Raw genomic sequence first — 72,089 nt, forward strand, 5'->3', positions numbered from 1 at the left:
ATTGGTGCGACCACTCAGGCATGAAATGATTGACGGTTTTTTTTTGCTGCTAACTGTTGATTTATGCTTAGCTTTGTGCAGTATACTGCAGGCGGCAAGTAGCTTCTAAAACGACCCAATAGGTTGACGAGTTCGCCATTTCTATTGGTCGAGAAGTTTTTTATCTTTTCCGACCTTCAGTAGGCGCACATTGTGTATATCTTCTTTATCTTGATGGTTGGGCTTATAATTTGGCATCGCAGAACACGAGGGCAAGATGCCGACTCCGCTTCACCGTAGATGTATTTAGATAGGTAGTTTTGTAGACACCACCATTGCGTGCCTTGACTGTCGTTCATAACAACTAATTAAATAACCTTCTCTGTCCTTCAAAGTACCCTGTTTTTTTTTTAAGTCACGAAGATTTCACAAGCATGTGTCGATTGACGAATTCTAGCGTCCGTTTCAATATGTTTCGCAGAGCATGGCCCAGTTCTTCTCTCGGGCTGGTTACGGCCTAACGCTCGGCCACCGACGCAATATCCTGGCTTCCCTACATCAGCAGCACACCAGGAGTTCAGCCCCGATCGACAGAGGTGGTCTAGACTCCTCTTTCCGGAGCCGTCCACGCAGCCTGGTGCTATGGTCGACTGGACCCAACAGCGACGACACAGGACCGAACGTGCGGACAGCAGTTGGCGACTCGGGCGTTTGCGCCGCCTTCCCGATGCATGATGCACCTGTGGTACAACGCCTGGAGGCACCAACGCTCAACTACACTAGGAAAACGGCGCTGGTGGGTGCATTTTTATACACATATATGCTGCTTCGTAGCACCGGACGAGCTACTAGACGTGGTCGAATAGGCTGTTGGCTTATACAGTAAAAAAAAAGTGGCTGATCCCTCTTTTTAAGAATTGTTATAACAAGAAAGTGAAGCGTGTCTTCCCAAAGGCAGTTGAGCGTTTATTGTGCATCGTTTTGCCACATAGGCGAAGGAATGATTGCTACACCTAAAATTCACGCGAAGAACGACAACCACCTCAAAACTTTGTGTGCACCTCAGGTTGAAAGCTCGCACGAAATGAGGATGCACATAGACGAGTGCGGGCTAATGGCTTTTACACATCTAAACTAGAAGCGCGCTGTTCAACCGGAAAAAAAAGATGCACGAAACGAACGCACAAGTATAGACTGGACAAGCGCAGACTGTCACAGTCCTAACTTCTTCGTATGTGAGAAGCGTGCTTTTTTCTTCAACGTGGCCCCTGAAGCGAGCGAAGCGAACTTTTTGCTCTTCCGAACCACGAGTCCGATAATTAAGCGCGCGCGCAGGACAGACTACGCTGTGTGGAGGCAGCATCTGATGAAACACTACAGGCGACGACCTTGAGAGCACGCCCAACGCGAAGCGATCACACCAACTCGCTACTGACGAGAATAGCGCGATGAAGTCCGAGCTCCGAGGACCGAATAACGGTACATGTTGTGTACAAATGGCTTGCCCTTGGCATCTTCGACAACGTACGTGTCTTGTTCTAGTGAATAGCGCCGCGCGTTCCAAATTGAGAGGTCGCTGGATCGATGCATCACGACGGAAACATTCAATCTCGTTTCTTTTCTATGGAATCCATTAGATTATAATTGGCAACATTTTTTCCCCTGGCGCAAATACGCCAGTGGGGCCTAAATGGACCCCGGCATAAAATACCTCTGTGTTAAAAAAAAAACCGTCGTTGTGTCCTAGCGTTAAATTTAGCATCTACCTTGCTTGTGTTGCCTTACCAGCGCGTGACTCAAATTTGCTTGTAACGAATGGCATGCGCATTATCTGGATTTGAGACATTAAACCCACAATATTATCGTACGCATTATCGAGCGCACAATAGTATTTGTGATAGCAAAGTTACGCCTAGTTTTCAAAATGCAAGCAAGCCAGGTGACGATTGATAATGTAGTGATGTAATAATGTCTGGGGCTTTGGATACTTTCTGAAACCGTGATATGATTATTAGAAACGCAGTAGTGAAGGGCTCCAGAAATTTCGAACATCTGTTTTTTTTTTTCGTTTTGGCATCGTACAGTCCACAGGCCTCCTGCAGCCCTCTTCCGCCAAAATACGGCTGCAGCGGCCGATATCGAATCCATGACTTGCGATTCAGCAGCGATATCATGAATGATGTGGTTTGAAGAAGGCCTTTTGGTCCAACCGCTTTTTAGAGTTTATTGCGCTATATGCGTAACTTCATAAATTAAACATAGCGCGAAACAATTGTGTCCACTAGGAACTGTGTTGGAGGAACTGCAAATCCACACTGTTTATTTATGCGTGGAAACACCCTTCGCGCTCCATTTCGTCAATTTATTCAGGATTAAATACCAAGTTTGCGCTTGTTTCCAAACTTTTCCTTCTGAACGTCTTTTCTTTTTGCGAACCTTTTAGCTTCCGCACTTGACTTTTTGGCAATATACAAAGTGTGCTACTGGAAGTCTTTTGCATTTTAAGAAATTGCTTCTTATTTTGACGTAAATTATAAACTCTCGAGTGTTCTATATAAAAAGCGAAACAGGCGTTTCATAGAATACAGGATCTGCCTTCATGTCAAAAGTTGGTTGAAAAATGAAACGTTTTTAGTAGGGTCAGATGCATATGGAACCCGGCAGCACTCTCCTAGAACATTATATTTCCTCTCACTCATATAATTCCTTATTTTGTGTGTGTCTCTTTGTTTCAATTTCACGTATAGCATGCCGCTATAATTATGAATACAGTGTCAGTGTCCTTCAGTGACCAAATGTTGGCGCGAGTTGGTTTAGAGAGCATTACGTAAGATGAAAAACTAAAGATGAACAATGACAGCTTTTCAGTGACTGCTTGCTTTTAAACTAGGAAAATCCGTAATTACCTTATAAGTTTTCGTGCAAGTGTTCGTGGTCAATAACCTTCCACGCAATTTCATAGCTTTGCCTGAGTATTTAACGCGATAGCATTAAAGTGCTCGCTTCGCAGATATATTGGCATTGCAGTCGTTGGTTGTGATCGAAAAGTCATTTTATGCGTGACCGAGAAATAAAAAAACGATGCAAATAAATCAAGTAATAAATAATACTGGTTCGGAGTGGGGATCGTACGCAGGTCGTTTGCGTGGGTTGCAGATGTTTTACCACACCGCCATGTGTGTACTTGGGAATATAGCGAAGTTGACTTCCTCTGCTTGGAAATGCATTGAAAGTAACTTCCATGCTTTAAGAACCCACGCGTCCTTTATACCTGCTTCAAAATTCAACATTAAATATTGCAGCGATGATGCGTGGTACAAGCGCCCATTGACAGCGGGCGTCAAAACCTGCGATTATCATAATGACTTCGTAATTTAAAGCTGGTCGCCCTTGTACAAAAGCCGCACACGCAATTGCGCCTTTTCCCTAAAGGCCACGTAGTGCATAGCAAAATCAAAAAGGTTTCTTGCGCTAAGAATTTCAAGCAGACACTATAGGAATTATCGCGCTAAACTACAAAAAGCGAACGCTTGGGGTGAGTGAGTGAGCAAACTATTTAACCAGCGGATTGAGGCGTGGGCCTAAGCCGCACCTGGGGCGGTGGAGAGACCCTGTCTCTCAGCCGCCTCCCGTGCCCGCTGGATGGCCCATATTTGATCTGTGCGATCTGAGCTGATCAGCGCGGCTCTCCACCGCGCCCCAAGCTGTTTTGGGGAGACTGCATTGGCGTCCTTTATCTGTGTGCATTCCCATAACATATGCTCTAGGGAGGCGCGTCTCATGCTACATAGTTTACACGAGTCATCTGGGTATAGTTCGGGGTAGATGTGATTTAGGAGCTTCGGATTGGGAAATGTTCTAGTTTGAAGTCGCCTCCAGTCAACCTCCTGAGATCTGTCTAATGTGGTGCTAGGCGGTGGAAATCTGCGCCTCGACTTTTGGTAGAATTGGATAATGTCGCAGAACCTAAACATTCTGTCCCTCTCCCACCACTCATCTCCTCCCAGTACCTCATGTGAAGCTCCATTGCGAGTGCGGTAAGTGAGACCTCGCGCTACGCGGTGAGCCTCCTCGTTGAGGTTGGGAATGGGGGACGCACACGGGGTGTGGGCTGGGAACCATATAATATACCTTTCTTCGAATTCCTCGGATGATATGAGATTTGCCTTGCGGAGGAGTATGTTGGCTGCCTCGGGAGATATTCTTCCTCGTGCATAGTTACGGATTGCTGACTGCGAGTCGCTGATGACATACCTACACTTTGGGGAAATTATGGCCTGTGCAATAGCCACCTCTTCTGCGATTTCTGAATTATCCGAGCGTATGGAGCACGCGTTTACGCATTTGCGGTCGGTGTTTATTACTACCGCAACGTAGGATTTGTGACTAGGGTACTCCGCTGCGTCTACGAACAACGCTTCCTTGTCTCTGCCGTAGGCCTTAAGCAGAGTTCTAGCGCGGCTTTCTCTTCTGCCCTGATTAAATTCGGGGTGCATATTTTTGGGCAGATTGGGGACCTGGATCTTTTCCCTGATCACCTTTAAAATCGACACTTTACTTCCTTGTTGCCTATGGTAATTTATCCCCAACTTGTCAAGGATACTCCTTCCTGTGCGATCCGCTAGGTGGCGTAAGGCGGTGAGGACGTGCTCACATCGCTCTCCGCTTTATGAAACGCTTTCAGGCGAAAATTTCATTCAAGTCTACTTGAAGAGTGCGTCATCTTTTCCGTGAAGTTGCGAGGACTTGAAGGACACCAAAATCTGGGACCTGGACCAGCTTCACGTGAAATTATCAACGTTTGAAGATACGACGTGCACGAACGCAGCTTACCGTATCACCGGCTTCGGTCGGCGGCGCCGGGACGCTAAACCGGGCGCGGTGCGGCGACGGGTGCGTCGACTGGCTCAACACTATTCGACCGACTTTCTCCGACATTTTCTGACCGAGTTGGAAATCAATGGTGAGTGCCATTTAACCTCCTTTTCGGACTATGCGTCTTGCGCAGAGGAAAACGGAGGTCGGCCCATTCCCCTGTTTCTACTGAGCATGCATGCATAAGGACGCCTAGAAATTCTTCGTCTACATGGACGTTGACGAAAACCCTCCCGGCGCATCGCTGGTGTCGGAGAATCAACCGAGCGACGCGAACAGCGTCTCGTCAAATGAGGAACCAAGTAACGACGCGCAAGCGCCCAGCGCCGCGTCTCTCGATAACAAGAACGATGACGACGCGGGTCTGGCTCTTACTTGGACGGAGGACGGCTGGCACACCGTCCTTTCACGCAGAAGAAAAAAGAACCTTAAAAAAAAGCCAGAAAGAACCCGAAAAGGGACTAGAGAAGAAAAACGAAAAGTCAGCAGGCCATCCACTTGCCGACGCAGCACGGGACAGCCAAGTCAAGCGCGATTTCCAGCGCAGAAAACGCCGAGGACCGACGCCCCTTCCAAAGGAAGACATAAAGGTTATCCTGAGACCGCACAAGGGCCTCACAGTGAAAAATCTATTTGGATCCGAGCTCTCTGTGGCAGTGATAGAGGCCTGCCGGAACAGCTTTGGAGGAGAAAGTTTTTTGCTGCGGGTCCACCCCGGATCGAACATCATAATATTGTCCACGCCACACGAACAAGTGGCAGGCAGGCTGAGAGAGATCAACCAATTGAAAATCAGAGGACGGATTCACCCCTTCAATGCGTACGTGGCCGACCCAGAAGACGTGCTGCGAGGCATCGTTCACGGACTACCGCCCGGAACCACTCAGGCCGACCTGATGACAAACCTACGAATACGGACACAAGGGGTGAAGATAGAGAGAGCCAGAATGCTGGGCTCTTCGAAGTCAGCAATAATAACTTTTACGGGTGACGTGCTCCCCAGGTGTGTCTATTTTATGGGTGCAGAGGCGATCTGTTATCCATACAAGCCTACCGTACAGGTTTGTAAGATTTGTCGATCAACTGGACACCGAACCGACGTGTGCCCGACTCCGAACGCCAACGTGTGCTACAAGTGTGGGACGTGTGATCCTACTCAAGAACATGAATGTGCCCTGAACTGCGCCATATGCGGTGAAGAGCACGCTACAGGAGACAAATCATGCAAAAAGAAACTGAAAAATGTGGCCCCCCGAAAATCACGAGTGGAGACGCCTCGAAGACAAACAGAATGTACCTATGCCGAGAAGGATTTCCCGTCATTTGAGCAACACCAGCAGAAACCTCCTCGTTGGTTCAGCTCAGACCGAGAGGAAGCGACGCTCCAGACGCGGCAGGCATGTAGATCCAGCTCCAGATCACGATCAAGATCGAGATCATCATCAAAGACCCCGCAACAGCGGAATATTAGCAAGCCTGCGGAGGCCCCTGGCAAGCCAAACTTGAAGAAAACACCGAGCAGCAGCTTGGAAACAAGCTCCGCCCATGCCAGGAAAGAAGCAGTAGCAGCAACCACTGGCCTTAGTACGCAGGACGTACAAAACAACCAACCAAACAAGGTGAGCTGGGCGAGTCCAGTGCCTCCCAATGTTCCTGCAACTGATAGCCCACAGTACAGGAAAATTCTAGAGGAGAACAAAAGATTAACACAAGAAATTAAACAGCTTAAAAATCAAATGACTGCGGAGCGGAAAGAGCATAAAATGGCCCTCTCGTCAATGGAAATCAAATTAGAAAATGCAATTAAGAAAATACAAAACCCAGGGTCGATAGGCAACCCCACCGTGGGCAATAAAGAGGCGCGAGAGCGTCTAGCCCACATGAAGGATAGTGCAGAAACGAGCGCGGAAACGATAGACGAAGACTCGTTCGCTAATCAATCAGAAAGCAGTGAACTAGTAAAGCGAGTGCAGACGCAGGTTCAAGCAAACAGGGAAAGCATAGCTACTTTACATAAACTTCTGAGCGATTTCATGGCGGAAATGAAAACGTTTGTCGTAGAAGAACTGAAAATTCAGAGGCAGTATGTTAACGATGCTGTGGGAGGCTTGCAGAGGGCACTAAACAATGTCCGCTCCAGGTATTGACAAACCATCCAAAGCGGGCCGCGACAGCATGGGTACGACCATGCAGCATGGCCAAAAATAATATAAAAAGTGTAGAACATTTAGAAATTTGGCAGTGGAACTGTCGCACTTTTCACAAACGCGCCGCAGCACTCCAAAATTACATGAACTCGGTACCAATTCAGCCAGACTTAATATGCTTGCAGGAGGTTGGGCCCAAGATGGTCAAACTGCACGGATATTATTGTTTGCAAGATCCAAATTATCCCCGCGTAGCCTCGCTGGTTAGCAAAAGTATTGCAGCAAAGGTTGAGCACATAGAAAGTCTGCGGATAAATCATCAGATAATCACCCTTCTTCCTCTGAAGAGAGGCAAAGTGAAAACCGTAATATTAAATATATACAGCCCTCCCAAAGAGAAACACGAGGACTTTGGTGCACTGCTTAAAAATGTCGTCGGTATTGCAGGGGCGAAAGATCGACTTGTGGTATTGGGCGACTTTAACGCACCCAGCACCACATGGGGTTATTTGAGAGATTCCCCTAAAGGAACACGTCTCGAACACGCCGTATCCAAACTAGGATTGAGCTTAATTACTCTACCCACAACACCTACGAGGCTGGGTAACAGCGTAAGTCGAGACACGTTCCCAGATCTGACATTCACACGTAATGTTAATGACGCTAACTGGACAAACCTGGAAGAGAATCTCGGCAGCGATCACTACATAATCAGTATTTCCCTCTCAACTCCCAAACTCCGCAGGGTCATAGGAGACGTGGCGATCACTGACTGGGAAAGATACAGACGACGTGATCCCTCACCCGACTCTGTACCGGAGTCGATTGGGGAATGGTCAGAGTACATAATCTCAATTCACAAACAAACATCTAAACGTATCACAAGAACAGCAGAGACTCCTGCAGTCGACAGGCACCTGCTCCACCTGTGGGAGAGCAGGCGCCGTATGCTGAAAAGGTGGAAAAACCAGCGACTCAACCGGAACCTTCTCCGCAAAATCGCTGCTTTAGGAGAGGAGGCAAATCAATACGCTAACAAAATTGCAACTGAGGGATGGATCCAGTTCTGCAGTTCACTACAGGACACTCTGAGCACTGCGAAAACTTGGGCCATCCTAAGGAACATGCTTGACCCAGAAAAATCAAAATCGGCCTCGAACAGAACACTACAACGAATAATGCATGATTTTCCGGGCACAGAGGAGGAGTTAATACAAGCACTTAAGGACAGATACATAGGAGAGAATACCGATAGTTGCAGTATTGAAATGCAGTACACTGGTGCGAAAAACGAGAGACTCGACGCCCCAATCACCACGGAAGAGGTCTTTGCGGCTGCCCAAGCAGCCAAGAGAAATTCTGCCCCTGGCTCAGATCAAATCACAAATGCAATGATAAGGAACCTCAGCGATAAGGTTATAGAGGCACTGACAAACCATTTTAATGACAACTATTGGCTCAAAGGAAAGATACCCGAGGAATGGAAAGTAGCCAAAATTATTACGATACCGAAACCCGGGAAGAAGCCCTCCCTGCAGGCACTCAGGCCCATATCTTTGACGTCATGCATGGGAAAGCTTTTCGAAAGGGTTATTCATAATCGGCTCCAAAACTTTATAGAGGACAACGGCCTTTTTCCAGCCACTATGCTGGGTTTCCGCAATGGCCTCTCTACCCAAGACGCATTTCTCCTATTACAAGAGGAAGTATTGAGCTATATACCAACAGGAGGAGAACATATAATACTAGCCCTTGATTTAAAAGGAGCATTCGACAATATCTCGCATAAGGCCATCCTAACAGAATTAAACAACATGGGATGTGGGACAAACACCTACAATTACATCAAGGCATTCCTCACAGAAAGGCGGGCTTCGATAAGCGTAGCACAAGTCACGTCAGACGCTTTTGAGATGCCAAACAAAGGTACCCCTCAAGGAGCCATCCTCTCTCCCCTGCTCTTTAATATCGCCATGTTAGGACTCACGCGAGCTCTGGATGGAGTTCCGCAGTTAGGATACACTCTCTATGCGGATTATATCACCCTATGGGCAACGCGTGGATCTCTAGCTAACAAAGAGCAGACACTTCAAGAGGCTGCAGCAGCAGTTGAAAACTTTGCGAAGGCAAGCGGGCTCAGCTGTGCCCCAGAAAAATCTGAAATTATCAGGGTACATGGAAAAAGATACAAAAGTAACGGAAGCATTGACATAAACATTGAAGGTGTCAAAGTACGTGAGGTGACCGTCGCACGTATTCTGGGTTACTGGGTTCAAAGTAATGGACGAGCGAATCATACAATAAACATATTAAAATCAGTCACGAAACAAGTTGCACGAATGATCCATAGAATAACATATCACAAACAGGGCATGAAGGAAGGAGACACAATTAGATTAGTACAGGCACTTGTACTGTGTAAGGTTACGTATAGTCTTCCTTTCCACGTGTTAAACAAATCAGAAGAAGAAACCATCGAGTCCATAATTAGGGGCGCCTACAAAGTGGCCATAGGGCTACCGGTGAGCACACCAACCCAAAAGCTTTTGGACCTCGGTATATATAATACATACCCTGAGCTAAAGACAGCGGTACTGACTGCGCAGAGAAATCGTCTAAGTCAAACGAAAGCGGGGAGAGAGATACTTTCTAGGGTGGGCTTTCCGCCATACCCCCAGAACATGGACGAGGTTCTTGTAGAAATCCCGGATCCCGTCCGCAGCAAGATCTCGATCTCACCGCTGCCCAAGAACATGGACGTAAAAACAAACAGAAAGCGCAGAGAGGAGAGAGTGCGATGGCTCCGAAAAACATTCAAAAACAAATCAAATGTTTTGTATGTGGACGCTTCAAGGTACAATTTTAAACGGTCAGTTGCATCGGTACTTAGCAACGACAACTGCATGGTGACATGTGCATCACTGTACACGTCCTCGATCGCCAAGGCGGAATGCTTTGCCATTGCCCTTGCAATCAGGGCGCAGGAACAAAGAGATGAACCGCAGACAATTATCATTTCCGACTCGCAGGAAGCGTGCCGTTTCTTTTTAAGAGGCCGCCTTCCGTTAAAAATAAGCAAGTTCTTAGGCGGGAGCTTGAAGAACAAATACAGACTGATCTGGTGTCCAGGACACGCAGGCCTGGAGGGGAACGAAAGTGCTGACGCTTGTGCTCGAGGGCTCACGAACCGAGCAGAGCTTCGACAGCACATTCAATCCTTTGAAACACTCCAGGAGGAAGCTATCGAGGAGGATAATGACCCATCCAGAATGGCCCCTCGCGAAATTCTTGCTAACCAGCGAGGCATGCGACAAAAATACAGCGCCCCCCACAAATCATTAGAAGGGGAGGACGCAATTGACCTCCGCCGAATTCAAACGGGAGTCTTTCCCAATCTTCAAAGGTTACACAAAATTTTTCCAACGCTGTATGGGCGTGCTTGTCCGTGGTGTGGCGGCTCGCCATCGCTCTACCACATTTCGTGGGGATGCCTAAAACGACCACCAAATTTAGATACCTTTCTAGGTCAGTACAAGCTTTGTAATACTTTCGAGCAATGGGAGGCACAGCTCGCCAGCTCTGACCCAGAGGTGCAGCTTGCACTTCTGCGGCACGTCAGACAGACGGCGGCAGCCAGTGGAGCCCTGGACTTGGGGCCCCACCCATCAAGCTCATGACCCCTGTCCCAAACCCTTGCAAATAAAGTTTTTCCTTCCTTCCTTCCTTCCTTCCTGTGCGCGTGCTGGCTAGCCTCTCCAACTGGGCAATCTGTTGCGCTTCTATCAGCTCCTCTAAAGTGTTATGTAAGCCCAGTTGAAACAGTTTCTCGTTGCTGGTGCTATCTGGAAGGCCCAAAGCTTGTTTGTACGCCTTTCGTATGAGTGCGTTGATTTTGAGTTTTTCGGCTGTATACCAGTTTAGATATGGCGCTACGTATATAATGTGACTTATGGCGAATGAATAAATAAGCCTGATGACGTTAGCCTCTTTCATGCCTTGGTGTTTGTTGGTGACTCTCTTGGTTAGCCGTATTGCGTTGGTGACTTTGGTTACTAACCTCTTGACGGTTTCACCGTTTGTACCCTTAGACTCTATGATGAGTCCAAGGACTCTGATTTGTTGCACTTTAGGAATAGTCCTGCCGTTTTTGGTGTGAATTTGGATCTCTTCGTAAGCACGGTCCCGGTTGTATCCCTTGGGTGGTCTGCCTTTAAGTGTGGGGCGATAGAGGAGGAGTTCGAATTTATCTGGCGAGCACTCGAGGCCAGTACCATCAAGATACTCCTCAATAGTGGTGACGGCCTCTTGTAGTCTCTGCTCTATCTCTCCGTCACTACCTTCACACGCCCAGATGGTGATATCATCTGCATATATAGAATGATGTATTCCGTACATTGAGTTCAGCCGCGCCGGGAGTCCTATCAGCATTGGCGATATGACCGTACCCTGCGGGGTACCAGCACTGCCCATAGGCCTTTCCTCAGATCTCAGTTCTCCCATTACGATAGATGCCGTTCTGTCTGTTAGGAAGCCCTTGACATAGTTATACGCCCTTGATACTAAGCTTAATTGGCAGATCTGATGTAAGATAGCCGTATGCGATGCTTTGTCGAAGGCTTTTTTAAGGTCTAACCCTAAGATAGCCCGGGTAGCTCTTGTTTTGTTGTCTAGAATCTGCTGCTTAATTTGCAGCATGGCGTCTTGCGTGGAGAGCCGTGTGCGGAACGCCAACATGGAATCTGGGTAGATTTCGTTCTTCTCAAGATAAGTGTTGATTCTGTCTAGAAAAGCGTGTTCCATCAGCTTCCCAGCACAAGACGTTAGTGATATGGGGCGTAAATTCGATAGATCGGGGGGTGTCCCAGGCTTGGGGATGAGGATTACTTTAGCTTTTTTCCACTGTTTTGGTATAGTGCCCTTGGTCCAGCACTCGTTAATATATTGCGTGATGTTCTCTATGGCTTGGTCGTCAAGGTTCCGTAGTGTTCTGTTAGTGATCCCGTCTGGTCCCGGTGCAGATTTGGTGTTTAGCTTCTGTAGCGCGGCCCTGATTTCAGCCACAGTAAACTCCTCATCTAAGAGCTCGTTCGGGCCTCTGGAATATGGTCCGTGCTCTATGACAGGCATGGCGGGAATGTACGTGTTGCTAGCCTCAGCGATAAAGTCCTCCTCACTGCCGTTATACTGGTGCACCAGTTTACGCAAGGTTTGCTTGTGTGCTGATTTGGTGTTATCTGGGTATAGCAGGTGTTTGAGCATGCGCCATGTCTGACCAGCATTCATTTGGCCATCAAGACTATTACAAACTTGGTCCCATTGCTGTTTGCTTAGCTGCTTACAATGTTCTTCGATCTGTTTGTTTAGCTTGGCTATGCGCTTGCGCAAGGGCCTGTTGTGCCTCTGTCCCCGCCATCTATTCTGCAGTGATTGTTTGGCCTCCCACATGTGTGCGAGACGGCTATCAATCTGCTCTAGGGGTGGACTTGAAGTGATACTCCGCGTTGCCTCGCTGACGTCGTTATTGACATCTTTGATCCAATCTTCTATATTGCTGATAGGGTCTTGTTTTTTCGCGTTTCTGACTTTCCGAAACTTATCCCAGTCAGTCCATCTAATCTGTCTGAATTTTTGCGGCAGCCATGGTTTCTATCCTGATTTCTAATATTCGATGATCACTCCCCAGATCATCGAATGTGTTTTTCCATTTAGCGGTCCCCGCGTTACGAACTAACGTTAAGTCTGGAGTGGTGTCTCTTGCAAGCCCAGTTCCCTTACGCGTAGGGGAGTCGGGGTCAGTGATGAGAGTTAACACTGTTTCTTGAATATCCTGCCATAGCGTTTTTCCTTTGGCTCTTGTGTATCCGTATCCCCAAGCACTGTGTGGAGCGTTAAAGTCTCCACCTATGACGAGTGGATTGGGTCCCGCTATATCTACGGCCTTCTTAAAGAGAAGAAGGAAGCGTTGTCGTATGCGTGTGGGATTGCTGTACAAATTCAGAATAAATATGCTCGGAGATTTTTTTCTTTTAGGGGCAAGTTGTACGAGTATATGTTCAATTTCTGTGATGTGGGTGTCGTGGCAGATTGCTACGAGTTCCTTCCTTACTAGAGTGGTTAGTGTTCTAATATCCCCTGTTGAGGGGCCGATCGCCTGATATCCCGGTAGCTTAGCTAAAGCATGGGTTTCCTGCAAAATTAGAACATCCGGTTTGGTTTTGTCTCTAAGGTGTTGTTGCAAGACTGCTCTCTTCCTCTCATAGCTCCTGCAATTCCACTGCCAAATAATTAAGTCTCTTTTTCTCGGCTTCCCTATTTTGAGTTGGCTATCGAAGAGGGAGGAGGGTGAAAGGAGGCAGGCCTCATGAAATTAGTTGATATAGCGACTGATGCGGTGCCCTGAGATAAGTGTGAATTTCCTTCAATGCTTATCGGAAGGTTGGTAGCTGGAAGTACCGGAGGTGTCCTAAGGTTGAGATTGGCTACGTTAGCTTCGAGTTTATCTAGTCTATTCATGATCATAGATATTGCAAGCGAGAGGTTGTTGGTTGCCTCTGCCTGTTCCTTAACTGCTTTCTGTATTTCGGACAATGTTTGATTAATGTTCGAGCTTTGCGCCGTAGTTTTGTCATTAGACACCTGAGCTTTCCTTTTAAGAGGTGGCGGGGTACTGTCCTCGTCCATTCGGTTATCTAGCATTTCTTCGAGGCGCTCTTGGGCCGCGGAACGCATTTGACTAGAAGTTCTATTTGTGCAGTTTTTAAGACTTTGAATTTCCCGAGTAAGTTGTGATATCAATTCTCTAAGCTCAGCGTTTTCTTTTTTCAGCTCTGCCATATCACTGGCATTATGCGCAGTCTCCCCCGAAGGCTCAGGGCGCGTCCCTTTAGCCACGTCTGACCAGCTCACCGTGAATGCCGGGTTCCCTTGATGACCATTGCCACCCTTTGGCTTAGATCGGGATCTGGAACGGGATGTAGTGCGCCTTCTCGGTCCCGGAGACTGGGTGGTGTGGCCGCGGGGCGTTGCGCAGGACCAGGACCTTGATCTGGACTCAGGCGTTGCCCTCGTCCGGAATTTAGACCTCCCGCGTTCGGTTGGCTTGGTGGTAGGGGGGTAGTTCTCCTCAAGCGTCTCTTGAAGTTGTCGGAACCACTGGCGTTGTTTTACGATGTAGGGTGTCTTGAACTTGGCCTTGCAGAGTTTGTCAGCCGTGGGATGATCCTTGCCGCACAGCTGACATCGTGGCTGACAGTGGTGGTCCTCGCTCGGATCAGGCGTTCCACAACCCGCACATAGCTTGTAGTTTGGCCTCCAGCACACGTCACTCCTGTGCCAAAGTCTGTTGCATTGTTTGCAAAAGTCAACTTGTTTCCTGTATAGTGAACAGCGTGTGAGCACTCCTCTGTACATAACGTGCGTCGGGACTCTGCTGCCGTCAAAAAGGACTATCACTGTCGTGGTGTTGCCAAGGCGTTTGGCTGCGATGGCCGTAGGATTTCGGGCTGTAATAATAGCTGCGGTGATGTCCCATGGCGTTTCATTCAAAGGAACTCCTTTGATTACACTTTTGGCAGTGAGTTCCGGGGCCGTCTCGTATGCTCCCACCTCATACAACTTGTCGTTGGCTTTGATGTGCTTGATGCCTTGGTACTTATCTGCATGGTCTTGGTTTGGGGTGCTAACGACCAAGATGTTCTGAAAATTATTCGGACAAATCGTGTCCTTCTCTCTTTCTTCATAAGGGATCTCGGCCGCTTCATACACAGCTTTGTCTAGCTCCGTTAAGCTGAGCTTGGATAGCTGCAGTCCTCATCTTGGCCTTATAACTATCTTGAAGTCACCTGTCGGCAGTCTTGGCATTTTGCTGGCTCTGGTTATCCGGGATATCAGGTTTGCACCGCGCGTTCTAGGTGTTCGGGTAGGGCTAGGGCTACCACGGCGTTCCTGGCTACCTTTCTTCGCACGTTTTCTGTATCGAACTTCTGTCCACCCGTTGCCTGTGTCATCTTCTTGTTGGGTGACGTCTTCGTCTTCCCGTCGGGTGGCGTCTTCATTCTGCTGCGATACCTCCATTATTGATGATTACGGCCTGTATGGCGCGAACGCCGAGGCCTGGCTATCGTGAGGCCGCCCCAGTCGACGCGGAGCGCCGGTCGTAGGAGTAGTAGACGCTACTTGGTGGAGGCTGGTTTTCGGTCGCAAAATCTCAAAAAAATGATCACCCACCTTAGAATATGGTCTCTTCGGATTCTCGGTGACGAGAAGAATCAGATGGTATATAAATCCGAGCGGTGCCTGGCTGTATTCGCTGCGAAATCATTCTATGAGAACGGAGCCGACGTGAAGAGCGTCCATTCACCTCGGTGACCGCAGCGCCTCCCTCACGCTTGGGGTGTTCTTATTCTTTCTTTTTATTCGCATTACCGGTTATTTTTACCTTGAATTCACTATGGTTCGGCAGAAAAAAAAACTGGCAGCATATCCACGGGGTGGATGATGGAGAGTGGGGCGAAGCTTCCGTCCGTGTATTCGTTCTTGCTTCCGTCCGTCCATGCGTCCATCCATGCGTCCACCCATGCGTCCATCCGCCCGTCCTCGCGTGCGTCTGTACGTGTGTCCGCACGTCCATCCATGCGTCCGTCCATGCGCTCGTCCGTGCATCCACCCTGCGTCCGCCCATGCGTCCATCCGTTTGTGCAGCCATTCGTGCGTCCGTCCATGCATCTGTCTGTGTGTCCATTCGTCCATCTAGTCAACACTCCAAGTACAACAATCTCGCATTTTTTCATTATAAATTCCGCATATAGAAGCACCGCCATCCAGCAGACATTCCAAAGACTAAACGAGAGGTGGCACACGCACAATTTCTTACGGCTTGCGCTTCGGGTCTTCTTCCCACCTTCAACCACCTTGAGTTCATGGCATATACTAGTTCACTGTATTCATGGCACTGCGGCCCAATGCTCGCTAAACCTTTCTAAAACCAAGGAGGTTACGCCCAGCGAGTATAACGTAGCAACCTTTTCCTGTCAGATAGTGCTCAATGTACATGCCTGTGGCTGCTAATGTGAAATGAGAGACAGGAGGATTCAGCTTTTAATTTCTTACGGCTTGCGCTTCGTATCTGGTTCCCCCCTTTAACCACCTCGAATTCATTCATGGTATATACTAGTTCATTGTATTCATGGCCCTGCTGCTCAACGCTCGCTAAACCTTTCTAAAACTAAGGAGGTTACACCCAGCGAGTATAATATAGCAACCCTTTCTTGTCCCATAGTGCTCAATGTACATGCCAATGGCTGCTAATGGGGATCGCAGCGCGCGCGTTGACTAAAAGCCGAATGTTCCTGTCTCTCATTCCCCATTAGCAGCCATTGGCATGTACATTAAGCACTATTTTTGATTGTTAAACAACGCACAGAAGAAATCTCTCACCGGCACCACCTTGGAGGGCGAATGTTATACCTATTTCAGGTATGTGTCATTGGTGGTTACGTCCTACGAGGGACGCACAAGCCACGCCATAAGGAGCTTCGCCCCTAAAATGGAGCTCACTTAACCCTATTTATCGAAATTTTCTTAAACTGGACTTGTTCGGTCTCACGGCTCAATATATTCAAGCGACTCATGAGTCCGTTAATGTGTAATTAGGTTCTAGATCATAATGCCCGTGCGCTTTAACGCCAATACCTTGCCGTTAAACAAATTGCGCTGAGAAGTCGAGGCACTCGCCCTTCCTCTTACTCTATTGCTCACGCCTCGCGTCAATAAATATCCCGGTGGCGTATGTGCTTTGACAATTGGGTTAGTAGACGTGATTTTAAACATGAATCGCCCTAAGGCAAATTGTAATGCTGAGGAAGAGTAAATACAACCACAAGTCGGCAGAAGACGTGGAGATCATTTATACCAACTAGAGAGAAACATTTTCTGCGTAGAGCTCACTCGCACGCAGATTCGCACAAATTTTTCTCAACTGGGCTCACTCGCCCTTCAATTAGACTCAATCTATCACGAACATTTTTTTTTCTAACTAGAGTCACTCGCTTTTACAACTGGCCGAAATATTCCCCAAGTGACTCCTCTCTGAGATTAGGAATCACGTTGCGATGTGAGTCTGAGCGGGTAGACTCGCGAGTCTGCCGACCTATAGTGCTCACTATGGCGGCTTTTGGCACAGGGCCACGTCCTGGTTCGCACATCGCTGACACTGTAAGCCCTGCACTTGGTGGCGGTGCTGCTCGCCGTAACACCCGACATGTCTTGGACGGGAAAAGCGGCCACAGGGGGAGACGGCGTCGGCGGCGTCTCAGACGACGACGACGACGATGGTGATTACGAAGGCACTGAAGTCGGTGCGACAGTGCACCGATTCTAGCCGGTGGCCGGCGTCTTGAGTGGCGTCTTAATATTTTGTTAAGTGTTATACCATAATTTTTGTCTGGTTTCGTTGTTACGAATTGCCGAGAAGAAAATGTTTTGCTCGGCAAAAATAAAGAATTTTCTAGCGAACTGTGTTTCGCTGTTTTTGTTTCGCTGGCTGCATCGTTAGCGTTTCGTTAAACATGTGCAAAATGACCCTTCAATATCGAGTTGTGGATATGATGCATCTTTAATCAGTGATGAGTTGTGGATATGATCCATCTTTAATATTCTCTCCCTCTTAAAAACTCCGACATCCACGCAGGGATGTACTTGGGAAAATGGTGATATTCCAACTGTTTTAATAAAATTGATTATTCGGTATGTCGTCATTGATGTTTTTGGCAAAGTATTGGTGTGCATTGCTTTTCTATAAAAATGAATATATCAAGTCATGAAGTGTCACATCTTCTTCTCTACTATTTGTGGTCTTTGAAACGTTCTATAAACATTTGCGTTCTATTCGTTCAGTGAGCAAACATGCCACTTCTAAGATGACTGTGCCATAGCCGGAATTAAAATAAAGTGGGCAAGAGTACACGTACGTACAGAGTTTGCCAGTCCGTTTGACGTACATATGTTGTTGATCAAGTTTGACTCGCACATAAAGTGGATGGAGGGGAGTCCAGGGAAGATAGCCAGTGCGGTATGGACTATTGAAACGTTACAATTATAATGAAGGAATGATGATAACAAAAGGAAACAGCAAGCATCATCGCAGAATAAGGCACCACGAGATCGGCGCTCGAGCTCCTCCATCTTCCTCGTCCTGTCGCTATCTCCAATCTCCGACCTGCCCGTTTGGTTAGCCCAATAAACCTCTTTACATTTGGTGGATCGTGCTGGGTAACCACATCGCCTACAACCTGGAACTCCGATCTCGCACCCTGCCGTCGACCATGCAAGTTGACGCTGCCCAACAAACAATACCTCTCGCGGCCACTACTTGCCCCGGCCCGGTTCATCAGCGAGACCCCCCGATCTTTGCCGGCACCGAAGACCAGGACGTCGAGGACTGGCTGTCGTCATACGAGAAAGTCAGTGGACCCAACAGGTGGGATGACGCTGCTAAGCTAGGCACTGTCAATTTTTATCTCACCGACGTGGCCAAGCTGTGGTATACGAACCACGAAACCGAGTTCGCGAATTGGTCCGCCTTCAAGGAGGCAATACGTGCCGTTTTTGGTCGTCCTGCCTTACGGAGCTACGCGCCGAACAACGTCTGCGCACACGGGCACAGGAGCGAGGTGAAACTTTCACATCATATATAGAAGATGTGATTGATCTCTGCCGGCGCGTCGATGCTTCCATGAGCGAGAGTGCGAAGATACAGCACATTATGAAGGGCGTCGACGATGACGTTTTCCAGATGCTTCTCGCGAAGTCTCCAAGCACTGTGGCAGAAGTAGTGACTTTGTGCCAAAGCTATGATGAATTGCGGAGGCAACGAGCTCAGACGCGACGCTCATTCCAGACAATCCAACCAGTGGCCGCACTGGACGCTATGGCTGACCAGGCAAACCTTCTCGCACAAATGAAAGACTTCGTGCGAGAGGAAGTGGCTCGGCAGCTTTCTCTGCTGCCTTTTGCTCAACGCCAGGAGCTCTCGCACCAACAGCCACTGCGACACCCACCACCATTGGCTCCCATGCTCCGACATGTGGTCCAGGAGCAGATTTCCGAGGCTATGCCGGTGCCCTTGCAGCAGCCCACCGTCACCGCGCCTCTTACTTACGCTGAGGCACTAAAGCGGCAGCAGCGACACCACCCCCCGTCGTTCCAGGGACTGCCGTATACCTCAGCCCCGACTCAGCCGTCCACCGCCTGGGTTCCTCCCATTGCCACCACAGCCTCGACACACCCGTCTGCCGCATGGACTGGTCCCCTCGTCGCCAATACTTGGAGAACGCGCGATAACCGGCCCATCTGTTTTGCGTGCGGCGGCCCTGGCCATATCGCCCGTTACTGCCGTCGTCGCGTGCCGGGATACACAGACGCCCGGACACAGAACAGCTTCATGGACCTTTCTCCATCCCGTCTGGAAAATTCTGACCCTCAGTCAAGCTCGTCTTCACGGGAATGTCCGCGTACTATGTCTGGTCGCTCACCTTCACCCCGTCGTCGCTCCCTGTCACCCATGCGTCGTCGGCCAGCTCCTGAACACGAGGGAAACTAACCGCCGCAGTTCAGGAGGCAAGAACTGCGCTGTCGAAATGCTCAAGTCCTCGGACATTGCCGTCGAATATTGTCGAAGTTTTTGTGGAAGGTACTCGAGCATATGCTCTAGTGGATACTGGTGCTGCCGTTTCCGTGATAGACGCTAAACTTTGCCGCAAGCTCCGTAAAGTGACGACGCCTCTTAACATGATGTCCTTGCAAACAGCGAATGGAGACCCGGTTCAGCCTGTAGCCGCCTGTACTGTCCGACTGATGATCGCGAATGACCACTACACTGTTGAGTTTATTGTCCTGTCGTCATGCTCACACGACATCATACTTGGATGGGATTTTTTATCGCGTAACCATGCCGTTATTGATTGTGCAAGATCGGAGCTTGAACTTTTCCCGTTTTACGACCAACCAACCAGCCGCATTCAGCCCGCCGTACACAAACTCGTCGTCAAAGAAGGCACTGAAATTCCCCCGACAGCAGCTGTGTTGCTCCCCGTGTTCTGTGACGGCATTAGGAACGAAGCTGCATTCTTTGAGCCATCAAGCCTCTTCCTTAGTCGAAAATCACTTCTTCTGCCTTATTCAACCCTCTCTATTTCTGAAGGAAACAGTGCCCTTTGCCTCATCAATCCCCTTCCGTATCCCGTTGAACTGTTTCAAGGTGAATCTCTTGGACACGTGCATGCCATTGATAAAGAACAAATTTTTACCATGCCGCCAGATTGTTCCGGTGACTACGACGCCATAAGTGCCCTCAACCCTTCCAATATACCACCTTGCGAGCTTTTCGATTCATCGATTGCCGACGGACTATCGCCATCTGAACGCTCTGAGCTCCTTCAGCTGCTCTACCAGTTTCGTGAATCCTTTGACGTTGCTCAACCTACCCTTGGCCGAACTCCCAGTTTTTTCCACCGCATCGACACAGGTTCCAACGCGCCAGTACGACAGCGACCATACCGTGTTTCCGCCACAGAACGCCAGGTTATCACTGAACACGTTGACGATATGCTCAAGCGCGACGTTATCCGACCTTCCCAAAGTCCATGGGCATCACCTGTCGTTCTTGTTAAGAAGAAGGATGGTGCAATTCGCTTCTGCGTTGATTACAGGCGCTTAAATAAGATCACTCGCAAAGACGTATACCCTTTGCCCAGGATTGATGACGCCCTTGATTGCTTACAAGGTGCCGAGTTTTTTTCGTCGTTAGATTTGCGTTCGGGGTATTGGCAGGTGCCCTTAGCAGATGGTGATCGTCCAAAAACAGCATTCGTGACACCGGACGGGCTATATGAGTTCAATGTCATGCCCTTCGGCCTCTGCAATGCGCCGGCCACATTCGAGCGCATGATGGACTCGGTTTTGCGGGGTTTGAAATGGAACATATGCCTCTGCTACCTCGACGATATCGTCGTCTTTGCACCCGATTTCGCAACACACCTTGTACGCCTGAAACATGTCCTCACGTGTCTGAAGAATGCGCAGCTCCAACTGAATCTAAAGAAATGCCACTTCGCTGCACGGACGCTCACCATTCTCGGTCACGTCGTATCAAAGGATGGTGTTCTTCCCGACCCGGCTAAACCACGCGCTGTTGCTGAATTCCCCAAACCAACGACTGTAAAACAGTTACGCAGCTTCGTAGGATTGTGCTCCTACTTTCGTCGGTTTGTGCGCAACTTTGCCTCCATAATTGCCCCTTTGACCCAACTTTTAAGCAGTGCCAACGACATCTCATCATGGTCTTCCGAATGTGATCACGCATTTACCACTCTTCGCCGTCTCCTGACATCACCGCCTATATTGCGCCACTATGATCCCACGGCTGCAACTGAAATCCATACAGACGCCAGCAGTGTCGGTCTCGGTGCAGTTCTCGCTCAACGAAAGCCTGGATCCCCTGAGTATGTCGTCGCCTACGCCAGCAGAACGCTCAACAAGGCTGAGGTAAACTACAGTGTTACCGAAAAAGAGTGCTTAGCCATACTTTGGGCAATTGTGAAATTTCGCCCATACTTATATGGCCGCACCTTTGCTGTAGTTACAGACCATCATGCCTTATGTTGGTTGTCGTCGCTGAAGGATCCATCAGGTCGCCTTGCTCGTTGGGCTCTGCGACTTCAAGAGTATGACATCCGCGTCGTGTACCGTTCCGGCCGCCAACATGCTGATGCTGATGCGCTCTCGCGATCACCACTGTCGACTGAGGCTGCCTCTATATCTTCTATGGAACACGCGCTGTCCGCTCTTGACATCGACACAATGACCTCTGCACAGCGCGACGATCCATGGATAACTTCGCTTCTGGACGTCTTATCTGGGGTACCGACACTTCCCATCACTCGAGCAATGCGACGCCAGGCTTCGCACTTCACCATTCGAGGTGGCCTCTTGTACCGGCGCAATTACTCACCAGACGGCAGGAAGTGGCTGCTCGTTATTCCCCGAAAGCTGCGCTCTACAATCTGTGCATCATTTCACTCCGACCCGCAATGCGCTCACGCCGGTCTCTTCAAGACCTACGAGCGTTTAAGGAAGCGGTACTACTGGCGTGGGATGTTTACTTTTGTTCGACAGTTTATTCGCGGCTGCCACGAGTGTCAGCGACGAAAACAGCCACCGAATGCAGGAGCAGCTCCACTACAGCCGCTTGCGTGCCCTGACCGCCCATTCGATCGCGTCGGAATCGACCTTTATGGACCACTGCCATTGACCACAGCAGGTAACCGGTGGGCTATCGTTGCTGTAGATCACCTGACACGGTACGCCGAAACCGCTGCTCTTCCTACGGCGACCGCTCAGGACGTCGCATCTTTCATCCTCCATCGGTTTGTGTTGCGTCACGGCCCTCCTCGCGAGCTCCTCAGTGACCGGGGCCGTGTATTTCTATCCGACGTAATCCAAGCACTTCTCCATCAGTGCCATATTGTACACCGGATGAGTACTGCTTACCACCCTCAGACGAATGGCCTGACTGAGCGGTTTAATCGGACCCTGGGTGACATGCTCGCGACGCATGTGGCATCTGACCAAACGAACTGGGACCTGGTTCTTCCGTTTGCGACCTACGCGTACAACACCGCTACCCAAGTCACCACCGGCTTTTCTCCATTCTACCTTCTATACGGACGTCAACCATCGCACACAATTGACACTTTGCTGCCATACGCACCAGATGTATCTGAGTGCACGACCGTGTCTGAAGCCGCCCGTCACGCCGAAGAATGCCGCCAACTAGCGAAGCAGTTTACTACGGCTGACCAGCAACGCCAGAAAAAGGCCCGCGATGACGACCACCCTCCTGCCGCCAAGTTCGCCCCTGGAACCCTTGTATGGCTGTATGTACCACCCTGTGCACCTGGTTTGTCTACCAAGCAACTTTCAAATTACCATGGCCCATACCGCGTGCTAGAGCGCACATCGCCCGTCAATTACGCCATCGAACCGCTTACGCCACCCGGTGACCATCGTCGGCGTGGACACGATATTGTTCACGTGGACCGCTTGAAGCCGTACTTCGACCCGCTCGTTCCTACTTGTTAGATCGCCAGGATGGCTTGATCTTTCTCGACGGGGGCAATTATAATGAAGGAATGATGATAACAAAAGGAAACAGCAAGCATCATCGCAGAATAAGGCACCACGAGATCGGCGCTCGAGCTCCTCCATCTTCCTCGTCCTGTCGCTATCTCCAATCTCCGACCTGCCCGTTTGGTTCGCCCAATAAACCTCTTTACACAATGAGTGTTTAGTCGATAAGGCGTGCCTGGATCCGTAGCTTTTGATTATGAAACATATTTCACTGGGGTGCAGTTGCACTCGTTTATGAATGAAACTGGAATTCGCCTCTTTCGCACTACGCCTATGATTCGCAGTTCAACGGTTGAGCAGAAAGGGCAAGTGCGAACGATTAAGCTGGGGCTGTGCAAGAACGCTAGTGCCTCACTGAAAGGCCGATAAGACTGAATGTTGTTGCAGTAGTAGCACTCACAACGGCCAAGCAGCAAAACACCCTTCAGGCTGCTTGATTTGCAGCCTCGTTGCAATAGATGCCATCGTTTCATATCGCCCATTTTTCACGCAGATAGTGAAAAACTGTGATGCTTTGATATAGTAATTATTGGGCAAAATAATTCGTGAGGCTGTCATTGCTTATGCCCCTGACGGCCACCGCATGGTAACCATCAAGGCCGTAGACATCGTTGACATCATCGTTGGCAGCTGGGAGCCAGCTGGGGACAACGAAAACAGACAGTGTGGGACTTGCCGCTGTTAAAGCAGACGTTAAAGGAGTACTGACGCAATTTTGAGGTGCAGCAAAACGGACGTTTTTCGCTTCCTTGGAATATAGTTTGAACGTTCTCCTCACACCGGAACCGGGAAACACACAAAAACATTTGAATCTAATTTTGAAGTTTTCATCTCCCGATTTCTGCAATGCAGCTCCACCTTCAGGCACAGCGCTTGGCGTTTCAAATCAGGTGCACAAAAATTGTGACGTCATATGAATGCTCGCGCGATGGGGTAACGACAAAAATAAAATGGCAGAAAGCGCGACCGGCACACCTTCTCGACTGCCTGTCTAGCTGTGCGCCGCCGACCAGCGTCGTTCATGGTTGGGCTGTGCGATGTCCATTTTCCTGCCAAACCTCGTGGTCACATCGACAGTGATCGAGTGCTGAGACACCTCTGTTGTATGCAAATGGATGCGAGTGTGATTTCATTAATTTTACGATCACCGCATCCCTGTATCACGATGCCACCCAAAGGCTGTGATACCAAGACCGGGGGCGACGTTAGTATGCAGTTTCCCGAACGACCCAGCGGTGAGACAATGTGGGTAGATCTTTTGCGTCGCGATCGCAGCTGCGACTGGACGCCAGCCAAGCGAAGCCGGATTGGCTCGCTGCATTTCAGCCCCGACTGCTACCAGATCGAATATAATCTGTACCTTTTTTAGTTCAGCATCGCGCTGTCAAATAAGTGATATCTGGAGCCAGAAGCTGTGCCCACGCTCTACGCTGCTTCAGCACAACATCGCGATGCAAACCAAGCACCAGAGCCCACACGCAAACGTCTGTTTCCAGTAGACGATAGAGCTGCAGTGGCACACCACGATTTTCTGCGAATGTCTGTCCCCATGTCACTGAGGCATACGTCAGCCTGAGCTGATACGTCGCTGTGAAGCCGCTCCTTCGAAATCCAAACCGAAAGTGGGTTAAGAAAAAGTGATAATAAAATATATTTAATGTGTTTCGAGGCACCATAATACTCTTTCCTGTGTCCTCGATACCAGTGCTTTTATTTACAGCAGAAAACCGAAAATTTTCAGTGTTCATGTGAGTACTCCTTCCATCGAAATCCAAACCGAAAGTGGGTTAAGAAAAAGTGATAATAAAATATATTTAATGTGTTTCGAGGCACCAGAATACTCTTTCCTGTGTCCTGGATACCAGTGTTTTTATTTACAGCAGAAAACCGAAAATTTTCAGAGTTCATGTGAGTGCTCCTTCAATAAGAAGCCAACTTGGTGTTCTGACACCGCAGACGGAAGCTAGCGAGACCGAGGCACCAGTGGCCTTAAGAGAATAACCCCAGAGCCGACCAGATAATTGTTGAGGTTTAACGTCCCAAACCCACATGATAATGAAAGATGCCATTATGGAGACCGTCAATAATTTAGACCACGTCGGCCTTTTCAATTTGCCCCTAAATCTAAGTCAAGTCAAGATCTTTGAACATTTGTGCGCCCACCCTAGATGGGGATTGGTCAAGAACCTGATAGTTTTCATGAATGACTTCCTTATTAACTGGTTAAGAATAATTTATTTAGGAGAAACAGAAATAAAGACGTAACAGGACGAAATTGACAGTGGAATAGTAAATAATCTGTAGTGTAATACAATGAAGCTGCGCATTTGATTTAAAGTGAATTTGGAAAAGTAATGAAATCTACATAGGAATGTACCTACTTAAACCTATTTAAACCTTTGACGAACTCCTGCAATGCGTGAACAATCTTCCCGTCGCTGTGACCAAAAAACAAAGCAACGAAAGCAAGCACATTTTGCGCATTTATGATTATTCCGAGAGGTGGCAAACGGCACCTCAAGTTTTTTTGCATAAGGCAGAGAATCTATTACAGTAAATGAGGTAATGTTCAGTTGGCTCATTTACTCCACAAACTGGACAATGAGGTGTGGCTGCCAGACCAGCTCTGTGTAATTATTGCGGAATCGGACCGCGCAGTCTGGCAATTGCGACTTCCCGCCTTTGACATATTTTACTATTTCAGTGATACATTAAGTGCTTGAATCAAGATGTGGCCGTTATTAAAGATGCAGAAAACTTCTCTAACAACAGTAGTCTTCTTAATCCAGCGCCTATTAATAATTGCGATGCCGGTTATACCTCAATAACAGGACTATTCAAAGATGACTACAGGGGCCTAGGGCATTTTTTTTTACTTATCGAAAGTGCCGCGGCCGCCACCGAGACTTTCTATGACGACCAGAGCGTTAGCAGCCCAATAGCATACGCATAAAACATCCATAGCAGGTAGCAAGTTCTTGAGAATCCATACTATTTATACCACGCTCTACAGCCATGACGGTAGCCTTCGGAGCATATTAGGTTGCCTTATCGGTGCCATAAATTTTAACTTCTATACCCCACTTCTACTGCCATTGTTTCTATGTGAAGATGGCCGTCATAGGACAGTCGAAATCTTCGCTATTTCGTAGTTTTTTTATATGGTAAGCATCTTTGTTTAAAATCAAGCGTGCAAATTCCCGAATATACCACTTTTCACGAAACTCGAGATTTTCAGAAAAGGTTGTCAAAACGTGCGTTTAACCTGCGAGAATCGCTATCCACAGAAGAAGAAGTTGCACGTGCGTCACACTCCTCGTGATCTGCTCGTTCTAGAAACTTTTACTTGCACAGAGCTGGTCTGGCGATATCCCCCCTGTGTCCATTCTGTGAAGAAACGGAAACAATAGAGCATTACTTTATAACATGTAAAAACTATTCATTAATTAGGAAAAGACTTTTAATTGTTCCTTTTCAAGCAGTAGGTTTAAATTTAACTGCAGATAATGTTCTAAGTTTCGGTGCCTTTAGCTTGGGACATTGCCACAGGAGCGTATTCGATGCTGTATGCAATTTCATTCGAGAATCAAAGCGCATGTCATAATAATGCCTGCTTAAATATATTTCTGACGACACTTGTCTAATTTTGAATGAAATTTGCATATTCATTTGATTGTGACCGGGTGAGATAAGCTCGATTGTCTGGTCTACTCAAAATTTCTGTCTTCCACTGTAGTATTACCTCACCTTTTCTCTTCTTGATTCAATCTTTAATTATTTGTTTAGTTTAATATTCCTTTTTAGTTAATTTTTTTTTCTATTACATCATTAGTTTTTTCATTAAGGATAAACCTTTTAATATATATCATTTAGGATACTTCTAGATTTCATGGCCAATCCCCCATAGTGGGTATGTGCCAGTGCGAAGGGGCAACAACAACAACAACAACAACGCTGGACACCGCCATGGTAAGACGCCATTTTCTAATGTCCTGTTTGAGCTAGTCGACGCTGTTGGTTTCTAATTTACGGATCATTCATGAAGCGTTCATTGTCTCTCAAACATGCCCTGAGTAGTCACACTCACCTTGAAACACATCCAGGCCAAAACAATCCAGTTTAAACATAAAATATGTCATCGGACTTGATGTCTTCACAACGGTTGTCGCGTTTCTACCTGCTCATCAGAATCCAAAGGAGTTCCAGTGTTTATGAGTAGCGAGGGAGTGCATTAAAGAAAAAATGCCAGCTGGTTATGCGCTTTTTCAAACAGGTGGTTAATTGTGTGGAATCTACCACTGCAAGTCACAGTATGTGGATTCGTAGCCTGTGTGAACCAAATGCTTTTTTCGCTCCTTTAGATCGAGCATAACGCCTTGAGAAATCACAGTGATAAATTAAATAACGTTTTATTATGCAGTGGCAGCATTACCGTGTGACACTAATGTCGTTTCGGTCACTTTGAACATCAACTCTGTGCCACTTTTTTTTTGGACGCTAGCTGTTCTTGTTAGCTTACATTGGCGCCTTCTATTGTGGATGGCCAATTAGCTCCCAAATTCGCGCAATTAGTTCACATGCAGTAGCACCATTTACGTGGTGACTCGCATATTTGTATGACCACTCAGACATAAAATGCTTGACGGTTTTTTTTTTTTGCTGCTAACTCTAGATTTATGCTTACCAATGTGCAGTATACTGCCGACGGCAGGTAGCTTTCAAAACGACTCAATGGGTTAATGAGTTCACCTTTCCTAGTGGTCGAGAAGCTTTTTATCTTTTCTTGCCTTCAGTAGGCGCACATTGTGTATATCTTCTTTATCTTGATGGTTGGGCTTATATAATGTGGCATCGCAGAACACGAGGGCAAGGTGTGGATTCCTCTTCCCCACAGATGCATTTAGATGGGTTTTTTGTAGCCCCCCACCACTGCGTGCCTTGACTGTCGTTCATAACAACTATTAGAATAGCTTGCTTGATCCTTCATATTACCCCGTTTTTAAGCCACGAATATCTCACAAGCATGTTTTGATATACGAATTCCAGCGTCAATTTAAATACGTTTCGCAGAGCAAGGCCCAGTTCTTCTGTCGTGCTGGTTACCGCCTAACGCTCGGCCGCCGACGCAATATTCTGGCTTCCCTACATCAGCAGCACACCAGGAGTTCAGCCCCGATCGACAGAGGTGGTCTGGACTCCTCTTTCCGGAGCGTTCCACGCAGCCTGGTGCTACGGTCGACTCGACCCAACAGCGACGATGACGAACCACACGTGCGGGCAGCAGATGGCGACTCGGGCGTTTGCACCGCTTTCCAGATGCATGATGCACCTGTGGTACAGCGCCTGGAGGCGCCAACGCTCAACCACACTAGGAAGACGGCACTGGTGGGTGCACATTCGCACACATATATATGCTTTTTCGTCGCACCGGACGAACTACTAGACGTGTTAGAATAGGCTGTTAGCTTATAAAGTAAAAATCGTGGCTAATTTCTCTCTTCAGGAATTGTTATAACAATAAAGGGAAGCGTGTCTTCACAAAGATAGTTGAGCGCTTCTTGTGCATTGCTTTGCCACAAACGAGAAGGAATGAAAGGTAATGCTACAAATTGTAAATTCAAACTAAGAACGACAATCACTTCGAAACTTTCAGCAAGCACCTCAAGCAGAAATCAAGCACAGAATGAGCATTCACAACACATTCGCGCCCTAACTACTGTCACAGCTCGACGCTTCAAGCACGCTGTTCAACAAGCAAAAAAGACACTCGAAACAAACGTTGCACAACCGCTGTGTGCCTCAAATTTTCTTGTCATGAATGACATGCGCATTCTCGATGTGTATCTTTGATAGCAAAGAGGCGTCTAGTTTTCAAAGCGGAAGCAAGCAGATGACAAATAATAATGTAGTTGTAATATCATCTGCGGCTATAGATACTTTCTGAAATCATGATATGTTTTTTAGAAACACGGCTGTTGAGAGCTCAAGAAATTCCGGTCATCTGGTGTTTTTTTTTTATTCACCTTGACATCACAAGGCATAATGGCCTCCGGCGCTTCTGCTCCACTTAATATGAATGCCAAGGCTGGGATTGAATTCTTGACTTTCGGGTCAGCAGCGATATGATGAAAGTTGTGGGATAGAAGAGGCCCTTTTTGCTCAACCACTTCCTAGAGTTTATAGTGCTATGCGTAACTTAAAAAATTTAACATAGCGCGAAAAAAAAATGTGTTCACTGTCTCGGTACTCAGGAATATAAAAGTAAGTCAGCACTTTCCGTACCTTTCCTTGTGAATGTTTTCTTTTTCTATGCGCAACCTTTTAGTTTCCAGACAAGACTTTTTGTCAATGTACTAAGTGTGTTACTTGAAGTCTTATGCCGACTTATTTCACGATTTTATTAACGCCTGCAATAGTTGATATAAAAACCGAAACAGGCCTTTCACGAAATACCGATTATTTTTTGTGCAAAGGATCGTTGAGAAATGCAAATTGTTAGGAGCTAAGGTCAGACGTATATGCAGCTCGCAGCACTTCCTTAAATTATTCGCCTATTTTTTCTTTCTTTTTTTGTGTAACTCCTTGTTTCGATTGCACGTATGGTGTGCCGCATCAGTCATACGTCGGGGGTGCCTTAGGCGACCAAATGTTTGAGCGAGTTTGCTTAGAGAGCATTACACACGATGAAAAGCGAAAGATGAGCAGCTACAGCTTCTCAGTGACCGCTTGTTTTCAAACTATCATAATCTGTAACTACTTTATTAGTTTTCGTGCAAGTGTTTTAGGTCGATAACGTTCCATGGAATTTCATAGCTTCTACTGAGTTTTTAACGTGATAGCGTTAAAAAGCTAACTTCGCAGATATTTCAGCGTCAGCGTCGTTGGTTGTGATCGAAGGACCACCTTATACGTGACCGAAAAATCGAAAACGATGCAAATCAAATAAATAACAAAAATACTGGGTTAGAGTGGGGATCGAATGAAGGTCGTTTGCATGGCGTTCGGATCTTTTACCACACGGCCATGCGTCTACTTGTAAATATAGCGAAGTTAAATTCCTCTGCTTGTCAATGCAGGTAATGTAACTTCCATGGTTTACAAACACAACCGTTCTGTAGACTTGCTTCACAGTGCAACTTGAAATGTTGGCGTATAGTGACGCGTGGTACAAGTGCCTATTTGCAGTGGGTGTCAAAACATGCGATTATCATTATGACCTCGTGGTTTCAAGCTTGTCACCCACTACAAAAGCCACACACGCAATTACGCCTATTCTCTCAAGTCAACGCAGTGGGTGCACAGCAAGTTCGAAAAGGTTTCGTGCGCTGAGTATTTAAAGTATGCACTAGGAAATAAAACTCCACTAAAAAGGCGAAGGTTTGGGGTATTCTTGTTTTTTGCCTTTTTTTGTTCACTGTGCTGGCTATTTTCACTTTGATGATCGTGCTCACTATGGGTCGGCAGAAAACATTGGAGCTTACCTAAGCTCATTCATCAAAATTTTCCTAAACTACACTTGTACGGTCTCACGGTTAAAGTGAGTCAAGTGCCTCATAATTACATTATTGTGCAAATAGGTTTTCGATCACAAAGCACGTGCCCTTTAACGCCAATAACTTGCCGTTAAAGAGATTGCGACGAGAAGCCAAGGCACTCGCCCTTAAAGAGCTCGTTTTGGCAGATTTTCCGGTTGCAACATCGTCGTCGTTGATTGTGATTGAAATAATATTTTATGCGTGTCCGATAAGTCGATAACAATGCAAATCAAATAAATAATAAAAACACTGTGTCAGAGTAAAGATTGAATCCTGGTCGTCTGCGTGGCGTGTGGATGTTCTACCACACGGCCATGCGTCTGGTTGTGAAAACAGTGAAAAGAACTTCCTCTGTTTGGAAATGCATTGAAAGTAAATTTCATGCTTTACAAACCCACGCGTCTTTTATACATGCTTCAAGTACAACATGAAATTTTGCGGTAATGACGCGTGGTATAAGCGCCTAAATGCAGCGGGCGTCAGAACAAGCAATTATTATATCGGCTTCATGGTTTAAAGCCGGTTCCACTCTACGAGAGGCACACACGCAACGGCGTCTATTCCCTTAAGGTTACGTAGTGGGTGCATAACAATTTCAAAAACGTTACTTGCGCTAAGTATTTCAAGTAGGCACTACAGGAATTATCGCACTAAACTGCAAAAGGCGAAGGTTTGGGGTGTTCTTAATCTTTTTTTCTTTTTGTTCGCATTACCAGTTATTTTAACCTTGATTTCGCTATGGGTAGGCAGAAAACGTTGGAGCTCACTTGACCTTATTCATCGACACTTTCTTAATCTGGACTTGGTCGGTCTCACGGCTAAATATAGTCAAGCGACTCAGGAGTCCGGTAATGTGTAATTAGGTTGCTGATCATAATGCCCGTGCGCTTTAACGCCAATACCTTGCCGTTAAGCAGATCGCGGCGAGAAGTAGAGGCGCTTGCCATTCCTCTTACTCCATTGCTCACGCCTCGCGTTACCAAATATCCCAGTGGCGTATGTGCGTTAAAACATGTGTGAGTACACGTGATTATTAATATAAATTTTCATGAGCCGAATGGTAAGACTGAATATGAGTAGATACGGCCATAGGTCGGCAGAAGACGCGGTTATCAGCTATAATGAATAAACAAATATATTTTCTTTTTAGAGCTCACTCGCCCTCAGAATCGCACATTTTTTTTTTCAACAGGGCTCATCGGATTCCGATTCATACTTTTTCTCTCAATTGCACTCCCTCGCGAACATTTTTAAAGTCCGGACTTGGTCGCTTTTACAGCTAGCCTGAATATTCCTCAAGAGACTCCCTCGAGTTAGGAAACACGTTCTCACGTGAGTCCGAGCAATTCTACTCACGAGTTTAGCTCTCATTATGGCGGCGTTTCGCGCAGGGCCACGCTCTGCTTTGCGCATGGCCGTCGCTTCAAGCCCTGCACGTGGCGGCTGCGCCTGTCACCGTAACACGTGACCTGTTGGAGACACGTAAAGAGGCAATTGTGTGAGATGACGTCAGAGGCGTGACGAACCGCGACGACGACGGCGATGACGGTGACGCTGGAGGCGTCGCGACAATCCACCGAGGTTAGCCACGGGCGGGCGCCTTGGCCGACGTGTGAAGGTTTTCGTATTGATTGTACGACAATGTTTGATCATTTTTGTTCTCAAGAATTTAATAGAAAAAATTTTTTTCTGTGACCTAAATAAAAAATTTGTGTGCAATCTGTGTCTCGGTGTTTTTGTTGAGCTGGCTGTATCGTGGGCGATTTTTAAACATGGGCAGAATGACCCATCAATAGCTAATTGTGGATGTGATGCGCAGAGAAAACAAAAATTTGATAATGGGCTGTTCAGAATTCAGCTTTGAGGGCGGAGTTTTCATGATCGCTCAATAAAAATAGTGCAGTAGAGCGCTCGAGAAAATTGTCGTTAGAAAGCGGCAGAGCATGCAATAACAAAAATGTCATCATCTGATTATTACCGTCGAAGAGCAAAAGCGCCAATTTCGACATGTGCAGAATCGTCTAACAACCACAGGTGTTTGCTTCGCAAGTTCGCCAACGGCAATTTTAAATCATTTTTTCACGAGCGAGCGAAAATGTCTAACAACTAAAAGTTACAAATGAACGGTTTATAGTGACGCAGAATTGGGCACTTTACACGTGAAAAGCTATAATAAAAAATTCACGCCGTTGCATACGCAATATTCGCCAAAAGCAACTCGAAGGGGAAAGAATTTCAGTGTGGGTATTTGTCATTGTAGTCGCTGTTGACAACGCAGCGTAAGAGCTTTTTTGACGCTGTGGGTAATCAGACGATTTTACTGAATCATAGCTAAGCCCTCCGCAGTATAGGCTCGTAGTTTTCAATCACGCTGATGTATCGTATTCACATAGCGTGACGCCTAGTGAGATTCTATGGTTTGGCAGGCTATCTATCTATCTATCTATCTATCTATCTATCTATCTATCTATCTATCTATCTATCTATCTATCTATCTATCTATCTATCTATCTATCTATCTATCTATCTATCTATCTATCTATCTATCTATCTATCTATCTATCTATCTATCTATCTATCTATCTATCTATCTATCAATCCGCCTACGACGTTTAGTTCTCCTGGCCTTGGTATGGCATAATACCACTGTATGAAGAACATATTTGAATAGTCATAACGTGAAAATCATCGCATGTATATCATGAATGTCATGATTTACACTTCCTGGTTCTGCAGCTCTCGCGGTGGTTTCTTTCACATGGCATGTTGGAAAACTGGTATGGTATGGCATGATTGCATGGCGAGCACAAGCGACAACCCTAACATGAAAATCATGACATGCGTGTCGTGTACCAACATGACTACATGCCACACTCATATTGTGCTCACGGCCGTATCGCTAGCGTCACATTTACCAAATATGGTATTACAATACGTAAATGAATGGCGAAGGTATGCGACTGGCGCAAACATGATAATCATAAGATGCGTGTCATGTAATACCATGACTACATGCAATCCTCATGATGCGATGGTGGCCGTTTCGCTAGCTTCACTTATACCAAATTTCGTATTCTGGGACGTGAATGGATGACGAAAAAATGATACTGGTGCAAACATGATAAACATGAGATGCGTGTCACGTAACAACATGACTACACGCTACGCTCATGATATGCTCGCGGCCCTTTCGCTAGATTCTCATGTACCAAACTCGGTATTACGCGACGCGAACAGATGACATAGCTAAATGAGACACCGAAACATGATATTCACGACATGCTTATCATGTAACAACTTGACTACACGTTACAGAGATGATGGTCTTAGGGCCGTTTCGATAGCTTCCATATGCCAAATTTGGTATTACGTGACGCCAATGGATGCCGAAAGTATGTGACTGGTGCAAGCATGATAATCATGAAATGCGTGTCATGTGAGAATATGACTACACGCCACAGTCAAGGCACCAAGATATTTCAACGTGACGCGGTGCGCATGCTCGCCAGCGTTCATTTCGTTGCGTCACGCCTGCGTTGCCATGCCAGGCGCCGTTCCTGCAAAATACTCGCAGGTGCGGACAGTGCTGTGTTTCTTTGACGCATGCGCATTTTAGCGTGTCCGGCGTCCCTCCGTTACAAAAAGAGGTAGACGCAGGGTCGTCTAGGTAACGCATTGGTGGGAAATGCAGGATGTCGCATTTCGCGCCAGTTGCCGTCGGGCCACGCCGAAGGACGCTGGTCGCGCCTGATGATTGATTGATTGATTTGTGGGGTTTAACGTCCCAAAACCATCATATGATTTTGAGAGACGCCGTAGTGGAGGGCTCCGGAAATTTTGACCACCTGGGGTTCTTTAACGTGCACCCAAATCTGAGCACACGGGCCTACGACATTTCCGCCTTCATCGGAAATGCAGCCGCCGCAGCCGGGATATGAACCCGCGACGTGCGGGTCAGCCGCCGAGTACCTTAGCCACTAGACCACCACGGCGGGGCTGGTCGCGCCTAGCGTCAGACCATAGATTGCTCGCGTTTCGCTAACGTATAGCGTCGCGGTGCCCAGCGTGCGCACGCGTCAACGCTACGTTGGAGCATATTGGTCCCTTCATGATGCGCTCGCGGCCGTTTCGCTATAGCTACACATACACTAAATTTGGTATCACGTGACGTGAATAGATTACGAACGTAAATGACACATCCAAACATGATAATCATAACACGGAAGTCATGTACGGCTTGATTCACTTCCACCTCGTAACGTTGTGATGATTTCAAAGTTACATATCAGCATTTCTCATGTATGATTCGCATATCGTCGATTCCCACTGTACGTGCGATCTGCCAATTTTTTTATTACGCAATAGCAGCATTTACGAGGCGACTTGCTCGTTGTTTTTGACAATCTTGCCCCTACATGTTGATTTCAGCTTACATTTGCGCTTTATACTGAGGACAGCCAAATCGCTTCCAAGACAATTTGATGAGTTTACGTGATTGCTATTATAAATTTATTGTGGTTTTTATAGGCACACAAAGTGCGCATCTTCTTTATACGTGTAATTGGGCTTCTAATGTGGCTTGCGCAACACGAGGGCGTGATATTGATTCCTCTTCACGGCAAAAGCATTTACATGGGTAGTTTGCTACCACCTGATCATGGGCTGCCTCGTATCATGCGCTTAGTTCATAACACCCACTAAGCTTATTGCTTTGCTTGTTCAATGAATGATTTGTGGGGTTTAATGTTGGATATCCACCGTACAATTATGAGACACGCCGTAGTGTAGGGCTCCGTAAATTCCGACCAGCTTAAGTTCTTTAACATGCAACCAAATATAAGCACTTGGTCCTAGAACATTTTCGCCTCCATCGAAAATGCAGCTGCTGCAGCCGGGTTCAATCCCGCGACCTGCGGGTCAGCAGCCGAGTGCCTTAGGCATTAGACCACCGTGACGGAGAGTTTTGCTTCTTCGAAGCACCCAGTTTGGAAAGCAAGACGATGTCGTATGCATATTTCGCAAGATGAATTCTAGTATCCCATTATACACGTTTCGCACAGCAAAGTCAAGTTCTATTTGCGGGCTGGTTGCAGCCTTAGATTTGGTCGCCGACGCAAGATACCGGCCTATCTATATGAGGAGCACGGCGAGAGTTCGGCCACAGTCGAACGAAGTGGCCTGGAATCCGCTATCCGACGCTTTCTAAGGAGCGCTGCGACATGGACGACTCAAGCCAACTGCGGTGACGCAGTACCACAGGCACGGAGAGCGGTTGCCGATTTGGGCGTTTCGGCGCCTTGCTTATGCATGATGCACCTGTAGTACGCAGCATGTGGAGGCACCGACGCTCGACCACGCAGAAGCCGACGCAAATGGTTGCATATTAGATACGAAGCAGCTCTTACACCGTACGTACTGAATCCGTACATACGTGAATCCGTCTGAACGCGCCGCAACACGCTCCTCGCCACAGGTGTTCGAGCAGTGCCAAGTAGGTCACGCCGCAACTGCGCGTTAACGTCACACTCCCCTCGCAGTGCGCTCTGACGTCACGCTCTTCCTCCCTGTGCGCGCGCCTGAGGCGGCAGCCTTGTCCGTTCTTCCGCAACGCTTGCCGCTACCACTGCTCGCTGCGCTACCAGGAACGTCTGTCGCTACACCACCGAGTCGTTGGTACTGGAAGATGATCCGGAACCTCTCGAAGATGCTCTTGTACCGAGTGTGTTGCCTGGCGCGACCACGACTTCGTGGCGCTGTACCTCGTTCCCAACCTCCCATAGAAATATGTTAAGGGCTGTATGAAAGAGACGCTGACTGATTGAGGCGAAACCGTGTCGAAGAGTGTCTCTTAATGGCGTACTGACACAAAATTGCACGGCCGAAATAGCCTGAGAATGCAATTCCCGTAAGGAAGCGTATATCATCTGCAAAATATCAACAGCAACTTTAATTTGGAAGGTATCTTGAATAATTTATGAGGCTTACTTCAGCGATCGAATTCATCGCGCTAGTGACACCCTCACAGGTGATCTTTTGAGAACCCTCTATTTCCCTCCCATCACCACGCTGCAGTCAATAAAAAGGGTTAAGACGACGTCCTATCCGCCATTATTCTTTAGCTGCGTATGTTACTGAAATTGCTGGTCGCGAATGCATGGCCTTGGCGCACGCTGTGGAGTTTTGTGTTAGGCGCATGGACACTGCAGTTCCGTTTTTTATTCGAAAGCAATTCTTGATGCGGGCCATGCGGAAGTGTGTCAGAGTTTCGTGTGCTGATGCAATCGAGAGTTGCGCACAATAGGTGGCGGTACTTGCACCCGCTGGCTTTTCGTTTTTGGAGCTCTCTCAAACCAGAACTGCTCTATAAAGAGGGGCTTGTAATTAATTATCTGTTTCGTGTTGCAGCAAACAATGTGTCGTGTTATGAATAACAGGCCCCGAGCAACACGTTGCAGCAGAAAACACGAGGTCATAGTTTTTGTGTCAGTACCCCTTTAAGGCCTGACCCCACGAACCCGTTACAGCGGGTGGCTTTTTTGACATGACGCCAAGCCTTCTCCCTAAGGAGAGTTGCGGTGCGTGGCTACGCGACGTTGCGCGCTCTTTCTATCTATAGGGAGAGGGCGGGTAGACGCGTCAAGAAAGCTCGCGCTGACGCGCTACAAACGTGTACATGTGGTCAGACCTTTGTAGACGCGGGAGACTTCAACGTCTCCAGGAATTCTCTAAGGTACAAAAACACTTTTCTTTCCTTTTCAGCGTTCATAAAAAATGTCAATGTTATATTTATTCTGTATGCCCTGATTGATATTTTCGGCAAGTTATTGGTGTGCAGTATTTCGCGATAAAAACGAATAAAGTAAGTCAGGAAGTGTCACATCTCCTTCTCTACCCCTTGTAGTGTTTTGAACGCACGATAAATACTTGCGTTCTATTTGTTCAGTGTGCAAACATGCCACTTGCTAGGGCACCTGTGCCATAGCTGGAAATAAAATAAAAGTGGGCAAGAGTGCACTTACGTACAGAGTATGCCGACCCGGTTGGCGGACGTATGTTGCTCGCACATGAAGTGGATAGAGGTGAGACCAGTAAAAATAGCCAATGCAGGGCGCACCATTGAAACCTTACATCAATATTTAGTAGATATGGCCTCCCCGAACCGTGGCATTCAATAATGAAACTTAGTTCACTAAGTGCGCACAATCAGTCATTCATAAACGAAAACGGAATACGCCACCTTCGCATTACGCCTTATCATCCGCATTTCTACGATTGATCAGAAAGGGAACTGAACGACTAAACTGGGACTGCACAAGAACGCTAGTGGTACACGCAATGAAAGGTCGATTAGACCGAATTCTGCAGCAGTATAACTACCCACCACTGCCAAGTGGGAAAACACCAGCCTTCACGATGCTTGGTTTTGAGCCTTGTTGCAATAGATGCCGTTGTTTCACGCCGACCATTTTCTAACGCAGATACTGAAAAGTTCGGATACTTTGATACAGTAACTACAGGACGAAATTCAGGTGTGAGGCTGGCATTGTGCAGGCGCATGATGGCCACCGCACGGTATCCATGAAGGCCGCAGACAGGAAACATCATCGTTAGCAACTGGAACCTGCTCGGAGCAAGAAAAACAGTTCGTGACTTGCGCCGTGGAAGAGGACGTCAAACAAGAGCCTGGTGCTGAGGCAACGCAGACAGAAACTTGCTAGACTGGAGCACCGGTGGCCTTAAGCTGATTGTTACATCGTGCATAATGAATAGCACAGCATAAACGGAGACATCTTGTTTATTTCATCTTCTTCCTTCTCCCCCGTGGCGGCCACCGAGCGCGTGCCACCGCACAGCGCTGTAGTCGGTAGCGACGCCTTATACCACATATCCCCTCTTGCAAAAAAAAAAATAAAATAAAATAAAAATAAATGGTAGAAACACACAAAACTGTTTTTGTCTACTTCCTAACGAAGTCCTTCAATTTCTTTGGGGTCTTCTTTTTACGCTTGCTTTTCCTTGCAGGCGCATTAAATCCTGGACTGGTCAAAGCTTGCGTGCCGTCTGGTGGAGATGATACGGGGTCTGCCCTTTCATGACCATCCGCTCTTGATGTGTCCCATTGGGGCGCACTAGATGACCGATCAGATGCAGGGGACCAGTTCATAAGGGCAGCGGTTTCAGGCTGTAATGCATGAGAAGACCGATTAAATGCAGGTGTCCAGTTCATAACAGCAGGGGTGCCCGATTTCATTTTGTTGACCGCTCCGGAGTGAACTGCGATTAACTTAGATGCGTTCCACACACGCCCATCGTCCAAAAGGTACGAGGCCGGTCCCCGTTTTCCAATGATCTTCTTGGGCGCGGAAAATTGTGAAGACAGCTTACCGTGAGCTGCAGTTGTCTTAACGCGCACGTAATCACCAACGACGAAACTGGGTTCCTTGGCTCCACGTTTTTCATCGGTGTAGCTCTTCGAGATCATTTGCTTCTTTTTGACATGCTCTCGTAGCTGTTCAATCGCCCTTGACGGGTCCGTGCTGAAGCATCTGTCGGGCAATCCCAATATGTCAAGTCTGGTGCGAGGTTGGCGTCGATGAAGAAGAACAGCGGGTGTCGCACCAGTAGTCGCGTGAGGCGTACAGCGATATACTTGCAGGTAATCAAGCATGGCTGTTCGTACGTCACGACGTTCAAGCAGGGCTAGTTGAATGTACGACTTCAGCACCCTATTGAATCTCTCCACCAAGCCGTTAGCTTGTGGGTAATACACGGAAGAGTTGTAGTGCGTTATTCCACGCTCCGTGAGAAACTCGTCAAAGCTTGCTGAAGAGAACTGTGGTCCATGATCGGATACAATACTACGTGGGTAGCCTTCTCGCGCAAAAAGTTCAAGTAAAAACTTCTTCACTGTAGACGTGGTCGCATCTCGCACGAACGCCACTTCAGGCCACTTGCTATAATAGTCAATAACAGTAATCGCAAAACGGCAGTCGGCCGAAGCTTGCGTGAAAGGTCCCACAATGTCGATGGCAATTTTTTCCCACGCCGCGTCAGGAAGAGGAACAGGTTGCAGTGGCGCTGGAAAGGTACGTGCGGACTTGTCACAAGACTGGCAAATCACGCATGTGCGCACCAGTTCTTCAATGTGACTATCCATGCATGGCCACCAATAGGACTCTCTCAGGCGAGCTTTGGTACGACTAATGCCTGGATGTGACTCGTGGGCCAGATCCATAAGGCGGCGTGTCAACGTTGCAGGCACGACAATCCTGTCACCCCGGCATAGGATATCACTTACAACAGAGAGTTCAGCCTTCACGTAAAAGTAAGGTAGCAATTCTTTTGACAGTGATTTCTTGTCAGGCCAAGAAGTAGTCGTGAAGTGCTTAACTTCACAGATAATCTGATCATTGGCACTTGCTTCTTGAAGTTCTGGCATGGTAACTACGGGAGACAACAAACAGATAAATTCCTCTTCTGGTGCATCGCGGATTAAACTCTGGACGGGTAGCCTGGAGAGAGCGTCAGCCACGACGTTTTCGCTACCTTTCCTGTATTCGACGGTATAGTTGTAGCAGAGCAACCGTGAGGACCAGCGCGCAATCCTTAATGGTCGGTGACCGGTGCCTTTCGTCGAAAGAAGCGTAACCAGCGCTGCGTGATCCGTTCGTAAGATGAAAGGTCGTCCCCATAGATAAACGTGCCAGTGTTCGCAAGCCCAAACACAGGCAAGGGCCTCACGTTCGCCGACTGAGTATTTCCGCTCATGCGGTTGAAGTGTGCGGGAGGCGAATGCGACAGTTTGCAGTGAGGTCCCGTTGTCTTGCTGAAGTACTGCACCTAATCCATATCCTGAAGCATCAGTTGTAACGAACACAGGCAAGTGAGGATCGAAAAGATGAAGCACTTCGCAAGATGTGAGCAGAGATTTCAGGCGCTCCAAACTGCTCTGTGCTGCCGCACTCCAAACGAAAGAGGCTTGTCCTCGTAGCAAGGCGCGCATTGGCTCGACAACATCCGAAAAATGAGGAATGAACTTGGAATAGAAGCCTGCAAGCCCCAGTAGCGAGCGGAGTTCGTTAATATTTGTAGGTGATGGTGCCTTTGTTATCGCCTCAATGGATGACATCAACGGAAATAATCCTTTGGCGCTCACAACGTGACCTAGAAAAGTCAACTCTGCCACGTCAAAGACACACTTGTTGTTGAGCCGGAGGCCAGCATCAGAAAGACGTTGCAATACAGCGCGCAAGTTTCCCAAATGGTCCTCTCGGGATCGCCCATACACGATGATGTCATCAATGTAAAATAGGACACATTTGCACCCTTTCAAGATCATGTGCATCATTTTCTGGAACGCTGATGGCGCCGACGCCAGTCCGAAGCAAACCCTCTTGAAGCGAAATAGTCCATCGTGAGTGATGAACGTGGTAAGGTCACGGCTCTCTAAACTGAGCGGTAACTGGTGATATGCAGAAGCTAAGTCTAGCTTCGAGAAACGCTGTGCCCCAGCCAGGCTGTTCAGGAGCTCCTCAGTTTGTGGCAAAGGAAAACTGTCTACTACCACAGCTTTGTTTGGCTCCCGTAAGTCAACACACATGCGAATCGAGCCGTCTTTTTTTCTGGCTACGACAATAGGGGAGACCCACTCAGAAGAGTCGACACGCTCAATGATGCCCTGAGCTTCTAATTTCTGAACTTCTGCCGAGACTTGCTCGCGAATGACAAGTGGCAGTCGTCTCAGTTTGCTGGCCACCGGTTGTACAGACGCGCGAACTCTGACCTTGTGAGTGAAACCTCTCACAGTTCCCAGCTCTTTTGCAAATAGGTGCTCAAACTCAGAACGTAATTCTGGAGGTAGCACCGGAGTTTCTTGCGTCATTAGAAGACACCTGAGCGGTGACCCTTGGATCTTCATATCCAGAGCAGCGATGCCGTCTAATCCCAGAATGGTCGTTCCCCCAGGCACAACGTATAGTAGAACAGAAGTGCATCGGCCGTGAAATGAGGCAGTAGCAATGAAGCATCCTTGTATAGGAATTGCTGCCTTTGAATAATCGAGAAGCTGGACGGATGTAGACTTCAGTGGATACGCTTTAGAAAAATAGCGTTGGTAAAGTTCTTCGGCCAGGATCGAAACCGATGATCCTGTATCGATCAAAAATGGTACAGAAATTCCTTCTATTTCCAACGCTGCGTAAATTCCCTTCTTACGGCTCCAGATCTGACAAACACTTAAATGGTCGTCTGGATCAGCTGTATCGTTACCTTCCGCTACATGCTGAACATTCTTCTCAAACTTCCGCAATGACTTGCACACCTTTTCAAGATGGCCAATTTTCTCACATTGTCGACACCTATGTGCTTTGGCCTTGCACAGAGAGCTATTTGCAAGGTGTGCCGTAGAACCACAACGATAACATACTTGCTCTTTCGGAGATATGCGACTTTGACCGTGCATGTTATAGCAAGTACATGTGCTACAATGCCGTTCTCTGTGATTTGAAGTATCTTTTACACGATGAACTTGCAAGTCATTTTGTGCAAGTTCTCTTGCTTCATTAGTCGCTTGACCATGCTGTTTGGCAATGGTAAGAGCCTTAGAAAGCGTGAGAGACTCTTCCAGCAGAAGGCGTTCACGTAAGTATCCACTTGTGGTTTTCTCTATGAGCTGGTCGCGTATCATGTCGTCCGTTAGATCACCGAAATTGCATGCTCCTACAAGACCTCAGCGCGGTGACGTAATCAGCCGCAGTCTCACCTGGGGCCTGCGTACGTTGACGGAAACGGTGACGCGCTGCAGTGACGTTCAACGTGGTTTTGAAGTGACCTTCCAGCGTCGCGATGGCGCGGTCGAACACATCAGGACTAGGGGACGTCAGTGTACCTGCCGCAGCGCTCGCAGGCACGAGGCACGGGTCGTCAGTAGTCGTCAGAGTCTGGAAGATACGTTGTCCTTCCAAGCCCAAGCAGTTGAGCAGGATCGCCTTCCGACGAATGGCAGGTAGGTCGAAGGCGCCCGAAGCAACCATGTAATTCTTGAAAGCCTGGATCCATTGCTCCCATGGAATGTCCGGGTGTCCAGGTGACGACAGGAACGGAGGTGGCGGCTGTAGCCCCGAAATACTCATCGTAGAAGATGGTAGGCAATAAACGAGGGCACAGATGAGGTTCAGGCCGGTAGCACATGGGCTGGTGAATCTTCGTCGCCAAAATATGTTACATCGTGCATAATGAATAGCACAGCATAAACGGAGACATCTTGTTTATTTCATCTTCTTCCTTCTCCCCCGTGGCGGCCACCGAGCGCGTGCCACCGCACAGCGCTGTAGTCGGTAGCGACGCCTTATACCACACTGATCCCACAGCCGACTCGACAATTGTTAGGATTTACCGTCCTAAACCCACGTGATAGTAACAGACACCGTTGTGGAGGCCGTCGAGAATTTCAACCGTGGGGGATCTTCAACTTGCACTTAAGTTTGATTGTTTGTTGGTTTCCTGTATGTACTGGCACATACCCACTCTGGGTGATATGCCATAAAGTCTAGTAGTAGCCTACATGTGATACACCGAATTACAAGGTAAGTGGACGGGCTTCAGTCATTTTTGTCTTCATTGAAAAAAGCGGCGGCCGCCACCGAGATTTTTCATGAAGACCAGCGGGCCAGCAGCCTACTATCATACGCATAAGGCCATCGTAACGGGTTGCAGGTTCTTTCTAATCGAAACTATTGATAGCACCCTCTGCAGCATTGACAGTAGCTTTCTGAGTATAGTAGGTTGCCTTTTTGACGCCATCAATTTGAACATGTATACAACACCTCTACTGCATTGTTTCATTGTGAACAACGCCGCCGTAAGAGACTCGAAATCTTCGATATTTCATGTTTTTTATATTTGGTTGGTATCTCTGTTTAACTAATACCGTGAACATTCTCGAATAGACCACTTTCACCGATCTCAAGATTTTAAGACGAGGTTGTCAAAACCTACGTTTCACTCGCGAGAATCACAATCCACCGAAGAAGAAGTTGAACGTGCGTTGTTCTCCTCGTGATCTGCTCGTTCTAGAACAACGCTGGACACCGCCATGGTAAGACGCCATTTTCTAGTCTCTTGTTTGAGCTAGTCGACGCTGTTGGTCTCATTGTTGGTTTCTCATTTAAATGTTCATTTAGTAAATGTTCATTTTCTCGCGAACATCCCCTGAGTAGGAAACTCACCTTGAAGCATATCGAGAGCAAAACAATCCAATTTAAACATAAAGTGTGTCATTGGACTTCGTGTCTTCACAGTGGTAGTCGGGTTTCTATCCTGTTCATGAGAACCCACAGGAGTTCCGATGGTTATGAGTAGTTAGGGCTTCGATTGAAAAAAAATTGTCGATTGTTTATGCGCTATTTCTCAGAAATGGTTTGGTTGGGTGGAATCTATTACTGAAAATCGCAGTATGTGGATTCGCAGCCAGTGTGAACCACATGCTTTTTTCCCACCTTTAGATCGAGGATAACGCCGGGAGAAATCGCAGCGATAAATTAAATAACGTTGTATTCTGCAGTAGCAGCATTTATGTTGTGGCCCTCATGCCGTGTTGGTTACTTTGGACCTGAACTCCTTGCCGAATTTTCGGGCCGCTACCTGTTTATTCTAGGTTACATTTGCGCATTTAACTTCGGATGGGCTCCCAAAATCACTCAACGAGTTGACATGCAGTAGCAGCATTTATGTGGTTACTCGCATATCGGTTTGGCCATTTAAGCATGAAACCCTTGACGGTTTATTTTGCTGCCAACTTTGGATTTAAGCTTACCTTTGTGCATTCTACTGCGGGATGCAAGTAGCTTCCAAAATGACTCAATCAGTTGAGGTGTTGGCTATTTCTATTAGTCGAGAAACTTTTGCAGTTTTCAGTTCACGTGTATATCTTTTTTTCTTGATGGTTGGGCTTTTAATGAGTCATTACGGAACACGAGGGAACGATGCAGATTCCTCTTAACCACAGATGCATTTAGATGGCCAGTTTGTAGCCCCCACTACTGCGTGTTTCGTAGTGGGCCTGTCGTTCACAACTCCTTTATAGCACCTAGTTTTCTTGCAAGCCATGAAGATGTTACAAACATGTTTCGGTAGACGAATTTCAGCATCCGTTTATATACGTTTCGCAGAGCAAGGCCCAGTTCATATCTCGTGCTGGTTACCGCCTACCACTCGGCCGCCGAAGCAATGTCCTGGCTTCCCTACATCAGCAGCACACGACGAGTTCAGCCGCAAGAGGTGGTCGGGACTCCTCCATCCGGAGCCTTCCACGCAGCGAGGTGCTATGGTCGACTCAACCCAACAGCGACGATGGCGAACTACACGTGCGGGCAGCAGATGGCGACTCGGGCATTTGCGCCGCCTTCCCGATGCATGATGCACCTGTGGTACAGCGCCTGGAGGCGTCAACGCTCAACTACACTAGGGAGACGGCGCTGGTGGGTGCATATTTGTAGACATATATGCTGCTTTTTTCGTAGCACCAGACGAGCTACTAGACGTGGTAGAATAGGCTGTTGGCGTATACAGTAAAAAAAAAAAAAAATCGTGGCTGATCCCTCTTTTTAGAAAATGTGATAACAAGAAAGGGAAGCGTGTCTTCACAAAAGCAGCTTAGCGTTTATTGTGCCTTGTTTTGCCAGAAAAGCGAATGAACGGATGCTACAGCTAGAAATTGAAAATGCAAGCGGTGAAGGACCACTACCTGAAAACTTTCAGCGCGACTGCTACGACTGTTACAGATCGACTTTTGAAGCGTCCTGTTCAACCAGAAGAAAAAAAATTCACCAAACGCACGCACAAGTATAGACCACACAAGCGCGAACAGTCACAGTCCTCACTTCTTCGTGTGTGAGAAGCGTGCTCGGATTTAAAGCGCGGCCGCTAAAGCGAGCGAAGAGACCTTTTTGCTCTCCCAAACCGCAAGTGTGACATGCATGCGTGCAGCAGAGTCTGCGCTCTGTGGAGGCGGCACTTAAAGAAACGCTAGAGCTGACGACCTTGGGAGTGCGCCCAACGCGAAGCGATCGCAGCAACTCCCTACTGATGACAATAGCGCGATATGAAGTAAGAGCTCTGAGGGCCGACATACGGTATATGTTGTGTATAAATGGCTTGTCATTGGCATGTTCGACAACGTACGTTTCGTGGCCTAGGGAATAGCGGCGCGCGTTCCAGATAGGTCGATGAATAGACGCATCACGACGTTGTTTATTTTTTATAGAATCTGTTAGATTATGTTTTGCAACGTTTTTCTTTTACCGGACGGAAGTACGTCAGCGAGGCCCAAATATACCCCGAAATGAAACACTGTTGTGTTAAAAAAAGAAGGCTGTCTTACTGTCTCAGCGTAATATTCAGCATCTATCTTGCTTGTGTTGCATTACCGATGCGTGCCTCGAGTTTCCCAGTCACGAATAGAATGTGCATTATCTGAATTCGGGACGTTAAACCTCACATATCAATCATGCATGCGCATTATCAAGGTGACAATAGTATCCATGATAGGAAAGGTGTGCCTAGTTTTTGAAATGCCAGCAAGCCAGATGGCGACTATTATTTTAGTAATGTAATCATATCTGGGGCAGATTTCGGCGCACGTCAAAGAACCATAAGTTGTCTAAATTTTATGAGTCGTCCAATACGGCGTCTCTCCTAAACATATGGTGGTTTTGGGACGTTAAACACCACGAATCAATCATTATAACGGGGTGATAAGAATATTATCTGGGGCTTTATATACTTCCTGAAACCATTATATGATTATAACAAACGGAGTAGTGAAGGGCTCCAGAAATTCTCACAATACGGTGTTCTTTTTTGCGTTTTCACATCGCACAGTAGACCGGCCCCTGACACCTCTCTTCTTCCAAAATCCGGCTACAATCGCATATTCTGAATCCGTGACCTACGGGCCAGCAGCCAGATAATGAATGTTGTGGGTTAAAAAAGGCGTTTTTGATCAAACCACTTTTTAGAGTTTATTGCGACATATGCGTAACTTCAGAAATGATGCAAAGAGCGATAAAATTGTGTTCACTAGGATGTCTGTGGGACAAAGCGCAAATCCGCTCTGTTTATTTATGCGTGAAAACTGCCTTCAGGCTCCATTTCGTCAAATAAATTCGGGAACAAATAGTAAGTATGCGCTTGTTTCTGTACTTTTTCTTGTGGACGTCTTTTTTTTTTAGCACCTTTTAGTTTCCAGACGACTTTTTGGGATTGTACGAAGTGCGCTGCTTAAGGCATTTTGCATTTTAATAATTAGCTCCTTATTTTCACGCAAGTATTAACATCTCGAATATTGGATATAAAAAGCGAGACAGGCCTTTCATGGAACACAGGATCTGCCCTCGTGTCAAAGGTTCGTTGAGAAATGAAACGTTGTTAGAAGGGTCAGTCGCATATGCAGCTCGGCAGCACACTCCTAGAATATTCTATTTCCTCTCGCTCTTATATTTCTTTATTTTTTGTTTGTCTCTTTGTTTCCATTGCACGTATTGTGTGCTGCTATAATCATGAATCAGGTGTCGGTGTCTTTGAGCGACCAAACATTTGCGCCAGTTGGTTTAGACAGCATTACATATTATGACAAACGAAACATGAACGCCTACAGCTTTCTAACGACCGCTTGTTTTCAAACTAGCGAAATTCGTAACTACGTTATTAGTTTTCGTGCGTGTGTTGGTTCTCGCTAACATGCAATGCGATTTCATAACTTCTCCCGAGTGTTTTCACGCGACAGCGTTGAAGAGCTCGTTTCGCAGATATTCCAGCGTCAGCGCCGTTGGTTGGCAGCGATTTTCGGCCGTGCATCGTATGCACGGCCGAAAAATGAGGAACAATAGAAAAAAATGAATGATGGAAAACCCTTGATAAGAAAGGATTCGAACCCGGGTCGTTAGCGTGGCGTGCGGATGTTCGATCCCTCGGCCCTGCGTGTGCTTGGAAATGCGGTGAAAAAGAACTTCCTCTGCTTGGAAATGCAGTGAAAGTAATCTAGATGCTTTAAAAACACACGCATCCTGTATATATGCTTCACAATGCGACAATAAATAAAGCAATAATGAAGCACCCATCACCAGCGCGTGTCAGAACATTGACCATATTTGCTTTGTTGTTTAAAGCTGGTCGCCCACTAGAAAAGGCACACACGCAGCTGGGCCTATTTCCTTAAGGCCATATGGTGGGTGCATATCAAGTTCGGAAAGGTTTCGTGCGCTACGTACATGAAGTATTCGGACTAAGAACTGAATACTGCAATCGCGCTTCACTCCCAAAGGCGCAATTTCGGAGCACCCTCATTTTTTTTCGTGTGTGTTGTTCGCAGTGCCGGTTACTTTGCCTTTGATTATCGAGCACTATGGGTCGACAAAACAAATTGGAGCTCACTTAAGCTTATTCATCGCAATTTTTCTAAGCTGGATTCCATGGTCTCGCAGCTCAATGCAGTTAAGCGAGTTCTTTTTTGTGCAATTAGGCTTTCGATGATGATCCTCGTGCTTTAGCGCCATAAAACGCCGTTAAATTTATTGCGGTGAGAATCCAAAGAACTCGCCCTCCCTCTTAGTACATTGCTCACGCCTCGCGTCGATCGTTATCCCGTTGGCATATCTGCGTGAGTAGCCGTGATTATAAACATGAAATCATAAGGCAAGTACAAATGCCGAAGATAAGAATACAGGACCATAGGTCGGCAGAGGACGTAGAGAGCAGTTATACTCACTAAATAAATGTATTTTCTGTTTGAAGCTCATTGGCATGCACACTCGCACAAGTTTTTCTGAACTGGTCTGCTTTGATTCATAATTTTTTTTCAAATGGACTCACTCTCTCACCAACATTTCTTTTAAAAACTGGACTCACTAGCTTTTACAACAGCACCAAGTTATTCCTCCAGCGACTCTCTGAGATTAGGATTCACGTAGCGAGGTGAGTCGGAGTCAGTCTACTTGCTAGTGTGTTGTCCTTCAATGCTCACCATGGCGGCGTTTCGCGCAGGGTCGCGTTCTGCTTCGCGCATCGCCGACGCTGTAAGCCCTGCACGTGGTGGTCCCGCCACTCGCCGTAACTGCCGAATGCCTTGGACGAAGAAGACGGCCACCGGGTGAGATGACGTCGGCGGCGTTTCGGACGACGACGACAACGGAGATTACGAAGGCACTGAAGTCGGTGTGACTGTTCACCGATGCCAGCCGACGGTAGGCGCCTTTGGCGGCGCCTTCATGTTTTGTTATTTATTATACCTCAATTTTTGTTCAATTTTGTTCCTAAAAACTGCTGTGCAGAAACAATTTTGCATGACAGAATTAAAAGAATTGTATGCAAACTGCGTGTCGCTGTGTTTTTTTTTTCGATGGTTTTAGTGTGGGAGCTTCGTTAAACATGAGCAGAATGAGCCTTAATAGCGAATTGGAAATATGAAGCTCAGAGGAAATAAAAATAGTATAATCTTTTGTGAATTTTTCTTCGAATATGGAAACTTCATGATCTTTCAATAAAACTAGTCAAGTGAAGCGCTAGAGAAAACTGTCATCGAAACGTCGCACACCGTGCCATAATAAAAATATCATCGTCTGATGATGATATTAAAAGAGCAAAAGCGCCAATTTGGCTGTCTGTAAGGTCTCCTACGAAGTGATAGCATTTACTTCGTAAGTTCACTAAAGGCAATCTTATTTATTTATTTTTTTGCAAGCAGTTAGAAATGAACGATTTACAGTGACGCATAATCGAGCACTTTAGATGTGAAATGTCTGTATCTTAAGCAGCCTTTATAGGCGTACTGCGGGGACGAGAAACGCCTGACTATAGATAGCAGGCTCATGTGGGTAATTCTTGCATTGTCTAAAATCACGCTATCAGACACACGTGCACCATTGTACACACGAACACATGCGCTCGTTTGCTAAATGTGATGCCTTTCGTACGCCTACTACAGAAGGTGAAACACAAGGGCAAAAGTGTTTGTGCCAAGTTCATTTCTTGAAATGCACCAGCCCCGAAAGTGTTGTGACGGTTTCAGCTACACGGCCATCTTCCTGTCACAAATTCATTCCGCAAGCTCTTCGGTAGTTTCATGTAATTTCAAGATTTACCTGAATACATGCACACTTGTGTGGGCGGTGCGTTTGAATCACTGGCCAGGTAACATGGCGATGGAAAAATTCAGAGGACACGCAAAACGTTGGTGAAAATAGAAAACAAGGTGAGTCCCTTGCGTTTCGTTGTTAACATTGTTGAGGAGTAAGGGCTTCGCATCATTGCCTTGAACTCATGCCTCGAGGTGTCATACCCTTCGGACTGGATGGACCTCTTTCGCGGAACGTTTTAAAAAATGAAATGAGGTGGTTAGGCCTTACGGTCTGTCAAGCATGGAACTCACCGTTTCGTCCCTAACCGAGGCGTGTTTGGCACTCAGATGGTTTAACAGTCGCTGTGTTGCTGACATTCGTATATTCAAGAATAAGCACTTTCACACCCTGACTGAATTTCGTGCGCACTTTCATCATTTATGCGTCTAGCATAATTTTCTGATTTGAAGAAATGGGAAAACTTAAGTAGAATTTTGAGCGATTGCTCACAATAAATGAGGTATACCACTGAACAGCTTCATGCCATTTTAGAAGTGTCCGCTTCAAAGTATTTGTGGCTATGGTGCTCTGTTGTTGAGCAGAAGGTCACTGTTTCGATTATGGTTTCGAAGGTCGAATTTTGGTGAAGGCGAAATCGTAGAAGTCCGGGTAATGTGTGGGGTCTGTGCACGTTTAGGAAAACCAGAAGGTCGAAATAACCGAAGCCCTCCTCTGCGGCGTTCATAAAAATTATATTGTATTTTGATACGTAAAATTTGTGGGGGTGCTGACAACCCCCCCTGTAAAGTTGTCTGCGCCGCATGGCGCACATGTGTCGCCCCAAGGTTTTATCTCGGTGGTGACCACCGCCGGGCGATAGATGGCGTTGTGTTCGCTTTGAGTACCACTGTTGGTAGAGTAGTAGCGCCGGCGGTGACACCTGGCGGAAGGCAGGCCTTGGGGGCGGGCGAGCGTTGAGCGAGTCTCTTCTGCGCGTGGCGGCTGCCGCGAACGGTTGTCTGTAGCCCGGGTCCCCGGTGCTCGGCACCGCGGGCTTCGCGCCGGGGTCCCACGTGTAGTCAGGCGTTGGCGACGCCGCCTTGGGTATGTGCTAGTGTGTTGGGTGTGTTAGTGTGTGTTTATCATGTTATTGTGTGTTTAGTGTGTCCCTGCGTTATGTTGTTTGTATGGTAGCATGTTAGTTAAAATTGATGTAACATTCGGCGGACGATATCGTCGTCTAAATTAGTTAATAAATGTATGTATGTTGTGCGCTTTGTACCGACCGCGTCAACTGTGTCCGTTCACTCCAGGAGCGTGGCGTGGCGATGCGCTCGCTCGCCCCGCCGAGACCCCCCAAATTCCAGATATTATTATTTTGGAAAGGCACAAGTGACACATGGAAAGAGGAGAATACCGGCAGATTGTTGAGTGACACGTGTGTGTAACAGGATCTGCCGCACATTCGCCCAATACAACTGCTCGAGAGAGAAATAGGCCGATAGCGAAGGTTGAGGGGCAATCGAAAGTATTGCTGCAGCTTGCGCAATGACACACCGTATTACATGAAATTTTAAAATGCCTAAAAATTGTTCTATTTAGCGTATTGTTGCTCTATGAGCCTCATTGCAGGTCTATCAGCGTAGACTTTTGTGGTACATGCTTGCGAAGAGCCTCGATTTCACACATAGAACAATACACACAATAGAATCTGAAAGAGAAGGTTGGATATTTTTTTATTTACCAATGGCTTCCTGTACGAAATAACCGTGTTATTCATTCGTTGTGCGGTGGCGTGCTCTGGTTGGCACTTATGCGGATGAGAACGTTCGCTAAGTGATGACGGCACCATTATCTTTGACGGAGGTGTTTCTGCCAGCTCGTTAGAAAAGTTCTTCTTGTGCGGGTGATTATTTTTTTTTTTGGCATATGACGCTCAACCTCCAGTAGGGCACTCATGACTTCCTAAAGGCAATCCATGGGCCAGCGACTACTTCTGATACAAAGGTGTGGCTAGCGATGTTCAGAGTACCCTGCACCAGCGCGATAATGAGCAGAACATCATATGTGCATTGTTTACTGTCACTACCGAGATAGTGCGCCACAAAAAAAGCTGCCTCTTAAATGTCTTGTTACTAAAAATTTTGTATTAAAGAATTTTATTGCACTCACTTTTTACCAAAACAAGCATACAAGCCAATGACTCTTTTGAAGGTTACCCCCGCCACTTAGGGTGAACAACGGTAGCCAATCCCTGTAAGTGAAAAGCTTCGTGAGCTTTTGTCCGAGACTTCTTCTTGAAAAATTATTTTTAAATTAATTTGTCATCATGAGCACAAACACTTTTCAACTAAGCAAGAATTCAGTCATAATGTGTGACGGCGTAATTACGCAATAAGGTATTTCACGGAAGTATAATAATGAACCTATATACTTATGTCATTTACGACGACTTCACTCTTGTTTTCTTTATTCTAAGCACGGCTTTAAATCATCATAGTCTCATTCACAATATTTTAGGGGCGAAGCTCCTTAAGCCGTGGGTTGAGCATCTGCGATGTATGTAGTAGTAGTAGTAGTAGTAGTAGTAGTAGTAGTAGTAGTAGTAGTAGTAGGTAGGCACCTCCACGGCTTGACTAGAGGAGCGGCACTTATGAAGCCTTTTCAAATGAGGAGGGAACCCACGCACAATAATTATGAACAAAAAGATAGTTGTTTCTGATTAAATAACCTAGAGAGAAAAGCATCGGTTACTTAATGTCTAATAACATTGCCTTGAATTTGATCCAAACTTGTATCACAAGGACGCAATTAGAGCTCTACCTGACCATAAGGGGTTGTGACGTTAAACTAGCTGGGCGTAATCTCCTTGGTTTTAGCAAAGTTTAGCGAGGATATGGCCGCAGTGCCATCAACTAGCGGCTGTGAAAGGTGAGAACTAGACACGCAGCGCAGGCCTACTCCGGCCATGCCACCTCTCGTTTAGTCCTCGGAATGCCCGCTGGATGGCGGTACTTCTTTATGATGAAGATTTGATAAAAAATACTCTAGCAGAACTCGCTGTTGGGCTAGCTGGTGCACTTTTTCATGAAATATTTAACATCGCGCCGAAAGAACAACCACACACAGAAATAAACAAATATGGACATTACGGGTATGTGATGTGTGGTGCGCGTTTAAAGTGCGCGCCTTTGGAAAGTGCGCGTCACAAAAACAGAAGAGAACAGAGTGCACGCGCGGTGCTGCCTAGACAACGACGAAGACGACGACAGTGAAGATGTCGCGTGCATGAGGACGCGTGGCATCCCGTGAACAAAATAAAAGATAAGGTAACCAATGATCATAGACCACGGAGATTTCAAGGCCCAATGGCTGGGTACCACGAAAGTACAGAATCTCCAATCAGAACGAGACAAGTGGGCCAGAGCTGAAGCAGGAGCCTGAGGAGACCAGAGCAAGGGGAATTCGAAGAAGACGGGGCAAGCGGAAGGTCGTCACCAGACCGGGCGCTGAAGATGGGCCGTCGGGCGTAGGACCCGAGCCTGCAGGTCTTCAACCGGCCGGGGCCTCCTGCCGTCGTGTTCCCGCTCCAAAGGACCGTGGCCATCCGGTCCTGAACTCCTTTCCAGGGCCTGCGGACTTTGGTTCCGGCAGGCGAGCTACAGCCGTCGGGCTCCGGGCCCGAGCTGTGCGCCCAGCTGCTTGACTAGGTCGACCCTGGTTCTCTGACGCGTCACCACCAGCCTGCGTTCTCTCGTCACAGACGGGTCCACACTCCTAAAGCCAGAGCCACCACGTTCCGGCCTGGTTTCTCGACGTGTCGTCAGCAGCCAGCGTTCCTTCATCCCCGTCCTGCCCGCGTCCTGAAGCCGGAATCACCGCGTTCCGGTTTGCTCATCGTCGGCGGAATTCAGCGTGTGGGTGAGACCGAACAGATATCTTGCGCTACTCCCATCACTCAGCCCCTTTCGAACGTTAGGTTTAGTTACTGACTTTGAACGTTTTTGTTGGGTGTTTACAGATGTGTTTCGTCATGTCCAGTCAACTGTTTATTAAGTGTTTTGTTTTGTGAGGAATCTTTGCCTTTTTTCTTTTCAATTAAACTTTTTGTGTGTTTCTTGGAAACCGAACGGCTTTGTCCTTATTAACAAAACTCTCTGAGGCTCAGCCCGGGAGAAAAACAAATCAGCAACAAAGACCCCCGCATCACAAATTGGCGTCCGCGACAGGACAAAGTCGTTTGTTTTTCCAGTAGATTTTTTTTGACGCGGTTAACACGATGACGAACACGTGGGAGTTAATTGAGTTGGCGGATAAAATGGGACTGACGGGAGCGGAGTTTAGAGTATGGTACGAGGAGCGGATGGAGAGGGAGCGTGAGCAACGGGCTGCGGAACGAGAAGCTCGAAAGGAACAGTTGGAACGGGAGACGCAGGCCAAGAAGGAGCAGCTTGAGCTCGAGACGCGCGAAAAAGAAAAACAGCTCGAACTGGAGACACGCGCAAAGAAGCAGCAGCTCCAATTAGAGAGGGTGGACTTCGAGCGGCGACTCGAGCTTGCCCTGGCAAGAACGGGGAAGCTGGGGATACAGAGGAGTGAACGAGTGGCTGAGGTGTGCTCTGACAGCAGTTACGTCACGAGCGATTTGAATTTATATCAGGCTGACCCTGTACCACCTCATGACCTTTCGCTAGAGAGTGAAACTAGGCAAGCGTATGACAGGGAGGTGGGTAGTGAAGAAACTAAAAGGCTCGAGGAGCTTATTGAAGCACGGGAATGCTTCGTGAGCATGGAACAAGAACGTTCCATTCAAAGTAAAGGGTGTGTTAAAACCTGCGAGAAGTCAAGCACACTTCATGCAGAGGTAGGATTGTCTCTGAAGAGCTCCATTGAAGGAGCAATAAAACATCTAGCTAACGCCGGCGAATGCCGTAATGAAAGCTCCGATCTAGTTTCTGCCTTTTGTTTTGGGCCACTGGATGTAGCAACAGGTGCTACGTACACAGCTTTTCACGATGAATATAACTCGCCTATACAGAGAGAGGGCTTGAGTTCTCGAGAAATTGTAGATGATGCTTTCATGAGTAAACTGGAGCAAAATGCAGAAAAACTTGAAGAACAGAGAGTAGAGTTGCAGTGTAAGTCAGCTCTACGTAGTAATGAGGATAGGCACGATGACTCGGGCAGAGGGGTTCAAAGTTTTGATGAAAGAGCAAGACAAAAAGCTGAAGTGATGGAGGCTGAGCACGCAGGGAGTAATGGTCCAGCAACTCATTGTACGAGGAAGGACGCCGACTGGTGCTCTCTGGCATCTTCGGTTGAAGAGGTCGCATCTCTAAAAGTGTCTGAACGATTGTCGGCTTACGAGCTCAAGCAAGGCGTTCCCGGGAAGCATGAAGTCATTCAGACGTGGTTGTACTGGCGCACCTTGAGGCAACGCTTCCGACTGGCATACATCCATTCCAGTGTGTATGCTTGTGATTTAGAGGTTGGGCGTCTGGTGATCCGCAGCTGTAGGTTCAGACGAGCTTACGGCCGACAATTCTTCCACCGGCGTCGAATTCCTCACTCTTGTCAATTGGTTAGGGCCACTAAACATTTTGTTTGGGACGCTATAACTTAAGCGTCAAGTTTGATTTCCTGGTGATTTCTTCTGGATCTTGGTTTCGGACTGCGGAAGGCTGTTTCATGGGAACAGTTTAAGAAGTTACATGCAATATAACATTGACTCGATGTGTAGTTCTTTTTTTTACCTAATAGGGTATATAAAAAAAAAAAAAAATGGGCTGTATTAAACAGGCTAATTTGGGAATTTTTATGATCCGCTAGTTGAGTTCAGAATTTTTTTGCTTCGTGTGTATATAGTGGTTAGCGAATGTGGACCTTTGGACGATGTAGCGAACTGTAGCCCGGTGATGTGTTGAACTGCGTGGTGCAAATATGTGGTTTAATTGTGACGTAGTGCAGAACGCGCACTCATCGGCAGTTTTTTTTTCTAAAAAAAAAAAACTTGAATAAAAGGGGGGCGTATGTGATGTGTGGTGCGCGTTTAAAGTGCGCGCCTTTGGAAAGTGCGCGTCACAAAAACAGAAGAGAACAGAGTGCACGCGCGGTGCTGCCTAGACAACGACGAAGACGACGACAGTGAAGATGTCGCGTGCATGAGGACGCGTGGCATCCCGTGAACAAAATAAAAGATAAGGTAACCAATGATCATAGACCACGGAGATTTCAAGGCCCAATGGCTGGGTACCACGAAAGTACAGAATCTCCAATCAGAACGAGACAAGTGGGCCAGAGCTGAAGCAGGAGCCTGAGGAGACCAGAGCAAGGGGAATTCGAAGAAGACGGGGCAAGCGGAAGGTCGTCACCAGACCGGGCGCTGAAGATGGGCCGTCGGGCGTAGGACCCGAGCCTGCAGGTCTTCAACCGGCCGGGGCCTCCTGCCGTCGTGTTCCCGCTCCAAAGGACCGTGGCCATCCGGTCCTGAACTCCTTTCCAGGGCCTGCGGACTTTGGTTCCGGCAGGCGAGCTACAGCCGTCGGGCTCCGGGCCCGAGCTGTGCGCCCAGCTGCTTGACTAGGTCGACCCTGGTTCTCTGACGCGTCACCACCAGCCTGCGTTCTCTCGTCACAGACGGGTCCACACTCCTAAAGCCAGAGCCACCACGTTCCGGCCTGGTTTCTCGACGTGTCGTCAGCAGCCAGCGTTCCTTCATCCCCGTCCTGCCCGCGTCCTGAAGCCGGAATCACCGCGTTCCGGTTTGCTCATCGTCGGCGGAATTCAGCGTGTGGGTGAGACCGAACAGATATCTTGCGCTACTCCCATCACTCAGCCCCTTTCGAACGTTAGGTTTAGTTACTGACTTTGAACGTTTTTGTTGGGTGTTTACAGATGTGTTTCGTCATGTCCAGTCAACTGTTTATTAAGTGTTTTGTTTTGTGAGGAATCTTTGCCTTTTTTCTTTTCAATTAAACTTTTTGTGTGTTTCTTGGAAACCGAACGGCTTTGTCCTTATTAACAAAACTCTCTGAGGCTCAGCCCGGGAGAAAAACAAATCAGCAATAAGAACCTGCATCACAGGGTACTCTGTGTCGACAAAAATTGGGTTTATATTAGCCTGTTTCCTCAAGGAATAAACAGTTGTATGGAGCGCAATGGTGTCTATAAGTGTTTCTTTTTGTGTGTGCTTGTTCTTTCGGCGCAACGTTGAATATTTAATAAAGATATGATGAAAAGATGCGAAAGGGCGGTACTTGGAGTGTTCACTATATGGACGGCCGGATGGACACATGCACGGACGGAGAGACAGACAGACGAACGGACGCAAGAACGAATGCATGGACAGACGGACGGATGGACGGAAGGATGAATGCACGGACGGATGAATTCGTAGACGGACCAACGCACGAACAGTCGGACGGATGGTCACACAGTTGGACGCGCGGACGGACAGAAGCAAGAACAATCGAGGAGACGACCGTGCAGACGGACTGGCGGATGCTCCACCCCACTGATCATCATGCGCTCCATGAAAATGGTGTGATTTATTTTTAATCCGGAAACGACGCTCACTACTCCTTTTGGGGGTGACAATGGCGGGCGGCAGTTATTGTCCGCGCACAGAGCTAATCGGAGCACCGTACACGTTAGACCAGCATAGCGGTGTCGAAGTTATTGCTCATCCAAAATATGGATACTACGCCTAACAGCAGCCTTTCTTCTACCTTGCTAGATAATTTTGTTGCACAATGTGCATGCGTTGCTGTACGATTCATTTGAAATACGGTACTCCACTTCTACTGCAGTATCTTCATTGCAAACAAGGCCGCTTTAAGACACTTTAAACCTCCACTGTTTCATCAATTTTTTTTATTTGGTTGGCATCACTGCTTACGTTTACCGTGAATGTTCTCGATCACACCATTTCTGACCGAAGCTGGGATTTCACGGCCAGGATGTTGAAACGTGCATTTTATGTACGAGATTCACCATCCACCGAAGAAGAAGTTGCACGCTTGTTGCAGTCCACATGTCCTCAAGATCTAAATAATAATAATAAAGTCAGAATTCCTGATCCGCCTGACCCATGGCCGATCTCCCAGAATGGGTAGATGCCAATGATCCAAGGAGCATCATCATCATCATCCTCAAGATTTTCTCGTTCAGAACACGGACACCGCCATGGTAAGGCACCATTTCCTTTTCCTGTTGAAGCTCGTCATGGCTATTGTTTCTTTTTACTTCACTGCTCATTCGTGAAGTGTTCAATGTATCGCAACCTTTGATCAAGCGTTCACTCATATTTAAACATGTCTAGAGTCCTAAACTACCTAGTTTAATTATGAAACGGTTAATCCGACTTCATGTCTTCAGACACAATTCCCGTTTCTGACCATTTGATGTTACTCACGGGAGTCCCAGTTGTTATGAGTGGTGAGGCCAGAGATAAAAAAAAATGTTAGATATTTGAGCACTTTCAAACAGGCGGTTTGGTTTTGTGGAATCTGACAATTAAACGCACAGCCTTGAAAACGTGCAGTACGTGGATGCACAGCCTGTGCGCACCAATGTGCTTTTTCCGCACCTATAGATCGAACTGAGTGAGGATGGGGCGCAATGACAGCGATAAATGAAATACCTTGTAATTTTTTGGTAGCAGCATATACACGGTGACTCGCATGTTGGCTCTACCACTTCAAGCATGAAATTCTTGCTGGATGTTTTTTTCTCGCTACATGTCGATTGTAGTCTTACATTTCCGCTTTCTACTGAAGAAGGCCAAGTATAGCTTCCAACACGACTGAATGAGCTGACGTTCTCGCTATTTTTGCAAGTCGAGAACCTTTCACTTTCGCGGTTTTCAGTCGGCTCACACTGTAAACCAAATTACACCCATATAGGTGTAATAAAGTGTCTATAACTCACACCCCTACATTCCACAAAATGGGTGTAACAAGCGGGACTACTCCTATACCATGGGCGGATTTCCTAATTTACACCCTAGTGTACGAACATTTTTTTTGGCGTAAAAGCAAACGTACACCCAAGTGGCCTTAAGGGAGGGAGGGAGTAAAAGTGAATGTACATCTAAGTAATCTTAAGGGCGTAGGGTGTAATCTTGCTATGACACCTTAACACTTTTAAACAACAAAAGTAGTGTAGGGGTGCAATTCACCCAAACAGCAAAAAGGGTGTGGGGTTGTTCATGCAGAATTATGCCCCAACACCCATGCGAAAAATACCTTAATTCGAGTGTTACCCCTTTCCAGTAGGCCCCCGTGGAAGCACGTGAAAGCTTACCCTTTAGTTCATGCGCAGAGTTCCTATTGTAGTGGCTCCTGCCACAGTGTGGTAATCCTGGCCCTAGCACGGCTTTTATGGTGCATGTATGAAGCACAACATATAAGGTTCTCACATATACCATGTAATCCTAGCTGCATGCGAAGACATCACTCAAAATGAGCTGTCACATGTAACACAACGTTCACAAAGTCATCCCTTAGTGCAAAATGAAATCAAGCTTTATTTCATTAGACACAGAGCACATACGGGCTTCAGAGACAAGTAGTAGCTTAATCAAAAGCCTTTGTTTATTGTGTAGAGCAGAATGCCATCTGCTAGAAAAGAAAACCGGAACTCAGACGTCGATGGTATGATATGGAGCTCTAACTACCAAGGCATTCATATAAAAAAAGAACACAAGAGCTTTTATTTGCACTTAAAACAGAACTAATTTTAACATCCTTCAATGCAACACAAAAGTACAGTGCTGTGAAGCATACAAAAAGCAGGAGGAGTAGTGCAATGCAGCATGCCTTATTTCTCCAATATACAGAATCAATATATCAAAGCACACTGCAATTGCCACATTTATACGCCACAGTTTACACGTGTTGTGGCATGCCTTATCTATAATATGCAGAGGCTAGTGGTATTCTAATAAATGTACTGAGAAAACAGTCTTAAATATCATTTTCATTTCAGAATAACCCTTGTGTGTTCAGACATTCAGAATACTGGAGAAACAGTAATACAGGAGTGAGAACAATAGGCAAAATTACAATGGCTAAACAGTGTCACTAGATACTAACCATGCAGAATACTTGATGTAAAGATGTAAAATATTAGGTGCATCACATAATAACATGGCGCCCTGAAACATTGCAATGTTAAAGAACATAAATGGACACACAAAATAAAGGCGAAAGAGTAGCCACCTAAAGCAAGCACAGGTAGAACAGCCAAGCTAAGACCTGGAGCAATATTTTGGAGAATCATATCTTGCTTTTCTAGGAAGAACATTTAAATTTGGAGCAGGATTCAGGAAAAACAAACGCAGCATTTTTAAGCCTGAAATTTCACATTTACAGCATTGATTGATATCTGGAGTTTAACACCTCAAAACCACCATATGGTATAATAAACGCCATAGTGGAGGACTCTGGAAATTTTGACCACCTGGGGTTCTTTAACGGGCACTCAAATCTAAGCACACGGGTCTGCAACGTTTCCGCCTCCATCGGAAATGCAGCCACCGCAGCCGCGATTCGATCCCGCTACGTGGGGGTCAACCTTAGCCACTAGACCACCGCGGCCGGGAAAATAGGAGGTGGTATATTAAATATATCACATAGCACGATATATTCTGGCGAATGAAACGTGAAATGAAAACAAGGGCCGAAACATCGATCTTTTCACCAGAACTTCGGCATGCGGTTTGATTGCATCCGTTGAGATGTGATATGCATGGATGCTCTAAACTATATACATATATTGTGATGTAACAGTGAAGACAACCTTTATTAGGCCCAGAAGACACGATGAAGCGACCACGCCCAAGGCACAGAACTCAGACAAACCAAGTCCCCACAGCAGATGAAGATGACGACCACTCATGATGATGAATATGTGTAAAGAAAGTAGATGTGCTTAATGAATGCCTACACTAACTCTCCCCCCCCCCCACGTGAAAGCGGTTATCCTGACCGCAGTTCTTGACCGCAGTTTAAAGCGAAGATGAACGCCGTATGAAAGGCTTCATGCGGGATACGTGGACTATTTCTGCTGCCCTGTAGCGGCGGTCCGTCGGAAGAAGAACGGGTGCCACGCGATAATTCACAGCAGACGTGTGCTCCAAGACAGTGTAGGGGCCAATGAAACGTAATTGATACTTCTCGCACAGTCCGGGAGTGCGAATGGGTGTAAGAAGAAGGACTTCGTCGCCAGGGCTGAAAGACACGGCACGATGAGAGGCATCATATTGAAGCTTGCGATCCTGTTGCTTGGCTTCAGTGTTGACGCGAGCCAGCTGGCGGCAATGAAGTAGACGAGACACGTATTCTTCACTTGAAGATGAACATGGTTTGACAGGCGCAGAGAAGAACGAAACATCGAGGAATGAAGAAGGGAAGCGACCGTGAACGAGGTAGAACGGCGAGCAACCGGTTGTGCGCTGTACAGAGGTATTATACGCGAAAGTGACAAATGGCAAAATGGTGTCCCAGTTTTTGTTGTCGGGTTCAATATACATCACTATCATATCTGACAGTGTACGATGAAAGCGCTCAGTCAGGCCGTTCGTCTGAGTATGATAACTGGAGCTTGTTTTGTGTGTAGTGCCGGATGCCTTGAGCATTTCTTCAACGAGTGCTGAAAGAAATACTCTTCCACGGTCGCTCAGGATTACACGAGGAGCTCCGTGTCGAAGGATTATTGCTCGAAGGATGAAGTCGGCCACTTCCGAAGCTGATGCAGAAGGCACGGGAGCTGTTTCGGCGTAGCGGGTCAGGTGGTCGACAGCTGTAACTATCCATCGATTGCCCGTGACAGTCATAGGAAGCGGACCATACAGGTCAATGCCAACTACCTCGAATGGTTGCAGGGGACACGGGAGCGGTTGTAATTGTCCACTTCGAGTTGATGTAGGTAGCTTGCGACGCTGACAAAGGGCGCATGAGGCAACGTACTTCACGACACAGGTGGACAAGCCCGGCCAGTAGTAGTGGCATCTTATGCGGTCATACGTTTTCTGGAAGCCCATGTGTCAAGCAGACATGTCGTCGTGATATGTCTTGAGGACTTGAGCCCGAAGAGAGCGACGTAGAACGGGCACCCAGCGTTGACCATCAGGGTGGTAGCTATGACGGTACAGGACGTGGTTGTTGAGCTTGAATTGCGTCAGCTGTCGGCGAAGACGGGCGTTAGGGGGCCGGCAAGTCCTGTCAAGACGGTCCATGATGCGGCGACAATAAAGGTCAGCACGTTGGCGAGATAAGAACAAACCACACTCGCTTGGAAAAGTTGGGTCCACAGTAGCTACTGGCGAAACATGTAGGGAAGAGACGGCCAAAAGCTTCTCGAGTGCGGCAGTGGCGGGTTTATTAAGTGGCTCCGAAGAGAGCGGGCAACGCGAAAGTGCGTCGGCGTCTTGATGCTTGTTTCCCGACTTGTATGTGATCGTGAAGTCGTATTCTTGTAAGCGAAGAATCCAACGACCAAGGCGGCCGGACAAGTTCTTGATTGTCGAGAGCCAGCACAAGGCGTGATGGTCCGTAACCACAGTAATGTGGTGGCCGTGGAGATAAGGTCGAAACTTTTGTATCGACCATACGACCACTAGTCACTCCTGTTCGGTGATTGTATAATTCTTTTCGGCAGAGGTCAGTGCACGGCTCGCGTATGCGACGACTTTCTCACGTGAAGATTTGTCTCGCTGTAGGAGAATTCCACCAATGCCTCGACCACTAGCGTCTGTATGCAGGAGCGTAGGTGCGGTTTCGTCGAAATGGCAGAGGACTGGTTCGGATGTGAGTGCACACTTCAGTTGGGCAAACGCCGCTTCACATTCAGGAGACCACACAAAGGTGACGCCTGATCCGAGCAACTTGTGCAATGGTGAAGCTATTGAGGCGAAGTCTCGAATGAATCGGCGAAAATAAGAAGCGAGGCCGAGGAAACTGCGCAAATCTTTGGCTTTTTCAGGACGCGGAAATTGTTTGACAGCGGAAATCTTCTCAGGATCGGGACGAATACCTTCCTTGCTTACGATGTTGCCTAACACTTTAATCATCTTGCTCGCAAAACGGCACTTCTTGGTGTTCAGCTGAAGGCCTGCGTTTGCAAGGCACGTAAGAACGTCGTCCAGTCGTTGCAAGTGCTGAGGGAAGGTTGACGAGAAGATAACGATATCGTCTCAATAGCACAAGCAAGTCTTCCACTTCAAGCCTCGTAAAACAGTGTCGATCATCCGCTCGAATGTTGCTGGAGCATTGCAAAGGCCGAATGGCATGACGTTGAATTCGTAAGCCCATCCGGTGTTGAAAACGCTGTCTTTTCTTTGTCATCCTCGTGCATGGGTATTTGCCAGTAACCTGAATGCAGGTCTAGGCTTGAGAAGTACTCAGCACCTTGCAGTGAATCCAAATCATCGTCTATGCGCGGCATGGGGTAAACACCCTTTTGGATAATCTCATTAAGTGCTCTGTTAGTCCACGCAAAATCGCACGGAGCCATCTTTTTTCCTTACTAAAACAACAGGGGATGACCAAGGACTCGCGGAGGGACGTATAATGTTCCGTCGCAGCATATCGGCTACATTTTGTTCAATGATCTCACGCTCGGACGAAGAGACGCGATATGGTCGACGGCGTACGATGGAAGTGCCATCGGCCTAGATACGATGCCTAATAATGGGCGTCTGTCCCAGGGATGAGGAATGGGCATCAATCAATCACCTATGCTTTTGTAGCAAGGCAAGCAACTCATCTGTCTGTGAAGAGGTCAGTTCTGGACTAATAGTCGCAGCAAGAACAGAAGCGCTTGATGAACGTCCAATAGAAGGAAGGTCAGAACACGCTGGCATAAGCGGGACAACACAAACAGGTTGAGATTCAGAAACGCAAGCCAATGTGGTGCCTTTAGGAATGAGAATTTTCTCAGAAGTCCGCAGCCATTGTGGAACCGTGCTAGACCTGAAGCAAGGGCTATACCTCTTGCGAGACAGCGTGAAGATGGTTGGACAAACACGTCACCAGAGTCGATCACATTAGAAGTGATGGCAACTATCCGCTGAGGACCAGGTGGGAGCTCAGTATCTTCAGCAGCGAGCAAGCGAACGGGCTTGTCATCCGCATACAGGGCATAGTCAGTTTCCATCATATGAACAACATTTTCTCGACAGCAGATGGAAGCGTTCGCCGCAGACAGAAAATCCCAGCCTAATATAAGCTGGTGGGCACACGAACTCAGCACAGCAAATTGCACAAAATGAAAAAGACCAACTATGAAAACACGAACGGTGCACATAGCGGCAGGTCTAATGGCGTCCCCTTGAACAGCGTGCAGTGTAGGTCCATCATAAGGGATGGTGACTTTTCACAGACGTGAGCACAAAGAACGATCAATCACAGATAAACAAGCACCAGTGTCTATTAAAGCGTCCACGCACACATCTTCTATTAAAACAGATATCGTATTATATGGACGCACTAGAGGAATTTCTGTCTTTTCGTTCGATGCAGCTTTTCCTCCAAAAGCTGCAGAGGTTAGTTTTCCGGGCGTTGGTTGGTGAATTGCGAGACAGGTCGCAATGGAGACGTGGAGCGGCGGAGGGGAGAGGGTGAGCAGCGTCTAGTAGAGCGGTAAGAACTGGTTGGCTCAGATGTCGCAGTTGGAGACGGTGAGCGACGTAGCGGCGGATCATAAGGACGACGTTGGAAAGCATACCAGCTTGTCCCATCATCCCGTCCGTAGGTGTCGAATCCATGGCGTTCGTCCTGCTGACGCTTCCGACAGACGCGTGCAATGTGGCCCCGATAGCCGCAATAATAACAGATTGGACGAGGCGGCCACCATGGTGGGTGAAAGGGTTGGCTAGGCGCACTCGGAGTCAATGAAGCCAGCGGGACAGGCGTCAAGTGTGCGGGCATCGTTTGTACGACGGGTGGTGATCCAGCGAGGACTTGTGCGTACGTCGGCTGGGGTCGAGGTACTGGATAGTCTACATACGCTGGCCCAGTCATGGACGCCAACTCCTCTTTGATAACGTCGCGCAAAACAGTGTTGGAGGGGGGAGGTGGACTCGGTGTCATTGAGAGGCCGAAAGATTGCAGCTTTTCCCGTATAATCGCCCGGATGATGGCACGCAATGAGGAATCAGTCGTGGTGGTGTTTTTAGCGCTGTCCGGCGGTAACCGTTGGGATTCAAGTTCCTCTAGGCGTTGGCACGTGGCAACAACGTCAGCGACTGTAGTCGGGTTTTGAATGACCAAGGCATTGAACGCGACCGTGCCGATCCCTTTCAATAGATGACGAACTCTCTCTGATTCAGACATGGACGTGTTGAAACGGTGACAGAGAGCAAGCACATCCTCTACGTAGGATGTGTACGACTCACCGCATTGTTGCTTGCGAGCATCCAGTGTCTTCTTCGTGAGAGCTGAAAGAACCCCCGGAGTGCCGAAAATTTGGCGAAGCTGTTGCTTGAAACGTGTCTAGTCCGTAATGTCTGTTTCATGATTGAAAAACCATGTTTTCGTACGCCTGTCAGATAAAAAGAAACACGGCGAAGCTTGGCAGGATCATCCCAGTTGTTAGTGGAGCTTGCTCGGTTGAACTGGTCCAACCAATCCTCCACATCTTCACCTCGAAGTCCGGCGAACGTGGGCGGCTCACGCTGGTGCGCGGTGATAATCCACGATGGATAGGCCGCGGTAGCCGGGGCCGGGGAGGTAGGCGCAGAAGCGGCGGTTGTCTCGTCCTGAGGCATGTTACCGGACACCTGGCACAAACGACGACCTGAGCGGAGCTCCAGGAGGCAGATCGGGCAGCGAGAGGACGGAAGATCGTAGAGCACACTCCACCACTTGTGATGTAACGGTGAAGACAACCTTTATCAGGCCTAGAAGACACGATGAAGCGACCACGCCCAAGGCACAGAACTCAGACAAACGAAGTCCCCACAGTAGATGAAGATGACGACCACTCATGATGATGAATATGTGTAAGGAAAGTAGATGTGCTTAATGAATGCCTACACTAAGATAGGTGTAACATTCAAGAAAACACCCTTGGGTGTAGCTTGTGAGCATACACCTCTAGTACGCCTAAACATGCTAATTGAGTGTACAAAGGGTGTAAATACTTAAATTACACCAGTTCAGATAAAGTTGGCAGAAATAATAGGTGGAAGAAGGGTGATTTATTGAAAAGTCCACCCTTAAGGGTGTGAAATGGTTTGCGGTGCACCGTGCGCTGGCAATATAGTTCTTATACAACTGTTAGGGCTTCCAGTGTGGCTTTGCGCAACACGATCACAAATTGTGGAATCGACATCGCGTCCTCGTGTTGTGTAATGCCACAGTCAAATCCTCTTAACAGCAGATGCATATGGATGAGTAACTTTCCAGCTGTGCAACACTGCGCGCCTCGTTTCGTGCCTTTGGTTCATAACAGGCATAAAAGCCATAAACTTGTCTTTTGGCTCCTTCAAACCACGCATGCACTTTTCAAGACACGATGATGCGATTAGCATGTTTCCCCAGGTTATTTCCGGCCTCTGATTTTATACGTTTTGCAGAGCATGGCCAAGTTCTCTCGGGCTGGTTGCCGCTTCACAATCGGCCGGCGGCGGAATATTCGGGCCTTCCCACATCAGCAGCGCGCCCGGAGTTCAGCACCGGCTGAACTAGGTGGCCTGGACTCCGCTATTCGGCGCATACCACGTGGCGCGGTGCCACGCATGATTCAAGCTGACAGCGATGACACACGACCGCAGGCTCCGGCAGCAGTGGGCGACTCGGTCCTTTGCGCCGGCTTCCCGATGCATGATGCATCTGTAGTACGAAACCTGAAAGCGCCTGGATTTGTCAACGCTGGAGATCCCGACGCTGGTCGGTGCATACTTATTCACATATGTTGCTGCTTCATACTACCTGACAAGCGTAGGACTAATTGTTGGCGTACACTAAAAAAAGAGTAAAAAGCATGAGTAAAAGGGGCGTCTTTGTGTTCTATCTTAATAATCAGCGTATATATCTCGCTTGCGTAGCATTGCCCCTGCGTGTTCCGAATCGCCTAGTCGCAAACGCCATGCACGTTATCGGAGTGACCATAGTACCCTTGATAGGAAAAAGGCGAGCGCCGAGTTTGCAAAACGGAAACACGCCAGATGACGATTGATAATGCTATACTATCATGTCTTTAGGTACATCCTGAAACCATATCGTGCCCCAGGTGGTCTAAATTTCCGGAGCCCTCCACTACGGCGTCTCTCATAATCATATAGTGGTTTTGGGACGTCAAACCCCACATATCAATCAATCAAACCATATCGTGCTTATGAGAAACGCTGTAGTCGAGGGCTCAAGATATTCCAACCATCTGGTTTTTTTTATCGCACGCTGACAACGTACGGTGCACAGGCCTCTGGCACTTCTTCGCTGAAATGCTACCGCCATGGCCGGTATCAAACCCGTGCCTCACCGGTGAGCAGCCAGATGAGTTCAAGGTGAAAAAGAGGCCTTTTTCGCTTAGCCATCAATTTAATTGTAGTGGGATATGCATAACTTTGAAAAGTAGCACGAAAAAAAAATGAGTTTCAGCATTACGTTGAAACGATGAATGCATTAGCAAGAAGTTTGGATAACCCACGAAGACGCAGCTACAAATTTTCTACACACCACTGGAGCATAAAGAGATTCACACCATGTTTCAAAAAAGAGCAGCATTGCACACGAGAGGCCTCACGGGTTCAAGGGCACCAATGCGGGTGATGCGGCTAGCGCTGGAAGATCTGTGAGCGTTGGTCGCGGTAGCAGCATGTGTTTCCGCTACCGCCGCTCAGGTGGGGAACGCGCTGCGAATGTCGCCAATGCAGAAGCCGATGCTGTTTGATTTTAAGTGCGAAGCATTTCTCAGCGAACTTGGGCGACATTTACCATACCTACCTGTCTCTATCAATGTAGCCGCCTACGACATTTAGCTCTCCTGGCCGCTTCGATAATGCTATCGATACCAAAATCGGTATGGCATAACATGACTATATGACGAGCATAAGTGACCAGTAGTAACAAGAAAATTATGGCATGAATATCATGATCTACATGTCATGATTTTGCTGCGAGTACGGTGGTTTCGTTCACATGACATATTGCAAAACTGGTATAGTATGACATGGCTGCATGGCGAACATAAGCGATAGGTCATAACGTGGAAATCGTGAAATAGATGTCATGCAAGTCATGACTGCATGCCACTCGCATGGTGCGCTCGTGGTTGTTTCGCTAGCTTCACATATACCCATTTGGTATTGCGTGACGTGAATAAAGGACGAAGGTATATGACTGGTGCAAAAATGACAATCATGGCATGCGTGTCACGTAAGAACATGACTACATGCCGCGCTCATGGTGCGCTGTCGCCAGTTTCGCTCGTTTCACGTGTAGCAAATCTCGTATTACTTGACGTGGAAGGACGATGAAGGTAGACACGTTCAAACATGAAAATCGTGATATGTGTGTCATTTAAAACATGTCTACATGCTACGCTCATAGCATGCCCGCGGCCGTTTCGCTAGCTTCACATATATCATTTTTGGTATTACGTGACACGAACGAATGAAGGTAAATGAGATGTCAAACATGATCATAATGACATTCGTGTAACGAAAAACATGACTACATGCTACGCTCATAGCACGCTCATGGCGGTTTTGCTAGCTTCGCATATAACAAATTTGGTATTACGGGACGTTAATAGACGACGAAGGTAAATGACACATACAAACATAATAATTATGACATGCTTGTCGTGTAAAACATGACTGCATGCTAAGCTCATAATGCGCTCGCGGCCATTTCACTAGCTTCACATAGAGAAAATTTGTCAGGAGGTTTAGAAAGTGGCAATGGGTACTTCCTGAATGTCTGAGGGCATACAGTAATTTCTAATTTTGGATAGCCTTACAGACACTGCGGTTTGCTTTGCAGCACTGGTTACACGAACAATTCGTATATCAGATAAGACACCACTACCACGAAGTGCTCAAGGAAGGTAACGATATTGTATTTCAGTGGTTGCCGAGTCATTGCGGAATTGTCGGCAATGATCGCGCGGATGAAGCTGCTCGATCGGTTCATGACCAAGACCTGCGTACGCCCATACCACTCTTGAGAACGGACGCTGCAAGGCGACTACAATCACTTGCTCTCCGTATAACTCTCCTACAATGGAATACACTGGGTTTCTCCAAAACGCACCTGTATTCGATCGACCCAAACTTGCAACTTCGTTAGCCATACGGGCTCCCACGATGCTCTTAAACTTTATTGTGTCGCATGAGGTTGGGCGTGGCATTTACGAATGCGTACTCTCGTCTCTTTGGAATGGCGAGCACTTCGGCATGTAACATCTGCGCCTGCGAGGAAACGCTCGAGCACATTCTATGTCATTGCCCAGCATACCAGTCTGAACAACGTATTATGGAAGCCAAGCTCCGTCAGCTGGATTCACGGCCGCTTACAGAAGAGAAGATCCTGGGACCTTGGCCGACGGTCTCCCATACACGCCAAGCCACAAAAGCCCTCTTACACTTCTTAAGGACCACCAGACTTCACGACCGCTTGTGAAAGAAGTGTTACACCATGGTGTGTAGCCTCGAGCTGACTATTCATCCTTCTATTTCTTACTCATCTTCTTTTCTATTTCTTACCTTTCTATTATTCTCCCTTTCCCCCTTCAAGTGAAGGGTAGCCAACCGAGCCAAGCTTGGTTAACCTCCCTGCCTTTCCTCTCTATTTATCTCTCTATCTTGGATAGCTGTGACACCACTTGTCCAGTTGCAAGCTTTGGGACACATTATTTAGTTTTACGCTGGGCGTTTTGAGCAGCAGAGAGGCTAAAACACCCTATTAACTGCCAAGGCCACACGCAGTTAAGCATGGAAACCACGGAGCAAGAACCAAGCAGCTGTGAGCATCCTGCTGCACCACAGACGACGTGGTTCACCGATATTGCTCCTCCGTCGCTAATTGGCTACGTCACGCCGCAACGGAAATTGGGACGAAAATGTGTCTCGGACCTATTCTTCGAATAGCAAAGAATGTCATACGAGCGCGAAAGAAACAGCCCTTGCACGGTGGCCTGAGAAGGTTGAATGGCAAACAGCGAGGCGAAATTGCCCCTATAATGAATGGGCCTTGAAGGGCCAGTAAAGAGCCTTGAGGTCCAAAAATATTTAAAAAAAGATATATGTGCAGTTAATCTTTGCAAACATACTGCCCCAAGAATTTTGCGAATACGTGCTATAATAAAGAATTTACAGGGGTTAGAACATTGGTCTAAGCTGATTTCAAATTTTCGCGTGGCCTCGCCCCCCTTCTTCCTTCCATGAAGGGGAAGGCGTAGCCCATCGTCGTGACTCCGCCCTTTTCGGCAACGTGCCAACACGTCAGCGATGACGTCATCGGCGAACTTCATCAGTCGCAACGCACTTCCGCTAGCTGCGAAGCGTGGTTGTTTGTTTACCGTTGGCTGCACCGGCCGCGGGTCAACCATGCAAGCGTCAGGTGCGTAGTGTCGACCACGAACGATCAGGTCCCCGACACACGTCGCTGGATGACCAATTCGCTTAAGCGATGTAGCGCGCAGGGCCCCATCGTGAGCCACCCTGTGCCGATTCTTCTCCGCTGCCCAGTCGCTTGATTTGCAGCCGACCACAGAGCAACGCTCATTACCCGTGTTGCTCTTGTCAAGGGTGAAGTACGGTCGTATGTGCGCACAGGCGCTGTAGTGTAGCAAGTAGTGTACACGTGCACGCTACAACTGCGAGGTTGGTTCTTTCACCGCAGTGCCAAGAAACAAGAGGCAGTTTTGTAGCTGTGGGTGGGAATCTGAACTGACATTGACTTTACTACTGTTTTTTCACACCTGATTTAGACCAATCGGAGAGCTGTGTGCTACATCACTTCGCCGATCGCCGAGTTGACGTCACTTTGCGTGCAAGGGGGTTGGCGAGGCGTAGGAAACATGCGCGGGAATCGTTTTTCGAAATGGAGGCTTTGTCCGGCGCGCAACGCTGTAATATCCAGTAAACGCAATCGATGAGGTCTAATCTACGAATTGCCGAGCTTGTATGGGAGGTTTAAAAAAAAAGTCGGAGCCTGTTTACTGGTCCTTTAATCGCGAAAGCTAGGGTCCGGCGAACTCGTGGCGCGGTGCAAAATGGAAGCACATTACTTGTCTACCTCCGAAAATTTGTTGTCATGGTGGCCTGACAGAGTTTCTATCAGCGCCAAATCTGACATCAGCTCTATAGGGACGACACAGTTGTCTGCATTTTAAAAAATTAAGGAAGGACAAGTTCAAGAGAAAAGGCAGGAAGGTTAACAAGGCACATGCCCGGTTTTCTACCCTACGCTGCGGAAATGGGAAGAAGGGCATGAAGATGAGAGAGAGAGACAAGAAAGAGAAAAGAAAGACAGAAAAAAAAGAGTGTCAGTCAATGGACTTACGCGTATGCAGTGGCGGCACTACACAAAAGTTAAAGTTGTTCACATAGGCCTGTAGTCTTCAAAATAATTTAAAAACTAAGTGAATGGAAAGAAAAGCAAAGCTGAGCATCGCCAAGGCGCTCCAGGGCGCGGTGCAGAAAACGAAGAATGAACAACATGAATATCGTGGGAAACTATATCTGTGACGCAAACTAAAAGCGTTACAACGCAAACTGGTATCACCTATTTCACTTAAAGTGCAATTCAGAGATTTCTTCAGCAATCGAAGGGTTTCACTGCCAGTCCATTTTTTTTCTTTTTGAGAAAGGGAGGGGAAGCGCACATCCGCGAAGGCGCCCACTGCCGCAAGCTCGAGGGGCGCACGCCCGCTTGCCGCCTCGCGCACACATGCGCGCACTTTTGAGCAGTTGCTTTCGCATGGGAGCCGCTGGCACCACGAGCGCGCGAGATTCGGCGGCGGCGGGGCAACCACAAAAAAAATGCTTGCTTGTGCCAAAACGACAAAATGCGGGGCAATACACCTAGTTTGTCTGTTGCCAACAATCGTTGTATCAAGGGAGTCTCCCAGCGTTACTTAGTTACATAGAGGTCGCAAATACATGTGCTTCTATGGAGTAACGGTGGCAAATAAATAAAGAACTTTGTGATATCGAGAAATTTGGTATATGGAGGTGTAACTATACTTGCTGGTGGCTGTGCATTACCTTAATATTACGTAGTTGTGTTGCTTTTCAAGCACGTACG

At 47.5% G+C, this 72,089-nt stretch overlaps 2 protein-coding genes across 2 annotated transcripts in view; both read left to right on the plus strand.

The window, feature by feature from the left end:
- Window positions 1–34,262: 34,262 nt before the first annotated feature.
- On the plus strand, window positions 34,263–48,902 carry LOC142794962 (uncharacterized). The gene is made up of 3 exons (XM_075885961.1): window positions 34,263–34,295; window positions 44,890–45,198; window positions 48,761–48,902. The coding sequence occupies exons 1-3, from the start codon at window positions 34,263–34,265 to the stop codon at window positions 48,794–48,796; spliced, it is 378 nt and encodes a 125-aa protein (XP_075742076.1). The 3' UTR covers window positions 48,797–48,902.
- Window positions 48,903–64,423: 15,521 nt separating this feature from the next.
- Window positions 64,424–72,089, plus strand: part of LOC142794978 (uncharacterized) — a 7,882-nt gene continuing 216 nt past the window's right edge. The window contains exons 1-2 of the mRNA XM_075885963.1: window positions 64,424–64,453; window positions 66,413–66,725. Coding sequence (XP_075742078.1) covers window positions 64,424–64,453; window positions 66,413–66,725 — 343 coding nt within the window. The remainder of the gene's footprint in view (window positions 64,454–66,412; window positions 66,726–72,089) is intronic.

Source organism: Rhipicephalus microplus, chromosome 2, assembly GCF_043290135.1.
Source record: "Rhipicephalus microplus isolate Deutch F79 chromosome 2, USDA_Rmic, whole genome shotgun sequence".
NCBI lineage: Eukaryota > Metazoa > Arthropoda > Arachnida > Ixodida > Ixodidae > Rhipicephalus > Rhipicephalus microplus.

Coding starts and splice junctions, on each gene's coding strand:
- LOC142794962 (XM_075885961.1), top strand. CDS start 34,263: ATGCCAGGCGCCGTTCCTGCAAAATACTCGCAG. Junction 34,296..44,889: donor TTCCTGCAAAATACTCGCAG/GTGCGGACAGTG, acceptor TACGTTTCGCAG/AGCAAGGCCCAGTTCATATC. Junction 45,199..48,760: donor ACACTAGGGAGACGGCGCTG/GTGGGTGCATAT, acceptor CGTTTCGCGCAG/GGTCGCGTTCTGCTTCGCGC.